This window comes from Vanacampus margaritifer, chromosome 1, assembly GCF_051991255.1.
Source record: "Vanacampus margaritifer isolate UIUO_Vmar chromosome 1, RoL_Vmar_1.0, whole genome shotgun sequence".
NCBI lineage: Eukaryota > Metazoa > Chordata > Actinopteri > Syngnathiformes > Syngnathidae > Vanacampus > Vanacampus margaritifer.
In genome coordinates this window covers 14,525,140-14,582,946 of record NC_135432.1, presented here as the reverse complement: position 1 = coordinate 14,582,946, position 57,807 = coordinate 14,525,140, and the positions used below count along the sequence as shown (strand labels likewise).

Genomic DNA, 57,807 nt, shown 5'->3' with positions numbered 1-57,807 from the left:
CATGTTATTGTTCAAGCTCGGTGAACAAGTGGTAAGCACACTTGTCTCAGAGTTATGTGATTTGGGATCTGAATCTCGGCTTTCGGCTTCTTGTGCGAAGTTTGCATATTCTCCCCAAGTTTGTGTAAGCTTTTTGGTTTCCTTCCACAGTCAGTTGTGTAGTGAATTCAATTGCCTATACGAGGGGTGGGAAAACTCGGTCCTCGAGTGCCGGAGTCCTGCATGTTTTGGAGGTTTGCCTCTTCCAACACAAGCTGATTCCAATCAACAGGACGGCTATCAGGATTATGCAGAGCTTGCTGACGAGCTGAACATATATCAGCTGTGTTGGAGAAGGGAAACATCCGAGTTTGCCCATCCCTGGCCTATACAATAGATGTGGATGAATGGGGATGGTTGTTTGTCTATGTGCCCTCCTTCGATTACCTGACAACTACAGAAAATAGAATACATATATTTTGTCAATAAAAACATCATTAATTATCTAAGCAGTAGATATAACTCTTGCCAATGCTAATGCACTGAGACTGAACGTTTCATATCAATTAGTCTAAAATACATAATCAAAAACAATATTTTCAGGCATGTTGCGTGTGATGTTGTGAATCAAGTGAATTTAAAAAGAAAGTCTGCAAACAAAATGTGTATTGTATTATTATTATTTTTTAATTCAAGCACATTTCTAAAATCGGAACAATATTCAGGAGGATTTATCAAAAAGCTATAATCTCATCATTCCCATTGAATACAATAGAAAAGAGTATGTACCGCAGCGGTGTCACCAATTCATATATATAAAAAAAACATCTGCATAGTCGAAGAGAAGACCAACAGAACCCCACAGGAACTGTCTGTGGCTTTTTTGACAAGGCAGCATACTTGCAATATGGCCCTTTTTGTGCATGAACATTTCAACATTTTTGCTTATAAAAGCACAATTGAGGCAATGCTAAATAACCAAAGCCAGAGTACAGGGTTGAGAAGACTCTGCATCTCGAGTTCAATCTTTTTTGTTGCTACAGCAATCGCGCGTACCTCCGAATGACGATCCACCTGCTCATGCATCACCAAAATGACTGCCAACATATGTAAACATGTGCGGAAGGTGGATGATCAGTTTTTCTCCAAAAAAACACCAATAAAGGTTTCACAGAAATACATGCGTAAATATTTAGACCTGCAATGCAAAAGTATTCTCATAGTAAGCACATCATAAGATGTAATAAAATTCTGAAAAGTACTGCAAAGATTAAAGTTGATTATGTATGAAGGAATACTAGGTGGCTACAGTGAAAAAGAAATAGGAGACACTTACAAAACAGACACTATAAGAATAGTTGCAATATTCGGAGAATAAAATTGTAATATGAGATGAAAAAAAGTTGCAATATAATAATAATAATAAAAAAAAAAGTAGGCCGAGACTACGCTTGCAGTATGATAGGACTGTATTATCCTAGAAATTATGTGTTTTTTCCCCTTTCATAACATTTTGATTCCATTCCCACACTAAAATGCATTTTGGTAAAAATACATCAGAATTCTTGCAACTTCCTTATTATGAGTTCATTCTTTTCCATGAAGACTTTACTTATCCGCGTGGCCAAGATTTGCCGCAGTTGTGATGCTAAATGCAAAAAAAAAAGGGTTATTTTCAAATAAAATAAATTATAGATTATATAAATATATACAAATTATAAACATTCAGTATATTTACATTTGCATTTATTTAAGATACCAAATAATTTGCCATGCATGAAGTGCTGGGAGGACTTCCTACAAACTAATCAGAGGCATAAACAGATGATCATCCTGGGAAAGCTAGCATGAGGGTCATCAATTCCAGTGTATGACTGTGCTAGAAATGCACACAAAATGGAAGGGACCCCCCCAAAAAGGGGGGGGGGGCAATGAAGATTCACCTGCTTTTAATTCAAATGCTTGAAATAGGTACAGTAAACCATGTGGGAAAAAGTTACTGCAGTACCTTTGCACAGTGGACGGGAGTAGAAAAATGTCATTGGCACAAATCCTTTTAGCTGAAAAATATTTCTCCTCTACATCCTGAGATGAACTTTATTTATCAGTAGCCATTTGTTTTGTCACAAAAATAAATCAAACAAGAAAGCAAAAGCTTTGTAACTGAACTCATTCCGCAGAATACAAAAATGGAAGACGACAAGCCAGCGTTCAACAGATAATGGAGGAAAATTTCCCGGCGCCACTTTAGAGCTGTTTATTTTGCGTCAACGTTGCCAACTTGAGAAAAGAGGGCAAACTTTCCAGGGTGACACAAAAAACGAGCGCAGTTGGATCCCTCCCTCGGAACGCTGCGGTCTCCGCTGCAGTCACTTTGGACAAGACAGGAAGTTGCTGCTGATTGGACTGAAATGTTGCCGCCATTGAGCCCCCGATTTGACGTTTTTCATGTGCACACTTGCTCACAAGTTCTCTCCGGGCTGGTACTGAGGCTCGGTGGAGGTGAAGTAATCCTCCAGGAAGCCCTGCAGGTACTCGAAGGTGGGCCTCTCCTCGGGCTCTTTCCTCCAGCAGGTCAGCATCAACTCGTGCATGGATTCCGGGCATTCTGCCGGGCACGGCATCCTGTAACCGCGCTCCACTTGGTCCAGAACCTCCCGGTTCACCATACCTGGGAGACAGCAAGAACACTCATGACACACGCCGCCGCAGTATAAAAGACTTGACTGTCTCACGTAAAGTGGACGTACAATGTCTAAATACACCCTTCACACATTTTTCTTTTCATGGGACAACAATTAAATAAATTGTCACTTTTCTACAATGTAAAGTAATCAGTGTTGCAGTACAATGGAGTAGTCAGGGCGTATAACTGTAAATGTACTGTGCCCTCAAAGAAATCTTTTACAAGCTCAGTTTGAGGTAAAAGATTCACTATAAAGAGACATTTAAAGCAGAAATCATCCCCAACTTTTCCTTTCCACTATTATGTTCTACGCAGCCCCACTTCTCTAAATATGTCATTCAGATTAATATTGCGCTTGCAGAATGAGAATAAAATAGAGAAATCCACCCATCTCAAGGGGCGGCCATTTTGTGACTCGCTGTTGACTGAAAATCACAGTTGCTCAGTGTTCAGGTAACAACCAATCACGGCTCAGCTTGCAAATGTCACATTATCAAACTCAGAAAACAGGTGAGCCATGAGGTTGTTACCTGAGATCTGAGCAACTCTGTCATTTTCAGTCAACATCCAGTCGCAAAATGGCTGCCCCGTGAGATGGATAAAAATAGGAGAGTTGCTCCCAAAAACATATAAATACGTCCTATTTGAGTTTATGTTTTAAGTGTCCCAAATATGTATTTAAGTTTTTACGTTTTTTTTATACTATAGCATACAGAAGGCTTTTGGGCATCAAAGCCTCTCATGTACAAAACATGGTTGAAGAAATGGTAGTTATTACACAAACGGCCAGCAGGTGGCAGCAGAGCAAAAGAGATCAATCAGGGCCATGTTGAAAAAACAATTACTCCGAATTCTAAATAGATTTGTGAATAATGATGAAACTTAGCCATATTCTAATGCTAATTGCGGCTAAATGGAAACAGATAGAAATATCCCTTTTTTCCTTATGAAAGAAGAGACTCTAATCTTTCTTTTGGTAGAATTTATGTTTTTATAGCAATAGGACACAATATTCTGTGGGCCTTGCAAAATCAGTCAAAATCTAGTAAAACAGCCGGAAGTGAAGGGGGTTGTTTTAGTGAAAATGGCTGGGAGTGAATGAGTTCATTCAAATTCCACACAAAAAAATGTTAATCAGAATACCAGGTTTAGACTAGTTGGGGCACAGTCAACATATTTTCATAAAGAACATACAAATGTTCTTCCCCTTCTCCATTACCTCATTCATTCCCAGCCATTTTGACAGAAGCAACCACCTTTGCTCCCGGCTGTTTTACTGGATTTTGACTGATTTTGCAAAGCCCACAGAATATTGTTTTCTATGCTATAAAAACATGGAACATACCAAAAGAAGATTAGAGTCTTTTCTTTTATCAGGGAAAAAAAGTATATTTGTATCAGTTTCCGTTTTGCAGCAATTTACATTAGAATATAGCTAAGTTCAATCAATCAATATTCACATTCCTGGTGAAAACGCTGACAAAAAGAGCTTGTTGCAACATGGCCCCTGGCTGATCTCTTATACTCTGCTGCCACCTGCGGGCCGTTTTTGGGAATAAATACAATTGCTTTAAGCCCCCTCAGGCTAACCTTAAATTTTAACTGATTTAATCTGGGGTGTGTTTTTTTCAAAATAAATCAAGGTACCATTGCAAAATGCATGAAGTTGAGCAATAAATAAATAAAAATGGCTTGCCTGGATATGGCACTCTTCCTTTGGTGGCCAGTTCGGTCAGCAGGATCCCGAACGACCAGACGTCGGATTTAATAGTGAAGCGTCCGTAGTGAGCTGCCTCGGGAGCCGTCCACTTGATGGGGAATTTGGCTCCTGCAAAACAAGTTAACACACACACACACACACACACACACACACACACAGCGGCGCCTCACATGAATGCCAGCATTCCCAATGACGCTGGAGATGGTCTCCTTCACTGACCTTGTCTGGCTGTGTATTCGTTATCCTCGATGAGGCGAGCCAGGCCAAAATCTGCCACTTTACAAACCAGGTTATCTCCCACCAAGATGTTGGCGGCTCTCAGGTCTCTGTGCACGTAGTTCATCCTTTCCACATAAGCCATCCCTGAAGCAATCTGACAAAGAAGCAGAACCAGAGCAAGTTACACATTACCAATACATTATCTGTCTTTTGCATGGTGCCAAAAAAAAAAAAAAAAAGGGAAGTGATAACCATTCTTGGTTGAGCCTATTAAAACAGACAAAAGGACCCCCCCCCCCCAAAAAAAAAAATATTGCCAAATTCTTTATGCTGACCTGCGAGGCCATATCAACCAGCTGAGGGAGTCGCAGCATCTTTCCCATTTCACCTTTCAGGAAATCCAGTAAGCTACCTGTAGGGCAGGTAATTAATAACTTTGTTTATTTCATCATTGGTTTCTTTCCCCCCAGTAAAACGTCTCAAAATACATCATAACCATCATGTAATATTGCTCTTTTCTCTAATTGGTCAAAAGAATGCAAAGATGAAACGTAATTAACACAAGAACACAAGAATGTAATTTGTTGATACTTCTCATAACAATACGGGCAATCTAACAGGCTATAGTGTACTTTTATGGGCACATATGGAAAATGTACTTGTATATACAGTAATTTCTGGACTATAAGCCGCTACTTTTTCACTTGCATTAGGCCCTGCGGCTAATACAAAGGTGCGGCTTATCAATCAGACCACATTCCTATAAAGGAAGCGCAAGAGCATCAGGCAGAGCAAAACAAACCAAGTGAGCCAAAATACAGGAGAGAACCGAACGAGAGCAAGACGATTTGCGCCCTCATTATGGAAAAGAAAATAGCGGGAACCCCGTGTGGTAACTTTAAAACACCTGCGGCTTACAGTCGGGTGCGGCTTATATGTGTAACAAACTCGAGTATTCCTCGAATTTAGCTAGCGCGGCTTATCGTGAGGTGCGCCTTATAGTCCAGAAATGGCTGTACTTGAAATGTACTTGTACAAATGTAATGGCTAAATGGGCTAGAACACAAATATTTGGTGTTTCTACCCACCCATCAAGTGTGAAATTAATTGATCATGTACAAACCCAATTCCCAAAAAGTTGAGACACTAAACAAATTGTGAATACAAACTGAATGCAATTATGTGGAAGTGACAAATTTTAATATTTTATTCAGAATAGAACAGGTCAAAAGTTGAAACTGAGAAAATGTATCATTTAAAGGGAAAACAATATTGATTTTAAATGGTGTCAAAAAGTTGGGACAAGGCCATTTTCACCACTGTGAGGCATTTACAAGCAACATAATTTCTCCTTAAAATTATACATTTTCTCAATATAAACTTTTGACCTGTCATCTATGTTCTATTCTGAATAAAATATTGAAATTGGCACTTCCACATCATTGCATTCAGTTTTTATTCACAATTTGTAGTGTCCCAACCTTTTTGGAATTGGGTTTGTAAATCTTTAATTTACTTTTTCTAGCTACCAAATAACCAACCCGCATAGTTTCTCCGTCAATAATATTAGGTGACAACTGGAGACCAATTGCTGTAGATAACAACGTTATCTGAAACACTATCAAGCAGAAATACCCACAACCCCAACAGGTGCAACACCCCTGCTATCATGTAGAAGTAAAACAAAGTAAGAAAAACTGCAATGAGTTTTGTTGGAGGAACAGATTAGCATTTGCTAACAATGTTAGCTTCTGATAAGCAGCATATAGTTTGTTGATGCAGCGGGTGTTTGGACATGCGCCCGTGCGCCACATACAGTACACACAGTGTAGTGTATGACGTTTTGTTGCCATAAGTATTTTATGAACCGCTGGTCAGCCAATGATCATTGCATGCTAACAAACAACTTTTAGCGTAATTGCCTTTGAAATATTCCTTTTCGCAATATTGCATAATGACAGGACGCAATGTTGAATCCTTATTGATTTGCAAGATGGTATTGTGTACTCAGCATGCTATCGTGCTATATGTTAGCAAACCACATGTTAGCATAGTAGTTTTTAGCAGCAGTCATTCAAAACTGTAAGATTCTCCAATGCTTCTATAAGGCAAGCCCAAATTGCAACAACCATTCATAATTGTAAGTTATGGACATGCAACAGGTAATGAGGCTCATTGATTTGTTCTTTTTGCAGGAATGACTTCACTAAAATGTATCACACTAAGGCAGAAAACTAACTGGGTGTCTTACAAACCCTCCAGGAAAATCATAATCAGTGTTCACAAGTGTCCAAGTCCATGCAAACCTTTTCCCATGTATTCCGTGACGATGTAGATGGGCTCCTCTGACACGACAGCGTAAAGCTGGACAAGCTTCTCGTGCCTCAGCTTCTTCATGACCTGGGCCTCCTCCAGGAAGGCTTCTGGGGACATGGTGCCAGGTTTCAGAGTCTTGATTGCCACTCGGGTTGTACCATTCCACGTTCCTGATAAAAGACACAAGTGTCAGCAACTAAAACCAGCCAACCAGTAAAAACACAAGACCCAAAAAACAAACTCTTGGACAGTGGCCTCCTTGTTAAGTCCCTGAATTTCATAGTCCTTGGTCCTATGGCAATCCCGGGCCAAACGAAAGCCATGCTTACCCATCCAAACCTCTCCAAAGCAGCCCTGTCCGAGCTTGAGGTCAAGACGAAGAGACTCTCTGGGGATCTCCCAGGCATCCTTGGCTAAGCCCTGAGTTTGAGGCTTCAGCACTGGACAGATGTCTGTCAGACTGTGACACAACCCGTCAGCGTGTTCTGAAGACACAAGAGACAACAAACTTTTCTTTTTTTTTTTGCTTGTTGTCTTAAAAAAATATTGTCCATACTATATAATTAGCTAATACTTAGACACAAGACAAATTCATGATGATTCAATGAAGCGAATTGACTCACTACGATAGTGATTGACAAGCTGCTGCAGAGTGCTAAACTGTGTGCGGGATGTGATGTAAAAGCCGCCGCTGTCCAACTTCCTGATCTTATAGTGTTTCACATTCAGCCCCTTGGTGTTGTCGTAGTCCAGCACAGATAAACAATAGGCACCTGCACAGAGACACATGACACAGCAGGAATGTAACATGACATCTATGCTTACCTAGAGTAATAAGATCAATTTAAGCAGTACGAATACAGTGACTGATTTTCATGTTTTTAATGACAATACATTTAATTATTATTTTTAAATACATTTAAAAATAATAATATATATATATATATATATATATATTTTTTTTTTTTTTTTAATTTTTCTTCTTTTTTTTTTTTTTTAAAGCCTGTCCTCTTCCTGTTGGGCATTTGGGAAATTACATAATTGTTGGATGCCTGATGCCTGTCAGAAGCAGAGCTGCGATTGAATTTCTTTTTTTGGATGGGGAACCACCACTCAATACATTCAAAGGGAGGGAGGGGGTGGAGAGAGAGAGAGAGAGAGAGAGAGCGAGAGAGAGAGAGAGGATGGAAAATAAATGTCAAATTAACAAATTAGAGGTGGCCTTCTAGAACGGATTGCAAATATCACAGGCAATGTGGTCTCGATGCCACCAGAGGGCAATCCTAATCAAGCCAAATGTCTGAATCACAGCCCCCCCCCACCATCAGCCCCTGGCAATGCCCCCCACCTTCTTTACATGTATAAAGTGGGCGATAATGGCCCGTGGTTGTGCAGACCTCATCTCCACACTGACCTAATTCTGTCTGGCTTACCCAGGCAGCCAGGACCTCCACATTGCTCCTTCTCAAATAGTCATTTTCTATGATAGCCCTAAACTGACCTGTTTCTCATTTTAAGCAGGGCCTAATAACCAGAAATAGGACACACACATACAGTACACAAACAGCTGAACCCAAAGGGAGAATGTGGCCTATCATAAGCATCTTTAAACATGTCCTACAGGAATCTCATCGGACATTATCCGGTATGCCCGCACAAAAAAAAAAGAGCTTTATGTTACACCCTTCTTGTTTGAACATGTTTGGAGAGACGTGTCATGGAATTCAAGCAGATCAGCATGAACTCAAATTGAACAAAAATGCGTCTATTAAGAGCTACACCAATTCAACAGTTGATCTTTTATTTTTGTCCTTACAATTGTAATTATGTTTAACTTCCAATCCATCTCTCCATTTTCTACAGCGCCTCTCCTCAATAACTTTGCAGGTGAGCGTAGCCCCGACTGTGCTGTTTGTAAGCAGAGCTATGCATTAACATGGCGATCAGAGGCAGAGCAGTTTTGTAATCCGAAGCGGTCACAATCAGGCCAAAATCTGAACGACTTGCTTAAAGACACTTAAAAACCGGCAGCTCACCCAAACATTTTTGGGGATTGTGTAAATTCACACTTAATGGGTGAGCAGGCAATCTGGAGATCAAAGTATAAAAGCAATTACAAACATTTTCTGGACCTGCTGATGACCAAAAACTAGTTGCAAGAGAGGTGTCAGTGAGTTTACTTCCCAACCACTGCCGCGGTGTCTGTGAGAAAAGCACGAAATCTGATCCAATCCAATCTTGACTCTTGGCCAATATATGTGGTGAAGCAGGTTCACTGTTACGGTGTCACGTTTTAAATTACGCTCGAGGCTTTGATTTTTGGGTGCTGGGCAAACTATGCCAAGCGTCAGGTCATACAGCGTCCAGGTCGTCACTAACTACCAGAAGAAAAGTGAAAACTCCTGAAAATTGCAATCTGTAACAGTGTGTGTTGTCACGATAACAACATTTTGACTTCAATACTATACCTGCAATAAGTATCTAAGCACCTAAACAACTTAATTAAAAAAATGTGTTGTTTTTTTTTTTTTAAATTAGGGTTATTGCTATCAAATATTTTGGTATTTGGATATCTTAATAAAAATTCTATTGAATAATCGAGTATTCGGTTAATTTTTTTTTTTTTTAATAATTTTTGCTTGGTTAAAGAAGCATTATTAATATGGAAGACAAAAAACACATTTGCACTTAAGATAGTCAACTTTTTTTTTTTTACTTCATAAACGCCTCAAATGCAGTCTGAAAGACGTCAAGTCAGCTGTTATGCTGCGACACGATCATTTTACCATGATATTTCAATGTGTGTCTATTGAAACTGGAATAGAAACCAAATACAACGTCAACCAACTCAGTGGCCTTGCGGTAGAGTGTCCGCCCTGAGACTGGGAGGTTGTGGGTTCAATCCCCGGCCGGGTCATACCCAAGACTATAAAAATGGGACCCATGGCCTCCCTGCTTGACACTCAGTATAAAGGGTTGGAATTGGGGGGTTAGATCACCATGTGATTCCTGAGCGCAATCATTGCTGCTCCCCGCTCCCTCAGGGGATGGGTCAAATGCGGAGAACTTAGTTGGGTGTGACAATCAGTGGAATTTACCTTTACCTTATAGAGATATGCAAATAAAAATCAAGAACCCTGGCATTTGGCTTCAGATGGAGCAAATGAAGTCGCTGGGTCCTGGAATATAAACATTGACACACTCAACATTGTGAAGCAAGCAAGTTTACTGGAACGTAAATCATTGCGAGAGACACTGTAATGCAAAACCATCTTCAATAATGCGTAAGGAACTTGTTTACATGTTGTAAGACTCCCTACTTTAATTCATCCGGGAGACCGCTTGACAGCTGCTAGCTGTTTTTAGCTAGCAACAGAGTTCAAATACTCTCAGCAGTTCACAATTAAATGTCTGCGCATGAACGGCAGGACCAGGAGGCAATTACAGTTATCACCTGGTTATTTGCTGAGGGGAACAGGGAGGCATCTTCTACAAACTGAATGGAATGTATTGTCTCTATCTTGTGGTATAGAGACTTTAAGTCCACTGTGATAATAAGGAATAACCAAATGCAGATGGTATTAAAATGAAGAAGTTTAAAATATAATTTCTAAATACCAGTACACTCAAGGTTTGATTGTGATATTTGACTCAAGAGAAGATCAATTCTTATTCTATTATATCTCAAGTAGAAAATCATCCCCTGAACAGAAATGTGTTTCAGCTTCCACTGTATTAACCCTGGAGAACCCAAGAACCCTTTTCTTCTTTGGAAAATTATGAATTATACATTAAATGACTGCTATAAGTTCACTGAACACCAAAATATGTTTTTTTTTTCAATTTTAACCCTTTTTTTAGCTAGCTAAACTAGCTCAGAGTTGCTAATTTATCAAAACATATATATAAAACATACTCCTAGGCATTCTGCAACATGATAGGAAATAGATTAACAAAAAAACCCACAATTTTACCATCTGATGGTTTGCTGAGAAGATGGTTTTGTTTGGATTGATTTCCAGCTCAACAAAACAGCATGTTGCCAGCCATCTTGTCACCACCACTCTGGCTCATGTAAGTGCAATATTCATCCACTAGATGGCCCCATGCAGGGGTCAGAAGTGGCACTCTGGACTTTTGAAGTTAAATTTGTAAAAAAAAAATAAAAAATAGGTCTTTGTTATTTGAGTAGCAGAATTTATAGGGGCCAAATTTGACCCTGTGGGTTCTCCAGGGTTAAGTTTAAGTTTGTACTGTGAGTTACTTTGCAAATTGCACCTATTGCGAGTGTCGGAAGCGGCGTCAAGCTCACCTTTGGTGGTCTCGCTTTCTCTCACCAGGAATGTTCCTCTTCTATTCTCCAAACTGAGCAGCAGTCTCTCCGAGTCACGGCGGGTTATCTTACCAAAATACCACCTGATTAGGTCAAAGATGGAAAGGAAAGAAGAAGGCAAAGGAAGGAGCAGGTTGGTGAATGACCGGCAATTTGAGGTTCAAGACAAGAAGACGCCAACACACATGCAGCACACAACGCCATGACAACAGCTGCTTACCTGGACTCTGCAGTCAGTGTGAGATGACTGCAGAAGAAGGAAGGCAAAAGGTGAGACAAGGAGATGTTAAAGAAGGTTAGTTTAGCATATCAAGACTGATCATTCCTTCTCGGTGAGAATGAAAGGAGGAAGGACACTTATACTGTACAAACACATGTATAGGGACACATTCCACCGGCAGGAAGTAAAAGGTGAAGAAATGTTGAGTTATTCTCTTTTTGCAGCCGAGACAGCTTGCCCTCTTCTTGGAATTCTTTCTACAAGACAGTGTGTGGACATTTTTGTCCATTTGTGAGCTCAGGAATAAATGATGATAGACCTAAGAGAGGGTGTGCTGTCACTGCTTCAAATCGGTCATCCCAAAGGTGTTTGATGGATGTGTTTTCTTCTTTGACACCGCCTTTACGGTTTGAGCTTTGAGAAGTGGTAACCCACTTTTCACTAAACCGGTCCCACAAAGCTGTAAGAATAGTAGAGTTGCCCAAAAATGGTTGACTAACACACCATGTGATGTGGCTGAACCCAACTGAACGGAAGTGTGTGGGCTTTGGCAAATAATTGTGTGGTCGACCTTTGGCTACTAGTTAGTAGTTTTGATGCAATTTGAAATCTGAATTTTAGATGTCCGGACGTTGCAGATATAACAGCCAATAACAGTCAGCTTTCACCCAAAAAAAATAAATAAAAAAAAAAAAATAAAAAAAAAATAAATAAATAAAACAATAAATAATATATATATATATATATATATATATATATATATATATATATATATATATATATATATATATAGCTGTACTGCAGTTAATGAATGAAGTCATCATTACCAACAGCCTTTGAAATGATCCCCATATTGTCTCCATTATTTCTCCCCCATTTCCTCACTTTGTATCATTACAGTATGCTTTTGCCAATAAAAACACAACGGGTCTTCAGTTATTCCGTTGCAACGAGTCAGTATGTGTGCCAGGTGTGCAGGTGTAAATTGCTTATTTGAAATTTGATTATTTTGAAATTTGAGATTGTCCGGTTCAGTCGCATTCGGTCGCATTCGGCCGCAGTGCTCGGTGAGTGGTGACCCTTAAGATAAAGAAGAAGTCTCCAGGGACAAAAAGGGGCTCAAGTTGCTCAACCTCTGATTGATTGATTGATTAATAAATAATAGATGAAAGACGAGTCTCAGTACCTTTGTCCAAATCGTGTAACACTATTGCAAAAAGAAATAGTTTGGCATACAGTATAAAATTTTAGTTACTCACTTATAGATGATAGAGTAATTATTAAACACGGTCTCAGGTTCACGTTTTTAGCTTGTTAAAGTTGACTATTTATTGATTACTTTTGATGATGTAACTCCAGTCCAAGAACCCTCCTTTATAATAAGCAAAGCAAACCAGTCTACTAGTGCTAATCAGGTGACATGCAAGACAGATGAAAGTGAATATAAAAATCAAGAGAGAAATATTATATACTCTTCTGCTTGGATGGAGTCGGACGGAGCCACGTAATTGCTGGGAATATATCCACTCTCTCCGGTGGTTAGGGAGCGTGCCAGCCACCAGTCGCCCTCTCTGCAACGGCAACACACGCCACATGAGGTACCAAAACACACAACATGGATAGTGGGAATATTTGGGACAATGTTGGGAGCAGTCAAATTATGATTACAGTATTGTGCACTGGCAGGGATGGACATAATAAAGACTATTGTTTTTTTTTATATGATTAGATATTAGTTTGCTGCCTAACCAGGCTGCTGTAGTGATGAAAACAGAAAGTGAAAGAAGTGGCAATGTAGTATATGGTGCATCTGCTGTATTGACTGTCAAAAGACTACTTTCACATGTTGACATGCTTATATTGCTCTACACTCTACAGCGTAGGTGGGCATCGAGGGCCGGAGTCCTGCAGGTTTTGCATGTTGCCCTTCTCCAACACAGCTGATATATGATCAGCTCATCAGCAAGCTCTAAATAAACCTGATAACGATCCTGTTGATTGGAATCAGCTTGTGTTGGAAGTGAGAAACCTCAAAAACCTGCAGGACTCCGGCCCTCGAGGACCGAGATTGCCCACCTCTGCTCTACAGGAATCAGCAACCTGGATTTTATTATGATACCTGGCTTGCGCATTTTGAATACAAAGATGTTCTGAGGCTCGAGCCGTATTGTGTTCTATCAGCCTGGTGCCTTTTCTTTTGTTTAACCCTGGAGAACCCACGGGACCAAATTTGGCCCCTATAAATTCTGCTACTCAAATAACTAAGACCTTTTTTTTTAATTTTTTTTTTTTACAAATTTAACTTCAAAAGTCCAGAGTGCCACTTCTGACCCCTGCATGGGGCCATCTAGTGGATGAATATTGCACTTACATGAGCCAGAGTGGTGGTGGTGACAAGATGGCTAAAATGCAACAAATAAAACAAAAAATATATGTTGTTCAATGTAGCTGTGTATTTGATTATTTTCTTAAATTCTAAATAGTTTACTGACAGTTTTTGTTATTCTGATTTTACCCCCTAAATACCCCTAAATCCCAAAGGGTCAAATTAGGGAATAAAGGGTTAAAATTGAAAAAACATATATTTTAGTGTTCAGTGAACTTATAGCAGTCATTTAATGTATAATTCATAATTTTCCAAAGAAGAAAAGGGTTCTTGGGTTCTCCAGGGTTAAACAAGGCAGCTTACGAGCAATTGTGGGTCGAATTGTTGCAAGAAGAAAGATGCTTTCTTTAACTGTCAAGTAAACAAATTAAATGCAATACAAACTTTTGCCACGGCTAGACGGATTGATTACAAAAACATGATCCTTTTTCTGTAATGTCTAATACAATGTTTGAAATTTGCTATGCAAAGACAGGGGTCACTAATGGGCTTCCAATGGGCACCAGGAAGTCCCCAAGGGCCACATGAAAAGCCCGCAAGTGACCACCAGTGAGAAGCTTTCACATTTTCTGTGTTGACAATCTTACAAAAAATAAATAAATAGTGCCACTTTCCAATTAGCTGTATAGAAGAGAATATATAGCAGAGGCTTGTAATGGAAGCACTTTAATTGAATCAGCACGCAAGAAGCAGCTCTCAGTTACAAAAAGATCGGTGACCTCTGTGTGAAGATAGAACTTGATGTGTAAATGGGTGACTGTGAGGCTTTGTAAAGCGCTGGCACCATCATGTAGATAAAGTGTTATACAAAAAGCTGTCAGTCTATTTACCATAGCTTAAAGATAACAACTTTTTAAATGTACCATTTTACAAAAAAAATTTAAAAAAACAGTAACGCACATTACAGGACATATTCTTTATTGATGTCCAATTATACTTATTTCACTTCTTTTAAAGTGAATTTTGATATAAAAAAGTGAATTCAATTACAAATAGTCCATTTATATTGAGAGTAGAGCTATCAAACGATTTTTTTTTTCTTAATCAGATTAATCAAATCTTAGAATTTCAATTAATCATGATTAATCAATTCATTGAAAAGGCTTTTTATCAACATTTTCTATCCGCTAGATTTGAAGAGCACCTGTTATTTTTTAAGATTATCTACATTTAATGTAATGACTTATAATGTTATCTTCAACATTTTTTGATCCACTGCTCATCCTCACCTTTTTCTAATCAGTTAATTACTTGCATAAATTAAATGGGAAAATTATTTCGCCAATATTTTGACGTGAACAAATATTCTGAATGTCATACGCAAACATTTATTAATGTTTAGTGGTCAAACACCACCAGTGCCACCTTTAACGTAACCATCCCGCTGTCAAGCTAAAGGATCATCTGCGGTCAAAATGAATGCTTTAACTTTGACAGTACAAATTAAGAGTTTATTTCAATTGAAACGGTCTTCATCGAAGCACTTCATGATGTGGATGGTATTCCTCGTTTATATGGCAGGTGGTTGAATGCATTTGCTAAGCACTGAACATTAAAAAAAAAAAAAAAACTAACATTGATGGAAAATTCTTTGAATGCCCATCCCTAATTTGGGCACAATGAGACAACACATGCAAACGTGGGTATGACAATGGGATAGGATTGTGTTTGTATGCTTATTATTATTATTATTAGGGAGCAGTTGTTGAAGTTTTACAGCACTTCTATTACCATCTTAAGTACTGAAAAGTTTCAGACAAACATGACTTGACTACAGAGGGGTGGGGCCAGTGTTGTTTGGATAACATTAATGCAAACTTCGGGTGATGCAAGCAAACACGTTGGCACATTTAGGATGCTTTCACATCGAGAGTTTCCAATCACTTGAGTTTGAACGGTTGGTCCGTTAACCCCTGGTTGTTGTTTTTTTTTTTTTGTCAGTGTAAATAATGCGAGTGAACCAAAATACATCATAACAAATCACGTAACATTGCCCTCTTGTCTTAGTGGTTCCATGAATGTAAATAGAAATATGGTTTGCTGTTGGGACGGGGGAGTGAAACGGTGCAAATAGGTATATAAATGCTGTGTCCTTTGTTGATAACTTCAAAATTGATATGGACAATATAGCAAGCTACAGCACACCAGCAAAAAGCCAAAAGTGCAAGATGTAATTGCTTCTTTGGCATGGCTCATTGCTCAGTTGATTTGGTCTGCACTTGTGTTTTGACTTCACACCAAGAGGGAAAATGAACTCGAATTGGATTAATACCAAGTGTGAAAGCACCCTTAATGAAATTACATTGCATCTTCACAAACCTGCAGTTCACTTTCCTCCTAGAAAAATGTGACGAATGAAGAAGAGAAATGATGAGGGGGGGGGGACGGGTTTGAAGGTGGAAAGAGAAGCGACAGTTATAAGCGGTAGCAGAATAGCATAGCAGCAAATATGCTAAAACCATCAATCGGATTGGTAAATCTTGTGCTGGTTCTGGTGGCACACAATATCAGCAACAACCTACAAGCCAGTGACTACAACAATGCTCTGGGGAGGAGAATTAAGAGCTTGACTCTCACTTAATTGGACCGTTATCTTATCTTAGAGGCCCCTTATTAAATCTGTGTATACTTGACCTGATACCGATCCAGATCTTTGGCTCAAGGGGACCAGATGTAGTGATAATCCACCATTGTACTTAGTGCCACCTTCTAGGTCAGCAGTTAGTGGGTAGGTAGCACAAGGTTCATTGAATATCTATTGATTCATGAAGCGATGACCCCTCCCCCCGCCACCCAATTAAAAATAAGCATAACCCCCACACCTCCTTTGGCTACACTAGTTAGCTTGGGCTGTCCAAGCAAATGAGAAATCAAGAAGCAGTAATGGGAAAAGAAAGAGAGAGATAAAAAAAATAAAAAACACATTGGTTCCCGGTTGCCTGGACTTAAATTATTTAATGAAATTATTTTTCCCTGTCTGATGATTATCTTGGAAGTAACCTTTGTGATCACACATTATTTTGTAAGACCGTATGTGATGTACAAAAAACAAACAAAAAAAAAACAGATGTTGGCAAAAATGTGTCCTTACGTGTTGTTGACTATTTGGAGGCGTTCTCCCTTTCTGAATGACAGATCGGAAGCTGTTCGAGACTCGTAGTCATACAATGCCACAAAGGTCGTTACGCCTCCTGTGTGGAGAGGAAATATTATGAGTGCGCTGCAGGCACAAATAATACAGAAGACATCATGTGTCCAATTAAGATCGTCAGCGAGCATCCACGGATGAACTTGCATGTTTATCTTTTACTTTGGCAAACAGGTGAAGGTTATTTCAAAAGGTAGCTCAACACACATTATCACTTGCTATCAACGTTTTGCATTAACGTTCATATGTAACGCATTACAAATCGTACAACAGTTAAAAATGTTCAAATTTAACTTAAAACATTGCCTGTACAGTTCATGCCTAACAATAGAAACAGGTTGACTATGGAACAGATTTTTTTTTCTTTTGTCGTTATTTCCTATGGAAAAATTTGTTTCAATCTCGACTAGCATCCCAGAATGAGAAATTGTGCTCACAGATCTGCAACAACTAATGTTTGGGAATTTATTGTATTGATTAGATTAGCTGTATATGTAGGGCTTTACTTTCTCTTAATCTTTACATATATGCAACGGATAAGGTCTTGCAAGTCCCACCACACTCAAGAAAAGCATGTTTGATATTTTTTTTCTTTTTTCTTTTAATGATACATTATTAAATAACAATAACTTAGAGAGTAGGACTAGATAAGTTATTCTGCTTCTTCATACTATTTTTGAACATGTAAATTATGACATTAATTATTTTCTTTCATTATTTTTTTATTTTCACTTCAACTTATATTTAAAATTTTCTAATGTTTGTATGTTCAATTAACCAAAAAAACAAAAAACAAAAACAAACTGTAATTGAACTGCAACAAACAGACAAATGAATAAGACTGAAGTTTTGAGCAAAAGCGTCTGACCTGCTAGCGCGACTCTACTGGAAGAGGAATTGTGGCTACTGTTGTCCACGCCACCAAACAGTGCCAGTTCGGCCTTATTGCTCATGGGATGGTTGCCACCGAGGCCTCCCTCCACAGTGGTGCTACGGCTGGGAGTTAAGGACTGCTGAGCGGAGTTCAGGTGGTGGCCGCCAGCCCCTCCCCCAGAGCCGAGGTTGGCATCCAGGCTGATGGTGCGTGGGCCCGCCTCCTTGGGCTTACTTTTGGATCCCCCCATTGTGAGGCCTAAAGGGCATTAAAGGACAGTGGGGGTGAAACGGGGTGATGATTGAAGAATATGCAAGCCGCTATAAAACATGAGGTTTTAAAATGAGTTTCAAGGTTTCTCATCTGGTCCTACCCTTTGACCTCCTGAAGTGAAAATTAAGATTTTTAGAGCATATAATAATTGCATTAAGGAGGAACAAGACTGTGCATGTATGAAAATGAATTAATAATACATTTAACAGTTGCAAAAACTTAAAAGTCAGGACAGAAATATTTTTCAACAAGCACTTCAGATTACCACATTTTCATTACCCTGCACCCTTAAAGCTACCTGGTCAATTTTGTAATTCAACTGCTGGTTGAGACAATGTCAAGACAGAGTTTGAATGAAAACTGGCCCGGAAAACACAAATAGGTGAAGTGTGAACAAGTTAAATGAATGAAAGTTCATGAGCTCGTTCATATTTTGAGCGAACATGAACTAAACCTTGTGCATTTCTGCTTTATGAACTATTTTTTGCAGTGTGCACAATTAGTGGTGTCTGAGCCAGTTTTGAAGGGAGATTAATTTTCACTTGAGAGTGCCAGTTTATGATGGTCTGTCTTTAACAGAAAATTGGTTATAAAAAGTGCCATTTTGCGATTTGTCATTCGCTAAAGAGTGCCAGTTTATGGTCTATCTTTAACAAAATAACTTTGCTATTTTTACACTCTAAAGAGGTGTGATCATTATCAAATAGACCTACATCTTCCACCTTGTGTTACTTGCAGTTGGAGACATATTGTACAGGAGTGGACAAGGTTGGGATAGGCAAAAAATTAGAGCTGTGCCACTGAACTGTGTTGAGACAACAATCACAAAAAGTATTTATATATATATATATATATAAACGATATAATATATATATATATACATACAAAAAAAAAATATATATAAATAAATAAATAAATAAATAAATAAAGGAGAGCAATGATGACATGTCAAATCGAATGAACAATACTGAGCTCTCCAGGAAAAAAAAAAAAAAAAAAAAAATAAAAAAGTATTTATTATAACATCTTTTCCACGTATGTTGAAAAATGTTATGTGTGGAAAAAATCTAGGGAGAGACTGAGGACGTAAGATACTGACTGCATACCAAATATCAGCTGGCTGCATACCAAGTATCGGCTGCATGTGTGCGAACACACACGCACGCACACAGACGGGTTTGTTTTACTATCTTTGTGGGGCCATCTCATTGACAGAATGCATCCTAGCCCCTTCCCCTAACCATCAAAAATGATTGCCTACCCCCATTCCTTACCCTAACCTCAACCATAACCCAATTCAAACCTAAACTCTATAACCAAGTCTTGACCCTCAAAAAGAGGTCTAAACTTGTGGGGCCCAGCAAAATGTAACAAAAACAAGATATATCCTATTGATTGCTCTATAGTAAAGTCAATTACATGTTTTGAGTGAATGTTGACAGATAACGCTGGCTCATAAATGCAGAACTTTAAAGGTTAACATAAATAACAAACAGCAGTTTGGGATCAGTGCATCTTCTTTCTTCCTATTATGCTTTATATAACGCTCATGAAGGAGCTGTAATCGCAGCTTAGTGTGGGAATATGATTACACTAAACCAAAGCAGCGCTACGGTGGACGGATATAACCACAGGGGGTCTGCTATGAAAAGCTAATTTTCAGTGAAGGCTGATTTGGGAGCTGCAGTGACAGGTTGGCAGGGGTCAGAGCAGCCATCGGATGCGCCAACATGCTCTGGCTGCCGAGCACTCCATGCATTGCTTTCGTTTCAACGCTAATGTCTGCTTCACTCAAAATCAGCTCGTATTAAGGACCTGAAGTCTGGCTCACGTGCGGTTTTAAATAAAACGTGTACAATTAAGAATGTGGACATTCGAGGAAGGTTCTTCAACATCTTTATTTTATTCACAATTTATTCAGCTCAAGACATCATTGGGAGCCTCGCGGTTAGCAGGTCGACCTCACAGTTCTGAGATTTGGGTTAGAATCTCAGCTCTGACCTTCCTGTGTGGACTTTGCATGTTCTCCCCAGACTTGCATTGGTTTTCTCTGGCTTCCTCATTCCATTTTAGGCTCATTAAAGACTCAATTGCCTACAAGATTGAATGTGAGTGTGAGTAGTTGTTTGTATACATTTGCCCTGCGATTGGCTGGCGACCAGTCCAGTGTGCCCGTCTCCTGCCTAAATTCAAATGCAGTAGGCTCCAGCCCAGCCACCATCTAAGGACAAACGCTGTAGAAACGGATGGATAGTAATTTCAACTGCAGGCAATATGAATGTTTTATTCCAAGAAAAATAGTTTAATTCCAGCTAGTGTCGTTGTGGAATGGAAAGGCAACATAAAGTTAGCCGAGCTTACTCTTACACTGCAAACCCCGTAAGATTTTCAAATTGAAGACGTTCTGACAATCTTGCTTCAGCAAAATATTGGATCAAATGTTTCCAAATTCACAGATTGTGTTTGACGCTAGGGTTGAGTGTAAATATGACAACATAGCGTTTTTTTCTTCGCATTACGTTACCAAAACAAAGCCATTTCAGTTCAATGCATCCTGAAGCTTGAGGGCTTTCAGGCTTGAAAAGCATTCAGGATAAGTAAATAAATATATGAAGACAAACAATTTTTCGTTTGGACAAAGCGGAAACATGTGCGTTATCATCTGTTAGCTAATAATGTTAGCCTCATTCTGGGCTAAAATGGCTTGAAAAAGAATCTACAATGGATGGAGGCTGGGCTACAGGAAAATCCCTGCGGCAAAGCGCGGGGGAGGGGGGGGGTTGCTTGGTTGAGGAGGGGTTTGCTTAATTATGCATACGAAATGGAAAAGCGCTCCAAATCCTTGGAGTCTTCTGGGCTTTGGTTGAATACCAACTGCAGTCTTTCAGTAATGCTGCAGGGGTCGGTCCCTTACAAAAAAAAAAAAAAGAAAGTAACAACCTTATTCTGCCATTGGAATAAGAGCAGTGTTATGATCCCGACAAGTAGAAGGTTCACAGCCCTTATCGTCAGTCCAGACTCCATACAGTATTTGTTCGATCTTTGTGATGAAGACAGGGTTCTTTTTCAATTTGGAAAGATTCTTTTCATCTATTGGGACACCAAAATTGGTCAAACTTGCTTCAGATGTTTGTTTTTTGTTTTTTTTTGTATGCAGACTTGATGAGAAGATATTCCCTGCTGTGAGGATGAAACAAAGTCGAGTCAGACTGACAGATGGTGAAACTTGTGAAGAGGCGAGTTCAAGCTTGTATGCTGAGAGCAAAACCACAACAGTATTCTGTATTCTTCACTTCTACCAGCAATGCGGGCACCCGAAACATTGACTGACTGTTAAACTTCTAAAGTCAATCGACCACTGAGGTGGTAAAATTACCCCAAAACTAATTTTTAACCCGATGTTAGTGTTTCACAAGAGAGCTCAGTTTGCAATTAGCATCAAAGGTTTAATTCTGTGTGAATGTGTTTTGCTTTGGCTTTTTGCAACACTTATTCAAAAAGAAAGAGTGGCCTCAACAAGCGGTGAGAGTAGGAAAGAAGAACAGAAGCGGACTCACATTACAACTTGTCAGGACGGGGAAGCTTGGGGACCCAAACGCGGGAAGACAAGGCGAGGAGGCAGAGGCCCAATCAAAAAAAGGATTTAATTTCTATGAAACAAAAACATCTTCCAAAGTACAAAATAAAACAAAACATGAACCAAAACATGGGTGGGAACAACAAGGAAAACCCGAGCAGCATGACCTGGTACAATTACAAGGAAAAACAAGCAGGATGACGTGGGGGGGAGACAATGAACCCACACAGACAGATGGAAGACAGCAGACTAAATACACAAACACTAATGAAACAACAAGACACACCTGGGCACGACACAAGTGGCTGAGGGTACTGATTGGATCACACGAGGAAGGGCAGGATCACAATTAACAAGACAAGGAAGACACACAAGGAAAACAGAAACTAAACATGACAACTCAACTGTATGCTGTATATCAACACATTATTCAAAAACGGAGTACAAAAGTATATGACATATTTTCACAAATGAATTTATTTTTTTACTGGCTTTGGTTCTGATTGATTGAAAATCAGTTGAACGGTGCGTTTTGGACATACTGATTAATTGTGCAGCAATAATAAGAGGAAATGAATTGCTGAAAAACCTTTTTTTAGGGTACTATCTAAATATAGACATGTAAACAATTTGAAAATAAACCCTACAATGTTTTTGGAGTCCTTTTCCTGGCTTATCGTTTTTGTACTATTAACGGGTGAGAAATAAACCAAATTAGAACTTGTTAGGCAAAGTTGTGGCCCATTTCAAAGAGGGCCGATAGCAAAAAATTCAAATAAAAAAAAGTGAAGTTCAGGTATAGAAGGTGGTCCAGAGGGCAGCCGTTATGGAAGTCCCATTGCTAGTTTAACAAACAAATGAGCTTCCTCTAACGACGAAATGAAGCGGCAGTTGAAGTGAAGATAACGCTGGTTTCGTTGCATTTATTTACATAAGCACACAGAATAAATAGATTGGCTGAAGTGAAACCAACAGAGCAGTTTGTCAGCTTGTCCGTGTGGTCAAAATGCAAATTGACGAGCATATGTTTCCCTTTGGATGATTGCATCCAGGGGAGACACATCTGGTCCTTTTTTTGTATTTATCTGTGCAGTGCTCTGCAGAGGGCCGGCCGGCCAAGTCATGGGGTTCACAGATTAGGAAGTCTGTGCATGTGTGCGTGCATGTGATCCATATGTCACTGCATGCATTCCTTCATCTTAATACCCGCCACGTAATTAGAAGACTACTAAGGGAATTTTTTAACCTAATTCTGGTTACTTAATTCTGTCTGTTAGCGAGAGCCACCACATCGTGATAACTTACATTGATGTTTCTGCATTTGGCAATTTATTATTATATTATATTATATTATTAGTATGGGATTTTTTTAATAGGCTTTAGGCGAACTGATGAATACACACACGCTCGCACGCACGCACACACACACGCACATACACACCCACATACAAAAAAAAATAATAATAATAAAAAAAAAAATATATATATATATATATATATATATAAAATTATTTTTTTTAATTTATTTTTTTTAATAAAAAAAAAAGGAGTGCAATGATGATGTCAAATCGAATGAACAATACTGAGCTTTCCTGAGAAAAAAAAAAAAAAAAGAAGACTACTAAGGGGTGGCGGTGGGTGGGCGCTCCTGGGTCACCACAACCACCATTTGCCATATGATCGGAACAATCCTGATTATCTTCTTCTTTAGCGTACTGGCCAAACCCTGTGACGACATTCCATCCGGGCCTGCAAACAAACACTATCTTTGCAATGACAAGACTGGATCTACCAGTTTGACCGCTGCAAGAACGTCTCTTTATCCCGCCTCAACGAATAACGAATGCGCACTAGCAATGATCCAAGTTAAATGTCACTATGTTCCCTTAGTCTCCTTGTTGAACCAACACACAAGGACCTCATATGTTTGCACAACTAACATTTAGACCCACACAGCTTTCGATATTACCTGCACCGTCACTAAGGCATGTAGTAAGTAACTCATTAAGTGTGTCTCAAATGTTTTTTTTTGGTACACAGCGGCTTCAATTTGCTGTTCACGCAGTACCTTGACATGCTTTTCTCAAGAAAAATGAATGATTGGATTGGTTTGACTGAAAGTGGACATGTAAACAAGTTAGTCCGATTTACAGTACAGGCCAAAAGTTTGGACACACCTTCCCATGCAATGCATTTTCTTTATTTTCATGACTATTTACTAGAGCTGTCAAACGATTATTATTTTTTTCATCTGATTAATCACAATTAATCGCTTAATAAAAAAGCCTTTTTTATCTACATTTTTTTCCTCGCCAAATTAAAAAATCACCGGTTATGTGTTAACTCTTTTGACATCTTTTGATCCACTGCACACGCTCATCCTCCTCTTGTTCTAATCAGTAAATTACTTGCAAAATTTAAAATGGAAAAAAATGACCCCGATATTTTGACAAATATTCTAAAAGTGATACGCAAACATTCATTAAATGCTTTACTTTAATGCATGAAATTATGTTTATTAACAACCTGTGCTACCTTAAACGTAGCCATCCGCTGTCACGCTAAAGGCTAATCTATGGTCAAAATTAATAGTGCGATTAATCTGCGTTAATTCATGATTAATGCGATCGTTTTTTCCCCTGTAGAGTGAAATAATGATCGAGGTTTCGGGACCGAAGCTTTAAGCTTTCTCCCTCCTAGGAGCGTGCACGCGTTCACTCTCGCTCCGTGGAAGTGCTGGGAAGGCGGAGGTGTTTGGGGAGTATTTCTACGAGTCCGTGGGAAAAGGCAAGCGTGTGCCACAGCGGATATAAAAGTGTGTCAAAATAATAATAAACCAATACTGCAGTCAGTCTCCCGGTGGCACCTTTTGTTTGACCATCAGGCCGAAAGTTAGGAGACATGCAACGGGAGTTGTCCATGGAGGTGACGAGGGAAAAATCTCCCCTGCGTCCCGACCACGGTCAGAATACCGAGCAGGAAAAAGTAACAAGTCTAGTGTGACAAAAAAAGGCAAAACTGAAGCATTGCAGGAGGCAGTGGATCAATATTGGAGCAGCGTTAATATTGGAGTAGGTGGAAAAACCTAAGAGGACGAAACGGGACCCACAGCTTGCTTTCTTCTTGCTAAAAAGGTAAGACCTCGTCACAAAAATGCATTAGGGTCTATTTATGATAAGCAATGCACAATAAAACTACCACCGACTAACATCTCGGCACTCTGGGCGCGTGCACGTCGCTGGCTTCCATTCTGCTTTTTGCCAGAGGGGTCGCAAATCTGCAAAAACTCTGTATCTTGCGACATTTTGTTAAGTATATAACGTGTTCATTCTTAGTTATGATGCCTTCAGTGAGAATCTACAATCTACAAAGCAAACATTTTGAATGAGATGTGTGCGTGTCCAAATTTTGGGCCTGTACGGTTATACCGTATTCAATTAAATGTATCATATGCTGCTTCCTCACTGCGCACACAGTCGTCCTACCGGCTCATTTACGCTATTAGCTTTGGGGAAATACAAAAACGAAGCTAGAATGCATCACTTGAAACAAGATACGCAAACAAACAACAATGTAATAGGAGAAGTTGAGAACAATTGCCATATACATTATTGTTGACGTGACGGAGGGGAGCCAGAAAACAGACGGGCGCGCTGGGTAGACTGCAGCATCCAAAGCGGTGCAGCAACAGACAACGCTAAAGTTAGCATGTGTATTGTTGTCATTTCTAGCCATGAATCTTCAATTGTTACAATGACGTGACAGTCATGACCCTTTTGGACTAATGAGGGACCAGCAGTGGTTTACATCATCCATATCGTAAGAGCTTGTAACAGACTAATTTGTTCACGATTGTCCAGTTCTATTTAATTTATTCACAATACTCAATTTGGCTTAAGATGATCTGAACATGCTCCACAACTTTTGACTACAAACTAGACTGCATGAAGCTGGTAGACAAGAGCACAAAATACATATAGTGTGCAAGTCATTATATATATAACAGGTAAATCTTACAACATGTGTTAAATGTTCTGAGCCATGTTAGCAGTTTCCCATTAACCTCACTTGTAAATTGTTTATATAATTTGCAACATACATAACAGTAACTGGACAAAAGTGGCTGAAATGGACCATAAGTGTCACTTATGGTCCATTTAGTATAAGTCAATTTAGTAGGTGTGCCAAAAAATCGATTCTCATTTAGTACGATTCAGAATCGATTTTAAATGTCCCCAAATCGATTTTATTTAAATTATTTTATACTGTCTTGCCTTTGTTTGTGTGTGTCTTTATTTGGAGTGCTGTTCATGTTGTACCCGGTTTGGCCACTGAGGGGCAGTGTGGTTCAACGCGGTCTAATACACTGCTAAGTTGTAGCCACATTAGAGAGTAGAAGGAAAAAGTCCCGATCAAGTTATTCCAATAAAAGCTAGTTTTTTTTTTTGCGTGGAGCCGTTCTTTTGAGTGCTAAAAGTGCCGCAAGTAGCGCGCTAATTAGCATTAGCGAGTGAGACTGGAGTAGATCATTACAATTCCTTGCACATCTATAGATTGAAGCAAAAATCATTGTCAGTCAAATCATTTTGAATCGAAAATCGCTCCTAATCGAAAATCAATTCTAAATCGAACCGCAGGCCCAAAAATCGGAATCGAATCGTGAGACATTCAAAGATTCCCACCCCTACAATTTAGTAGCACAAGTAGTCCAAATAAAGGCTCACATGGAAGTAAAGCGCTAGCTTGACATGTAAACTCTGAAAAGCGGCTCCATATTTGGTGGGTAAACACACACCCCGTTTGCGGGATTTCGCTGAGTCCTGAGCAGGAGTCCCAATCACAAAACCAACGCTGCCGCCCCACCGTCAAGGACAGACACTGGGTTGGGCAGGGGGTGAAGTCAATATTTACAACTCCAAGCACATATGCACATCAATGCAGTTGACATAGAGGCAATTCCGAGCATTCCACAAATCGGCGCGCCACACCCGTTAATGTAATGAGGAATGAGCTTCTGGAAAGTGAAAGGTGAGACCACCTGCACATATTAGATTCAGTGTGATGCTTTTTGTCAACAGCCAGAACACAAACATTCCTGTGCCACATTCCAGCCACTCAGGAGCCGGTAGTGTTTGTTCAAAGCACCTTTTGCTTACCAAAGGTCATCACTAAACTGACCTTGAAATCATATGACATCGTGATGCTTGTGGAGCAGCAGCTGTTTTAAAGCTTACTGAAGAATTATATGTCCACTTCCAAACAACAAACACTGCTTGGCACCAACTGCAAATTCATGGATTTATTTTATCCCCCCCCCACCCCCACCCCCATGCAACCTTTCCTAATCTGAGTATGACATACATGAAATTATTTTGGGTTTGAGGCTCAGATAGAATATATCCAGGCCATTTTAGAATAGGATAGCTTTTGACGCTGTGGAAGATTGCTTTGTTAAAAAAAAATATATATATATATATATATATATATATATATATATATATATATATATATATATATATATATGTAAGGCATTTGTAATTTAAATGTATATTTTTTGGGTTCTGGATTGGTACTTAATATTGGATTAGCCAGTGATGCACATTATTTTGCCTCAAATGCTTATAGAGGGAATTAATAAACAATCAAATCCGCATTACTGATTGTCACACCCCATTAATCGATTAATCAATTACAATGCCCAACTCGCACACGGGTGGGCACACACAAACACACACGATTCTTTGTACCTCGCCTTTAGAGCAAGAGGTTGTGTTTATTTATTCACCATGAAGTGCTAATTTGCTGTTTTACATCTGGCTTTACACTGCACGGTTTTAGTGGCACAATACTGTATTCACCATTTGCACCGACGTCACGTGATCACGTGACTGCCCTATGACGGACGGCGGAAGGAAATGGTTGTTGAATGGAAGTGGACGTGACCCGGAGCGACGTAGTGACTTTACAAATTAAAAGTTATTATTGCCCATCGAGCCATGGAATCTCCAACTTCAACCGAAGTTCGCCTGTCAGTCGGAGTTGCACATTTAGTCGGGACTCATAGAGCGTGATATTTACTAATGAAAACAGCCCCTTACCTTCTGTTACCTTCTGTTTTTACCAAGTTAATCAAATCGCCGACTTTGCCGGAATTCACAGCGCACGACTTATATCATTATGTAGTCAATGCCGTCTCTTCTCCTTCCACCGGGGCTGATTCAAAAGCTTGTCGCTGGCTGGGTCTCTGGGACGAGATGCTACGCTCACATCTGGGGGGCAATATACCTCGTAATGCAAAGGTAAAACTTATTTATTTATTTATTTATTATATATTTATTATTATTATTATTATTTATCATGCTAACTGACTTATTTTTACATAGTCCGTTCTGTATAGAAATGCTGTGATGATGTTATGTTACTATGTTTACTAGCATGGAACACATGACTATCGTAGTGGCAAGCGATGCAGTCATTTCATGAATATGAAGTATTCCAGAGTCACTCCAGAGTGAGAAACTCCAAGCACAAAGACGAAATCCCCCATTATTAAACAGTCAAATGCACCTTATAGTTTTGAAGAAGGTACATTTTAAAACTAAGTTGTGTGTTCGTGCAGTTGGAGTGATTTTGGGCAATTTTTTTTTCGAAACTTAACTCTTTTACTGCCAAGGACGTTACAAGACGTTCTCCAATTTATTTATTTTGGAAACGGGTGGAGGAAAGCCTTGGCCAGCTGTGGTGAAAGTTTCAAGCAGATCTAGTTAGCCTAATGACTATTTTTGGCCCCTAGATGGCAGCGATGACTCTCTTTTGACAAGATTGGGTAGGCGTCAGTAGAAGACGTGAGGCGGAGCTAGAGGGGACAATGGCTGGGGATGTGAAGCGAAAATGGCGACCGGTTGCAAGCAGCTCACGCTTGAGCATTTTTTTCAAAGACGAAAAGCATCGACCAGTGCTAAAGAGCACATTGATGACGACGATGATCATCATCGATGATGATGATGGTGACTCCGATGTTGGAAGCGTTGACGCGGCAGTAGAAGACGTGAGGCGGAGCTAGATGGCTGAAGAAGCGAACAATGGCGACCGGTTGCAAGCAGCTCATCGACCAATGCTAAAGAGCACAGTGATGACGACGATGATGATGATGGTGGCTCTGAGGTTGACGCCGAAGTTGGAAGCGTTGACGCCGAAGTTGGAAGCGTTGACGCGGCGGCTATGACCACGTCATAAAGCCTCACCGGCTAGCAATGCTAACACCGGAAAACGCGGAGCACAACCGAGCACTTCTGCACAGGCGGACATTCAATCGGACGATGAAGAGTGCCCCGAGTCCAATGCATATTCATCGGAGGAGTGGGTACAGTCTGCTACTTGCTATTCCCCGGAAAAAAAGGCCGTCAAGAAAGTGTAACATCTGCACGCGAAAGGGGCAATCGCAGTGAAACGAATCTGTTGTGCAAATCCTGCTGCGTCTCCTTGCACGCAGGGGAGTGTTACAAAAAGAAAAACTGTATTTGAAACATCCACATAATTGTAAATAGTACCACAGTTGCACAATTTGTAAATAGTTTGCGAAATTGTTTTGTCAAATTGTTACACTGTTGAATGGAAATAAACGTATTTTGCAATCAAAAAACACTTTTTCATTGTTGGTGAAAGCGTTTTACAGAAGTAAAGCACTATTTAGGTGTTTGTGGCATCATTCATGGACAAAAAGAAGTGTACAATTCACTAGAGTGCATGAAATAACAGTTTCACAAAAAGCTTGTTTGCTCCGTTTTTTGTTTCAAAACAGAGCATTTCGGTGAAACTAACCATTTTCTATTGTTGATTACTGAAAAACGGAATATGGTAGTTTAAACTTTTTTTTTCTGATGAAAGATGAGAGTTCAATCTTTTATTTGGTAGTATATGTGTTTCCATAGTCCAAACACAACATTTTCTGTGGACCTTGAAAGATCAGTCAAAATGCTTAAATCGGCTGGCACTGGCGACATCCCGTTTCTGCAAACGTCTGGCAGTCAAAGAGTTAAAAGCCTTCTCTGTGTTCATTCCCTCAGCCCAGGTATGTGCACCGTGTATGTGCACTGGGTGGGGGTCCACCGAACATGGCGGATTACAGAACACAGCCACAGTCACTCCAACCAGCAAACATGTTCAGATATGTGAGCCAGGTGTGCATGTGCTGTGACATTCCCCAGTCTGGTGCAGCAGTGACACGAAGCACAGTCATCATTCAGGAATGCCGGGGCGAGTTTAAACTCAACGCCTGCTCGCACGGCCCACGGCAGGAATGCGCGGAAGACAGGTAAGGAGTCTGTCAGCCCACCGTACCATATGTGGGGAGCCACGCAGGTTAGGAGCTTACGATACAATCACTTCACAAAAACAACGATGCAAGAATAGGAGTTAAAGGTCCGATTTGTTGATCGTTAACATACAAGTTATACAAAGGTCTTGGGTCACTGTTATGGTTTTTGTTTGCGCAATTCTATAATGACCAAGCACTGTGTACTGTAACTAAAATGTCACCCGTCGGGAGCAGAAGCACGGTTGTTATGAAAAGTGCGTGTGTGTGGTGGTGGTGGTGGTGTGTGTGTGTGGGGGGTTAATTGGGGCTGAAAATGAAATCCTATATCCGATTTTGTATTTTTTGTTGTCCTACTAGTTTGTAGGTGTGTACCAAAAAAATTATTCTCATAAGAATCGCGATTCTCATTTAGTATGATTCAGAATCGATTTTAAATGTATTTTATTTAAATTATTTTATACTGTCTTGCCTTTGTCTGTGTGCCTTTATAGGGAGCGCTAGCCATGTTGTACCCGGTTTGGCCACTTAGGGGCAGTGTGGTTTCACGCGGTCTAATACACTGTTAATTGTAGCCACATTAGAGAGTAGAAGGAAAAAGTCACGATCAAGTTATTCCAATAAAAGTTGTTTTTTTTGCAGCGTGGAGCAGTTCTTTTGAGTGACAAAAGTGCCGCGAGTAGCACGCTAATTAGCATTAGCAAGTCAGACTGGAGTAGATCATTACGATTCCTTGAACATCTATAGATTGAAGCAAAAAATAATTGTCAATCAAATCATTTTGAATCAAAAATTGTTTCGAAAATCGATTCTGAATCGAATCGCAAACCCCAAAATTGGAATTGAATCTAGTCGTGAGACATTCAAAGATTCCTACCCCTACTTGTTTGTTACAAAAGTTGGATGAAAATTTTAAAAGTCACTTAATATTCAATTTCAGTCTTGTAGTTGGCAGTAATGTTTATTAAAAAGTACGATGGCGATGTTTGTTGTCTTCAGTGGATTCTGAATCTTCACCATACAGTCCAAGATACCAGACCAGAATTGAATTTGTATCAGTTTTTTAATTGTGCTTATTGCAGGTAAAATTGCAGGAAAAAATATAAGGTTGAGCCTCTTGCAATAATAATGCCAGCAATATAGTTGAAAACAAAATAAAAACGGTGTTGGTTAGAATAAGTGACAGAAATAAAATTGTGTCAAAAGCTGTCATGTTGGGGGCATTCATCTTCAGCGAGAGGGTAGACCAAAAACGGCATTCACATTTTTAAATGTGTGCATGTTGTGCCTCTTCATTTCCATAATGGATTTCACCTTATCTCTCTAGAAACTGTCCCTTTGTTTTAAGCAGGTCTCTATTTCAATATTCAAACCAGCAAAGCAGACAGCATGACAAGCTAAGAATTGATGTATTGTTGCTGTATAGAGTTAGTTGACATGACCTGGCATGACACTACGCTGGCTGAACTCACAAAATGACATATCAACATATGCGCGGTTCTTCAAATGATAAAAATAATTGACTGCACGGAGTCCACTTGAACAAATCACCTGAAATAGTTTTTGTCATCGTAAATAGTTTTACCATAACACTTTTTATTTATTTATTTGTACACGTTATTGAGCAATCTGAAGACAAATGTTTAGCTAACAATAATAGCTTGCTCTCTTTGAAGAAACATGCCATTTTTGGGGTCTCCTGAAACGTAAGGATTTTGGAGCTACGAGAATTTCACTCGATGCCAGCTAGCTATATGTTGACCTGGAAGGGCTAAATATACGGTGTAGATAAAGCGCTGTATAAAAAGCAGTCCATTTACCATTTCAAAACTTACTGTTATTTTTGTATCTTTACTTTGCAAATTGATATCGGAGCATTTATATTGAAACCGAATCGAACTGAATCACAACCTGAAGAATCAAAATCGAATGACTGTAGATCTTAACCTAACGTATCAAACTTGAAATCATCAGTTTCTTTTTTTTTTTTTTTTTTTTTCTGGAGAGCTCAGTATTGTTCGTTCGGTAATTTTACCGATTTGACATGTCATCATCATTGCTCTCTTTTTTGTTTTTTTTGGTATGTGGGTGAGTATGTGTATGTGCGTGTGTGCGTGCGTGCGAGTGTGTGTGTATTCATTAGTTCACCTAAAACCTATTAAAAAATCCCATACCGTTCACCTAAACCGAACACTGCCAGCCAGAGTCGTGAGGCCGTCAGGAGACCCGAGGAAGGACCAAAGAAAAGAAAGGAAAGTGAAATCCAGCACTGACCAGACACCAACCAGAGTCCTTCACCAACCCCAGAGACATCTAAATTCCAAATCATCAGTTTCTTAACAATGCCAAGCCCTAGTATATTTATGGCCCATGATTGGCTCGGCGACTATGCTGGGCTGTAGTCCAACTTTTGCCCAGTCAGCTGGGATAGGCTCCAGCTCCCTTTGACCCTGAACAGGGTTAACGGTACGCTAGAGAAAATGGATAGATGGATGGTATGCATGAGCATTTAGACCGCATGCATGTTTAGTGTTTATCCATAAACCTTCTTCGAGATAGAAGATTCAATTCTATTGTTAGGCGCATTTTTCAGCATTTACTACTTGATTATCATGGACTACATAATAATTGCATGGCTGAAGGAGGATGCACAGCCTCATGCATGAACATGTCATCATCCTGACCTAGCTTGTGCAGCTGCGCCGCCACAAAGCGACACAGAGGCATCTTTCTTCGTGCTTAACACGCCTTTTCCTGTCACCAAGCCACACAGAGCGATGGGAACCAAAGGTGATCGCTTGGCCACAGAGAGCGGATTGAGTGGAGACGAGTGGCCTCTGTCACTCTGGCCCATTCCCAACACTGCGGGACAGGAAGTGGCTTAGGGATGCTGGGATGGACACAAGTCCTCCACTGTTTGTCTCCATCAAACATCTCTCAGATAGTCCGTTCAAATTGATGCCAGAGCTACTGCCTTGACTGCCGTGTGGGCTCACACGTCTTCTTTGTGGTGTGACGTTCAGGTAGTGAGAGTGAGACACAACAACCTTTGCAATCAAGGTTTGTAACCTGAGAGGGTAAGCGGGTTCACTAGATTTACAGAACATGGTTCAAAAGGTCAAAGAGTGCGCTTTGAAGGTTTGCTCAGTGTGGGCACGAGGCGCTGTTTGACATGTGGCCAATGTAGTACACAGTAAGTCACACCTTTTTTTTTTCCTGGAGAGCTCAGTATTGTTCATTCGATTTGACATGTCATCATTGCTCTCCTTTTTTAAATTTTTTTATATATATATATTTTTTTTTGTATGTGTATGTGCGTGTGTGTGTGCGTGCGTGCATTCATTAGTTCACCTAAAACCTATTAAAAAAATCCCATACTAATAATATAATATAATAATAAATTGCCAAATGCAGAAACATCAATGTAAGTTATCACGATGTAGTGGCTCTCGCTAACAGGCAGAATTAAGTAACCAGAATTAGGTTAAAAAATTCTATATACGTAGACCATGTTTCTATAAATTTTGATATTTGGTTTTTATTTGAGGCAGATATTTTTTCCATTAAAATGTGATTTATGAGGAGGTTAGACCATTGGTCGATATTCAGAGTTTGTTTATTTTTCCAGTTAACAAGAATTTTTTTTTTTGCGATAGTAAGGGCTACAAGTGTAGATTGAAATTGTTTATGTGGTAAGTCAGTTGTTGTTAGGTCACCTAGCAAACACAAGTTTGGACATAAAGGTATCCTACAGTCCAAAATAGCGGAAAGTTTTTCTAAGACTTTAGTCCAGAAATACATAACCGGAGTACATAACCATAAAGCATGAACATAAGTGTCTGTAGTGTTTTGTAAACATTGGAGACAAATGTCGGAGTCTGAGAGTCCCATTTTCTTCATCATATATTAAATAATGTATGTTCTGTGAATAATTTTATATTGGAAAAGTTGTAAATTTGTGTGTTTTGTCATTTTAAATGCGTTTTCACAAACTTGAATCCAAAAGTCAGATTCCGGTGCTATAGACAAGTCTGTCTCCCATTTCGAGATGGGTAAAGACATTTTATCAGTATATGAAAGTAACTTATATATTTTTGAAAGTTTTTTTTTCAGTAAGTCACACCTAATCACCAAACGTTTTTTGGACAGCTCTTATGGACCTGGGCAAATAAATGTGTGTTTTTTTTGGGGGGGGGGGGTAATCATGGGAATACAAGTACAGACAATAAATGTCTGCATAAACTACAACAAAAGTAGGCCACTGACATATCAACAGAAGCAAGTTTGAGTGGATGGGAGAGGTGTGAACAGGTGGTGTTGGTGTTTTCATGACCGGACACTAATTAGCACCAAAACTAGGCCAGAACGCCATTTGTTTAGTACAAATAAAAAAAATGTGACTAAACGTCAAACAATAAAGGCCCAAATTACATACACATTATGTATGACAGCTAAATAAATAACAATATACAGTATGCGCATTGTCTAATTAAAAAATAAATAAATAATAAAATATAGAGTAATCTGCCTGCTCTATTCTGACACACACAAAAAAAAACCTTCCTCCAGTTTAAAACATCAGAAACAATTTCAATATGGCCTCCGAGCTCAGTGGCAATTATTATTATTATCATTTGACCGAAAGGAAAGTGGGACACCGGCGGGATCAAACGATGATCTCGGCAAGCCGTCAGCTACAGTGTGTTCACTTCACAACTATTAAATCCACAGGGGAATAATCACAAAGTAGTCCAGCTTTCCACTGACCTTGACTTGAACATACTTCGCGTTTCACATTTGCCGTCTGCTCACTTTCGTTTGTACAACGCCATTGCGCTCCCATGTTACGCTTCCAAACACATCGACCAGGGGTCGGGAACTTCCATAGGCCCTGAGACAAAAATTTTCCTAGCAATTCGATCGTGGGCTGAAATTTGATTTTCACCTACAAACACATTATCATCAGTAAGGATGTAACAATATCAAAAGCTCACGGTCTGCTTTTATTATGGTACGTAATCTTTGGAGGGCTCACAGTATTGCAGTAAGCCTCAATGTATTGCAGGGAGGTTCACAATACACCGTCCTTTTTTTGGTCCACAGGCCGTACTTTACCAACCAAGTGACATAGACCTTTAGAAGCAAAGAGTACTGAACTAGTAGATCGTCAGTAAGTTAAATAATAGGAGTGATATTACTCGATACATAGATGAAAAATGGAATGTGCATGCCAGGAAGAAGGCATCACATACATTATGATACAGATCTGGATAAAAGGTGTTAGTGGTGAAAAAAGATGGCCGCCATTGGCATTTGGGGCCCATTTTGCAATGTGCATTACCACCACCTGCAGGACTGGAGTAAAAATTTAAAAATGGATGGAAACGTCACCAAAAATGAACAACCAGAACGTTAGCACACTTATTTTATACCACTCCAATATCAGTGCATGTTTTCACATGAATCAACTAAAGCACATAATTCCATGAATACAATATTTATACACATACAAGATTAGAGCATATTTTTACTGTCAGAAAATATTACAGTACAACCTGCTGTAATAATTTGCCGTACATTTGATTTACACCAATACGAGTGTGCTTGAAGTCTTATAATACAGTATTAGTGTATCGCCATTCGCCAGTGGCAAATACAGTATGTTTGTATATTGCTTATTTCAATTTGTAATACTGCCCTGCGATTGGCTGGCAACCAGTTCAGGGTGTACCCCGCCTACTGCCCGAAGCCAGCTGGGATAGGCTCCAGCGCCCCCGCGCAACCCTTGTGAGGAAAAGCGGTTAAGAAAATGGATGGATGGATGGAATTTGTAATACATTTCATATTGTTCATTTATTAGAAGACATTTTCTTTTTTAACATGCCTAACCAATCACTGGGCGCCTCGTTAACTTAAGATGAATAAACGCCTCCCTCAAAAGTGTGCTTGATGATTTTATGAGACGCAAAGACGGTGTCTGCAATATGATGTGATACGACATCGCTCGACATGAGAAGTCTCCGGTTGGCCAACCCTAAATGTTTCCGCCTCTCTGGGTAGGTGCACAAAAGCAATTTTGAAAGTGGAAGTGACTCGTCTCGAAGCCGCAGGGTCCGGATGGCTGTGGAAACAAGCGGCACATTGATGCCAGCCCGGTCCAGTGTATCACCCTGACAGGCGGGCCGGGCCACTATAAGGAGGAACAAAAGGCTCCAGTCCAAAGCCATGCTGCCAATTAGCAGGAATTTCAGCCCCGAGAGCCCCGAGAGCCCCTTCCCACCCATCTCCAGTCAAAGCTTTTCATTGCACGGCATTCATCGGATTCCAAGGAGCATTAGGAAAACACCAACAAATGTGCATGCAGCCAAGCATCTCACATCGCATTGAGAAATGCTCAACATAACATTTTAGGACATGTGCTTGCCTGTTGCCAAAAATCCTTAATTCTGTCCAAAAAAATACAAAAATAACTACTAACATAATCTGTGGAGGATTAGTGTAATGCACTACTGAAACGCAGATGGGAGCGTGATTCCACGATGATTGAAATTGTATTGATGTTCTTCTGATATGTGTCACTAAGGCAAAAGGAGAAAAAATTGACATTTGACATTTCTGAGAGGATTACTGAGGGAAAAACAAGTCAGAGCTTTCAGGGCGGGTCGACTTCAGAAAGCTTCCGAGTGCATGTGACGTTCCGAAGTCGCTAAACCAGGTTGGTTCATCGAGGACACGAACGACGACCGACGCGGCCGCCCTTCCACAAATTACAGGGCACACGATTACGCCAACGACATCTGGGCAAACTTTGTTGTTTCCATTAGCGCCACATCAGAGGCGATACTTTGCTCTTGGAGTTACGCTCCATGGAAGGGACTAATCGTGGCGGCATGACAACTGTGTTTCAACAGTTTGAGGAAGGAAAAACGTGCTAGGAATGATTTAAAGCAGCCTCTCCCAAATTTATAGGCAAGAAACTGTCTAATAGAACAAAGTGTGCAAGAAAGGAAAACACGGTTGCTCCCCTGAAGATTTTAGTATAAATGGGAAAATATGTTGCAGTCTGTCTATGGAATGTATTCATTTATTTTTTGTCCATTTTGGATAGAGGTCCCCATTGTTGCTGAGAGGGGGGAATGTGTTTGAAGGGCTTGTTCCTCCACATCAAACTTAAGCAAGCATGCCTTTGCGGACTTTGTTTTGTGAACTGGAACAGAAAAGGGCCTTCCCCAAACTGTAGCCACAAAGTTGGAAGTACAGTAGACAATTGTCCAAAATTTCCCTAAATTAAAAGGCTTGTAAACACTCTGAAAGGATCTGATTTTGTACTTTGAAGTCTAATAATTAAACCTTTGGGTTAGACAAGTATACTGTACCTCGAGGAAGCAAGATGGACTGTTTTTATGACTGTCATAATTTGATTGTCCCCTAAAATAATATGACATTGGCGCTATCTTCCTATGTGCAAGGCAAAATGAATTGAGTAACAACAGTGGCAGTTTTTTGTTGTTGCTGGGACGCTAATTGTTCAGCTTGTTCAGATTTGGGAACTATTTGTTTCCCCATAAGAGAACTATTACAGGATAAAACTGCTAATAGTTCACTTAATTGCCTGTGTATATTGTTCTTCTCCTCCTTGGGGGCTGTTCCTTCTTTTGGAATAAGTCTTACAAGAAACGCCCAAAAAAGTAAAAGATGTGCATAGTACATTTTTGTAGCTTCGGAGATTAGGCCAATTTTAGATGCAGATATATATATATATATATATATATTTTTTATTTAACACTTCATCAGGCTGTTCTTTAGCTCAACGGTAAGGACTTTTGAACGTTTTGTTTTTCAAGCCACATGACATTTACTTCTTGACACTCTCATGAGTGAAGCGTGCAAGCAGTTTCAAGTGTTCACAAGTGTTCACATTATAACTGCAACAGACTCAAAGTTACAAAAGATCATCATAAATACAGGTCGTGGTTTTACTGAGGCGTAAACAAAAATGTGTGCATTAAGTCAAAAGGCGCAGCTTGTCTCAAACACTAGCCTATACTTATGTGGTAGTAGAGTCATAATTCAAGTAAATATCATTACAAACACTACTAGGCCACTAATAAATTACCGTCAAATGGAAAACCAGTAAGTCCCGCGGGAACTGAGCGTGCCATCATTGATGCGTGGTGACGTGTTGTTACGTAACCATGAAACGTCGTATGTAGCTAACCCGAGTAACGCCTTTGTGGGAACCGGGATCATAGTGCGGTATGACAACTAAAACGCATCACGTTAGGTGTAATATAGTTCGTATTGCTAAACAGGATAATTGAACACTCTAAATTGTCCATAGGTGTGATTGTGAGTGTGAATGATTGTTCGACTGTGTTCCCTGTTGTGAATGAGGCTATGCGGTTCAGAAAATGGATGGAATGATGGATGAAAGGTTAGGTGCAGCAAGTTTTATTTAATGTTTTTTTTTTTTTTTTTGACGCAGTGTGTCTATCTGTAGCCAGTTAGAATCCAAGAGCAAGTTTACTCACCCAACCCACTCGTGGAGGTATGTGGTGGTCTCTTCTGGTTCCGTTCACGTCTTCAAATCAAAACATTAATGTTCACGAAGGAGCAAAAGAGAGTCCCAAAACGTCGTAGCTCCTCAAATGTGGCTCTTTTTTTTTTGAGGGGTTGAGTGGTCCGAACAACAACAGCTACACTCCGTGCCACGATTGAAAGTCGACGAGTGGACGCCGGTGAGCCGAGGTCATACCGCGGGGAAGCTCCCACTCGGTGCAAACAACATTTTCACGCAGCAAAAACAAAAAACACGTCCCTCAGAAAAAAGTGTTGTTTTTATGCGTGGAATAGCGTCCGTGTCAGGCCAGGAAGAGGCCAGTTTCGTTCAAAACACCGGGATGTGTCAGAGCATAGGCAGTAGAAGGGGGCGCGGCCTTGGTAGACTGGCGAGCACTGATTGGTGGAACCTCGAATACATATATTAACCCCTGTTACGTTCAATGACGACCGAGGGGGAGCCTGGGGAACCCGTCCACCTGCAAAGCCAAAATTACGATAATTGCAACAAATAAAAATATATATATAAAAATAAAAAAAACATTTTGAATATTTTTCGTTGATGAATTTAACATTCTCACCTTCGTTTTAAAAAAATGTGTATTACAGATTAAAAATGTCTTACACTCACAATTAGTTAAAATATAAACAACGGTACACAAAAGTTAACGTTTACTCAATCGCTGAGCAACCGTTTGTCCAGTTTTAATGGTAATGGTACTGTATTACAAGTAATACAATCTTGTACAACACTGCTATCTGCTGTTCATTGGGAGAACGTCTAAGAAAAATCTCACCTCCCTCGATGGAGGTCAATGTGTGTTTCCAATTTTTGCTAAACTGCCTCACAATTCTGAAGTTCGGTGTCCATATTTTAGCTCCGGCCTTCACGTGTGATTTTTGCATAAGGAGATACCCACATGTCCCACCCTGCCAATTACTGTATAGTCTGTATATCTGAATATTTCTATTAGCATTCCATCCACCCATCCCCCTGTACCACATATCCATTCAAAATTCAAAATGTGGGGAAAATGTCAAAAAAATTTTTTAAAATAAAATCTGCACCTTTATCGAGATGTGCTCCAAAGTGTTTGGCAAGAACGTTCTTCACTTCTCTCACGGACCATTTTTCACACGACCATAAAGTGAGTGGTAACAAAATGACAGCGCAAAAGAAGTTCCAAATCCACTTTAAGCAGACAGTCGGAAAGAGTGATGTACAACAATGGTAGCGGCAACAATAACAACAATAATCTGCAAGATGCCCATCAGTTGTGAAAAATTGCATACAAATTCTCAGGTAGGAGAGGAACCATTGTTTCTATTTTATATTGGTGAGCTGTTATAAATGTACACCAGGCTGTACCTGCATTAGGCTTATACATAATTCAGTTCAAGAGCTGTATCAAAAACGCCGTCTTTACAAAATCACTGCACATTTACCCAAAAACTGACCCTTGCCCGAAATGAACAAATAAATACCGAACCTCAAATAGACATGTCAAGCTTCCCATCGAAAAATGAAAAAATACAAAGTAAATGCTGACTTTAGACATTTTTGATACAGCTCTTGTTTTGACTCTTATAGATTGTGCAGGTTTCCTTGTATACTGTAGATGACATGCCTCATTGGTGAGTTCTACCTTTATTTTCCAAATAATGAGGGTTGTATGATAATGACCCTTGAACTCTACAACCCGTGTTAATCTTAGAGAGATGATTGAAATTCTTTCCTTGTTTCCTGTTTGTCCGCATGCTACACGGAAGGGCTGCATCTCTGGGAAGATCTCTTGTCCTTTTTGTCCGTGTGTTAAGAGTTTTAGTCATCCAAGTCCCGGGTGTCAGTCGACCCGATGGGGAAGAGCATGTCGCTCTCCAGAGAGAGGTTGCTCCCAAGGCCGGTCATGTGACCCCGCAGCATGAAGTGTGTCCTCCTCTGCAGGATCCTCTGCTGCTCTTGCTTGAGCTCCACGTAGGAGCGCGAGAATGTGTGGAAGATGGAGGTAACGGGGAAGGCCATGAGGAGGATGCCACTCAGGATGCTGCTCAGGGCCACCACCTGACCCGGGATGCTGCGTGGTACCATATCGCCGTAGCCCACCGTCGTCATGGTGATGACCGCCCACCAGTAGGTGGCAGGGATGCTAGTGAACTCCTGCGTAGCGGCCATTTCGTTCTCGATCAGGTAAAGCAGTGGTGAGTAGAGGGCGATGGCCACACACAGGAAGAGAAGGAGCAGGCCGAACTCGCGCGTGCAGCGACGGGCAGTCAGCCCCAGAGTCTGCAGGCCCAGCGAATGGCGAGCGAGCCGCATCACGTAGAGGATGCGCAGAGCTCGTAGCACGCGTAGCACCAGGCCCACCTTGTCCAGGTAGCTGCTGCCTGAACCCGGGCGCTTCTCGTCCTTGGAGGTAGTGTCCATAAGCAGTGTGATATAGTAGGGCAGGATGGCGAGCACGTCGATGAGGTTGAGGGGTTGTCGCAGGAAGGTCAGCTTGGAGCGATCCTGGATGAAACGCAGGGAGAACTCCAGGGAGAACCAGGCCACGCACACCGTCTCCACGATAAAGATGTTGTAGCACATCTGGGAACATGTGCCCTGTTCAAAGACACAAGCCACAACAGCTGCTTAATAACCACTAGGGGGAGATACTGCGTTGTGAAAGCTACAATGCAGTCAGGCTTCAAATCGTCTCAAACAGGCAGTGATTCATAACAAGCACAAATTTGGACTACAGTCTAAAGTCTAAACGCAGGTTTTTCTGCTATAACAATGGGATCAAATAATTGAAAAACTTTTTCTACCATTCTGGGACCTATTACTAATACAACCCAATTTTTTTTTTTTTTAAGCAGGGATGCCAAAATAACAAAAACTAAGATAATGTGTTTGCAAAACTGTACACACCCTCTTATAGCTGGGGATGTGGATGTGTTCGGAACTTCAAACTGAAAAGAGTGCAAATTCAAATTGTTTCACTGAGCTTGCACAGGGGCTTAATTTTGGATCCAGTCCTCGACTGGATCACATTCAAGTGTAAAAAAGTTATGCATGCAATCAAACACCTTCAACATCACAGAAGACAGACTCTCAGCCCTAACCACACTCTCAGAATACTACAAGAAATAGCACCTGAGCACAAGTTAGACTCAGGTGTGCACCTTCCACTTGACGTACCACCCGTTTCCAATCTAACTAGGAGTAGCAAGTCATCACAGCACATGGGATTGGACTTCCTAACGGACTCTCCTCTCCTGCACCCCTAAACCGACCTTACTTCGGGAGGCTGGGCAGTGTGTTCCCCTGTAATTGGAACACACCCTCTGGTCCCCCTTCTTAAAAAGGGAGACCACCACTCCTGTCTGCCAATCCAGCGACACTGTCCCCGATGTCCCCGCGATATTGCAGAGGCATGTAAACCAGGACAGCCCCACAACATCCAGAACCTCTAGGAACTTTTAGGCCATGCCACTGAGGAGCCTTTTAACTACCTTGGTGACCTCAAACCCAAAGACAGGAGATGCCACCTCAGAGACCCGAGATTCTGCTTCTTCATCTGAAGGCGTGTACCTCTTCGGGTAAGGCAGGGTATCCATTAACTAATTTGCTCCCAAAAACATGTATATATAACGTTCTATTTTAAATATTACCATGGTACCAAAAACGCATTTATATGTTTTTTGTTTTTTTTAAATGCTAGAGGTTACAGAAGGCTTTGATGCGGCCTCTGACATAAAGAGAAAGCTTAAAGCATTGGTAGTCACTACAAAAACGGCCAGCAGGTGGCAGCAGAGTATAAGAAAGCAACCAGGGACATGTTGCAAAAAGGGTTTCCCCCCCAGTGTTTTAAACAGATTTGTGAATAATAATGAAACTGAGCTATATTCGAATGCTAATTGCTGCAAAACGGAAACAGATAGAAATATCCTTTTTTGCCCAATGAGAAGAGACTAATCTTTCTTTTGGTAGGTTACATGTTTTTATACCAATAGAACACAATATTGTGTGGGCCTTGCAAAATCAATCAGAATCAAGTAAAACAGCCAGGAGCAAAGAGGGTTGCTTCAGTGAAAATGGCTGGGATTGAATGAGTTAATTGTGTTCATCACACTTTTTTTTTTTTTTAAACTGAACCTGTTTGTTGTGAGTGACCCTGCCAGGAACATAAAACCCCAGTTAACTAAGCTCCTAAAATCAATGGGATAAACAAACCCCTCCACCACGATGAGTTCATGGCTCATGGAAGGGATATAGGCCTAAAGGGAATTGTTTGGAGGCTACTCACCGCCTCCTCCTCCTGCCTCAGTGCAGGCATGGTGCTTATGGAGAGGTTGACAGCAGTGATGGTGACGAACAACACCGATAAACAAGCGAAGATCTTCCCGGGGAGTCCCGAGTGAGGTCTCTCCACCATGTCCCTCAACTTGCTCATGAAGCAACTCAAGCAGGACTCTGCGGGACGCCCCCCGCTGTCGGAATCAGACAAATCCTGCAGGACACCTTCCTCCTCTGCTGCTCGCTCCATGGCTTCAAACTCTTCCAAACGTTGTAGCATGCGTCGGCGACAGCACCACTCCAGGCTCTCCTCCGGGACCCCCCAGTACAGCAACTCCTCCCTGAAGGAGAGGGCACACATCTCCCTGAGGGAGCGAAGCTTGCCAGCCCTCAGGAAAGTCAGGATGGTGCGGAAGGCGCATGGATTGCGGTCAAAGAAGAACTCGTTGTGCGCCACATCGTAGTCGTCGCAAATACCCATGATCTCATCGAAGCTGCTGCACAGGTGCAGCTGGCCCAGGCGGGACAACGGGAAGTCCTCCAGAGTGGTCCAAGGCAGCTGGTAGCGCATCCCGCCCACATTGATAATGGCGTGGAGTTTGCGGGTGTTGGACAGCGATGCAGGGTCACGGCTGGGGGCAAGCTCGGGGGCCGGCTGCGCCCTCTTGTAGAAAGCTCCCTTGCGGGCCTCCTGCTCTTGCAAGGGTGGAGGGTCGAAGGAGGTATCAGAGGCGCAGCTGAGGGCGCTGTAGTCGTAGTCAGAGCCGTCACCTGCCAGCAGGGTCATGTTTACTGGCCTGCTCGCATGCCTCAGCCTCCACCTGCTACCTGGATGATGTCACCTGTGGAAAGACATCAGCGAACTGTGACTTTTATTTAAGAGCATAAACAAAGTAAAAGTAAAATGATTTTGTAAAGGCGCCATTTTCATGGCATGGGACCTTTGATCAATTGTACATGTAATATTTCATTTTATAGCATTGCAGCTGTAGCTGTGTTTTTCTTTTTTTTTCTTCTTTTTTTAAAAAAATTGTTTTTAGTGTTTAAAAAAAAACATTAGGCAATGTTAGGTTCATTCAATAATCCCTATTGTTTTTGTTATTTGGGTCATCTCAATTGAGCACTAGAATCCAACCCTTTCAGGTTTTCTAAGTTGTCTTGAGGATCATGACTCAAAACAAATTTCTTGACAGTAATAATTTCTATGCAGCCCCACTAGTCTAAATACGGGATTCTGGTAAATATTGCGTTAGTGGAATATGAGTTAAGCAGCTAAATCCAGCAGTTTTTATCAATAACAGAAGATGGCCATTTTGCCACTTGTCGTGTGAAAATGACATCACAGTTGCTCAGGTCTTAGGTAACAACCAATCACAGCTCAGTTTCAGAAAACAGGTGAGTTGGGATTGGTAGTTGCCTGAGCAACTGTGATGTCATCTTCAGTTAACAGCAATAGGCAAAATGGCCGCCACCTGTGATGGATAAACGGCTGGATGTTGCTGCATAACTCATTTTCCACAAATGTAATATTAATCAGAATGTTTAGTCTTGTGAGTTCACATATAACATATTATTATCAAGAAATGTTTATGGTTGACTTTCCTTTTGAAAATGTTTAGAAAACTAAGCTGTAATGTTAAAACACTTTTGTTAGGCTCAATGGAAACTAAATTGCCTTCCTCGTTTAAAACACGTCGCTAAGTTTACTGAAGACTAAATTGTCTTTACTGTTTACAAAACCAAGAATGTTAGGTAGGTATAAACTCAATAAATTGCTAAAAACATTTTTTTTTAAAGTATACTCTATTATGTACATTTAACTCATTTGTCTTCATAAAAAAAAAAAAATGCTATTATTAGTTAAAAAATTAAATGTTTTTTAAAAAAAATTTTTTTACCCTTACCACACATTAGGCTGACTAAAGACACTATCTTCACCCACCGCCCACATAAGTTCAGTGAAAACCCTACTTAAGCAAACACATTTCCAAAATCATCATGTTCTTAGTGGAAAAGACAAAGAAGAAATTTCAGTGCTGCTTCAAGGGCTTCTGCCCAAGCAAATGCAATCAATTCCAGTAATTTCATTGAATTGTCAGCAATTAAAATGTCAGCGCTTGGATCTGCTTAATAGAAACAATCGTGCATTTCCGGAAGGAGGTGTGGGCTTCTAAGAGTGAAATGTGAGGAAGTGAATGCTTATTAGACACCTGCTCCTTGCAGCCAGAAGAATGTTGCACCCGCAGAGATCATACGTCTTAGCCAAGGAGGTTTTAAAAGCTTTTGGAATCTATTAATCAAAATGCAAACAATACTAAATGACTTCCATATGATTTTGTAAAGGCGCCACATGTAATGTTTCATTTTATAGCATTGCAGCTGTAGCTGTGTTTTGCTTTTAAAAAAAAAAAAAATATTATTGTTTAAAAAAAACAGTAGGGTGGTGTCTGGTCGGTGCTGGATTTCACTTTCCTTTCTTTTCTTTGATCCTTCCTCGGGTCCTTCCTCGGGTCTCCTGACGGCCTCATGACTCTGGCTGGAAGTGTTCGGTTTAGGTAAACGGTATGGGATTTTTTAATAGGTTTTAGGTGAACTAATGAATACACACACACACGCACGTACACACCCACATACAAAAAAATAAAAATAATTAAAAAATAAAATAAAGGAGAGCAATGACGATGACATGTCAAATCGGTAAAATTACCGAATGAACAATACTGAGCTCTCCAGGAAAAAACAAAAAACAAAAAAAAAAACAGTAGGCCATGTTAGGTTCATTCAATAATCCATATTGTTTTTGTTATTTGGCTCATCTCAATTGGGTACTAGAAGATCCTCTCGAATCCATTTTCTAAAGCGTTTATGTTCGTTCATTAGAGACTCGTGGGTAAGCAGGAGCCTATCTCGGCTGCGTTTGGGCAAGAGGCGGGGCACACCCTGGACTGGTTTCCAGCCAATAGTGCAGTTCATGTAGCAAACATTCACACTCATATTCCCATCAATGGACATCTTGCCGACCTGGTCGAAAAATATCCAAAGCACAGGGACAGTTTGCCTGGAGCTGAGATTCGAGTATATAAAGTTACCTGGAAATCCACCCAAACTTTTTGGCTTCTTGATGACGAAGATGATGATGATGATTATCTGGATGTGTGTATTATAAAAGGGGTGTCAGAAAAGTGTCACAAACTTCGAGTTTCTCCCCTCATTGTAATCACCTTTGAGTACAGTAAGCGAAATAATCGCTCTCTGCAGTCACGACCCCCCACACCACCACCACATGCTTTTACTGTATATAAATATCCTCTGTGTCAGGTCTTCAATCAACGAACAGGGTGAGCGATGATGGGACCAATGCGACCAAACTCGTGAGGGAGACTCATCACCGGTCATTAATCACGGGTCTTTAGGAGTACGACCCAGTGAGCCAAATGCCAGAGCCTTCAGTAGACGTGTCCGACGTCACGGCCAGCGAAAGTAAGGCAACCCAAGTCCAAACTCAAAGTCATGTTGTAATTGTCTACGGTGGGTTCTTGTCACAGGACCAGACAATCAACCAGAACATCTACAAAGGTCAGTGTTGTAGCTGCTTCACCAACCTCCCAATCACCTGACCTGGCTTTCCTGTGATATATTTTCCTCTTTCGAATTGGGAAAAAGAGGACTCCTTCTAGGAGAGCGTGAGGGTTTTACACTCCAGGGAAAATACTTTGAAGAGGGAGACTTATGCTTTGTATCCTATCCTGGAGCTTTTCTGTTACGGTACGTAAAGTCATTGTTACTTTGCGTATGGCAGCCTTGGACCTTATGAACCTATACAACGCAATTCTTATTCCTCAGCATGAAAAGCCTTCACATCAGCAAAAAAGAATCGTGGCATAAGAGTGTCCACCAGTTTTCTAAGTTGTGTTGGTGCAGCAGAGGTTATCAATACGCCCACAGTGCTTCACCAGTATGGATGTGCACGGGCCTACGCCACTCTCCTGCTACATTAAATCATACTTAACCCCTCCAGGCTGTTTGATTCCTCACTTTAACCGACTGTGCTTTTTCCTCTCCACACTCACTGCAGCATTTTTTTTTTGTTGTTGTTGTATTTTAAAAGCCTCCTCTTGCCAGAAGAATATTGAATGTGCTAGCACGGGATGAAAGGCAGCAAGGGCGACGAAGGCTGTTGCCTCCACCAGATCGGCGGCGGTCTGGCCTCTCCATGTGCCAGCGTGATCACAGGCTGGCCGCGGGGCATGTTCTCCAGATTGCCTGGTGACTCACTTGTTGTGCTTCCCGTAGTGCCCTCAACATCACCAGTGCTGCGGAAGAACGTTTTATTCAACAAAACTGTCAAACCTGAGCAATTTTAAACCGTGTCATGTTCTTTTATAAACATAGAAGATTGTGTACTGTAGCCAAAATAAGATATACTAAGCTACTATAAGCTACTTCATGAGCTAGCTGCTTGGTAAGTTGCTAGAAAAGGTGATCATATCCTGTTTTCTTTATTATTTTTTTCAATCTTAAACAATTTAAAGCAAGATTTTTATTTTTTTTTTCTGGAGAGCTCAGTATTGTTCATTTGGTAATTTTACCGATTTGACATGTCATCATCATTGCTCTTTTTTTTTTTTTTTTGTATGTGGGTGAGTTAGCTCAGTATGTGTATGTGCGTGTGTGCGTGCGTGCGAGTGTGTGTGTATTCATTAGTTCACCTAAAACCTATTAAAAAATCCCATAACGTTCACCTAAACCGAACACTTCCAGCCAGAGTCGTGAGGCCGTCAGGAGACCCGAGGAAGGACCAAAGAAAAGAAAGGAAAGTGAAATCCAGCACCGAAAAGCAAGATTTTGATTGAAATGGAACTGGAGTTTCAGTGCCATGTTCCCCGTGCTCGCTAGCTTGCTCGTGAGAAAGACTGCAGATCTTGCAAGGGAAATGAAGGTTTAATTATGACTATAAATAACTATTAAAAGCTACTGAGCTTCATGCCAGTGAAAGTGAAGTCATGAACATGGAAGATTATTTCCAATTTGTGAGTCAAGCCTTTTCATTTGGCTCACTTGTATGCTGGAGTCAAAAATGAGGCTCAAACATAATTAGCGCAGTCTCGTCATTCTTGCCATGTCTGCTGCTTACAACAGGGCTTGTTTTGGTATGTCATCTGAAACTGGATCGTGGTCCATCCCTCAGGTCAAATGGACCATCCCAACCACACCAAATCTCTTTAATCCACTTCCTGTTCCCTTAACAGCTCATTGTGCTCAAATGGACTCTAAAAAGGATGTTGCTTCCAAAAACTAGCCCAAAGCTGAAAAATGACCTCCCTATTTCTCATCGTCTTCCCCCCTTTGAATGTGGTTCAATTTGGAGAAAGCTCCATATGCGGAAAAGCCTCTCCAGTGTGGAATTTATGCAGGAAACCCTCACTTCTCGAGCAACTTGTATGTCTGTACAGTATTGTGTTGACAAAGCCTGAAAGAAGTTGCCTTTAAGGAGCTAAGTGACTCCCTAACATTGTCTGCGGTCCACCACAATGTGCATAGATGTTTGTGCAGCATCAGAAGTAATGCGATAATGATGATGTGTGCTGGCAACATGTTCACCACACATATACAGTATATTCAATGGGCCACAACAGGACGCACACTTGTTCTATTGAGCTTAGCCAAGACACAAAGATTTACATGAGAAAAATTTCACAGCATACCACCAAACAAAATGTTTTAAATCGTGGTGATCTTTTCTCAATGAATTTACTCAATGTAAAATCTTGGCCTGTTTTGTTGAACACAAAGCTATTTTTCTGTTGCATATCCCCTATTTATTGATCACACCGCGCTTTCACCCAGTAGTGAAAAAAGTCCCGGAGTGTGGTGGGTTGCATGACTGGCAACAAGCTAACAAAAGGCTCTATTTTTGTAGAGAGCACATCTACACCGTGGCACAAATGCCGGCAGATCCTGATTTTCATATTAACACGAGGCTCACTGCACATGATGCAACCAAGCTGGGTGGGCTGGTGCAAGAGAAGGAGTGTCTTGGAGATGTGCCTGGCAGAGTGACAATTTGGTGGCAGGAAGTCAATCCAAACCTTACACCTTCTCAAATCACTTCTAAATGGCACCCATGGCACACAGGTTCTAGGTGAGGGACCAGACAAAGCATGGCTCAGAAAACCCCTATGATGAATGATAATTTTGGATTGCAGTTTCCCTTGCCCGGACGCGGGTCACCGGGGCCCCCCTCTGGAGCCAGGCCTGGAGGCGGGGCTCGAAGGGGAGCGTCTGGTGGCTGGACCTATACACATGGGGCCCGGCTGTGCACAGCTCGAAAAGGCAACGTGGATCTCCCTTCCCATAGGCTCACCACCTGTGGGAGGGGCCAAAGGGGTTGGTTGCGCAGTGAGCTGGATGGCAGCCAAAGGCGGGGGCCTTGGCGGTCCGATCCCCGGCTACTGAAACTAGCTCTGGGGACATGGAATGTCACCTCTCTGGCAGGGAAGCAGCCCGAGGTGGTGTGTGAGGCTGAGAAGTTCCGACTAGATATAGTCGGACTCGCCTCCACACACTTGGGTTCTGGTACCAATCCTCTCGAAAGGGGCTGGACTCTCTTCCACTCTGAAGTTGCCTACGGTGAGAGGCGCAGAGCAGGTGTGGGCATACTTATTGCCCCCCGGCTAGGCGCCTGTACGTTGGGGTTTACCCCGGTGAACGAGAGGGTAGCCTCCCTCCGCCTTCGGGTGGGGGGGGACGGATCCTGATTGTTGTTTGTGCTTATGCACCGAACAGCAGCTCATAGTACCCACCCTTTTTGGAGTCCTTGGAGGGTTTGCTGGAGAGCGCTTCCTCCGGGTACTTCTTCGTTCTGCTGGAGGACTTTAACGCTCACGTGGGCAATGACGGTGAGACCTGGAGGGGCATGATTGGGAGGAACGGCTCCCCCAATTAGAACCCGATCGTTTTTTTGTTATTGAACTTCTGTGCTCGTCACGGACTGTCCATAGCGAACACCATGTTCAAACACAAGGGTGTCCATATGTGCACTTGGCACCAGGACACCCTAGGCCGCAGTTCGATGATGTAGTCGTGTCATCGGATTTGCGACCGCATGTGTTGGACACTCGGGTGAAGAGAGGGGTGGACCTGTCAACTGATCACCACCTGGTGGTGTGTTGGCTCCGATGGCGGGGTAAGATGCTGGTCCGACCTGGCAGACCCAAACGTATTGTGAGGGTCTGCTGGGAACGTCTGGCAGAATTCCCCTGTCAGAAGGACTTTCAATGGCCACCTCCAGCAGAACTTCTCCCTTGTCCCAAGGGTACGGGGAACATTGAGTCCGAGTGGACCATGTTCTGCTCCTCCATTGTTGAGGCAGCTGATCAGAACTGTGGCCGTAAGGTGGTTGGTGCCTGTCGTGACAGCAATCCTCGAGCCCGCTGGTAGACACCAGCGGTAAGGGATGCCGTCAAGCTGAAGAAGGAGTTCTATTGGGCCTTTCTGGCCTGTGTGACTCCAGAGGCAGTTGATAGGTACCGGCTGGCCAAGCGGAATGCAGCTCTGGCGGTCGCTGAGGCAAAAACTCGGACATGGGAGGAGCTCAGTGAGGCCATGGAAAACGACTTCATGACTGCTTCGAAGAAATTCTGGTCCACCATCCGGCGTCTCAGGAGAGGAAAGCAGTGCGCCATTAACACTGTGTATAGTGGAGATAGGGTGTTGCTAACCTCGACTCGGGACGTCGTGAATCGGTTGGGAGAATACTTCGAAGACCTCCTCAATTCCACCGACACGTCTTCCTTTGAGGAGGCAGGGTCTACGGACTCTGAGGTGGGATCCCCTATCTCTGGGGTCGAAGTCACTGAGGTGGTTGGAAAGCTCCTCGGTGGCAAGGGCCCCGGGGGTGGAAGAGATCCGCTCGGAGTTTCTAAAGGCTCTGGATGTCGTCATTGACACGCCTCTACAACATCGCGTGGACATAGGGGACAGTGCCTCTGGATTGGCAGACTGGGGTGGTGGTCCCCCTTTTTAAGAAGGGGGACCGGAGGGTGTGTTCCAACTATAGAAGGATCACACTCCCCAGCCTCCCTGGTACGGTCTATGCAGGGGTGCTGGAGAGGAGGGTCCGTCGGGAAGTCGAATCTCGGATTCAGGAGGAGCAGTGTGGTTTTCGTCCCGGCCGTGGAACAGTGGACCAGCTCTACACCCTCGGCAGGGTGCATTGGGAGTTCGCCCAACCAGTCCACATGTGCTTTGAAGACTTGGAGAAGGCGTTCGGTCCCTGTACGACCGATGTCAGAGTTTGGTCCGCATTGCCGGCACTAAGGCGAATTTGTTTCCAGTGAGGGTTGGTCTCCACCAAGGTTGCCCTTTGTCACCGATTCTGTTCATAACTTTTATAAACAGAATTTCTAAGCGCAGCCTAGACGTTGAGGGGGTCCGGTTTGGTGGCCTCAACATTGCATCTCTGCTTTTTGCAGATGATGTGGTGCTGTTGGCTTTTTCAAGCATTGATCTCCAACTCTCGCTGGAGCCGAGTGTGAAGCGGTTGGGATGAAAATCAGTACCTCCAAATCCGAGACCGTGGTCCTCAGTCGGAAAAGGGTGGCGTGCCCTCTCTAGGTCGGGCATGAGATCCTGCCCCAAGTGGAGGAATTCAAGTATCTTGAGGTCTTGTTCATGTCTGTGTGGCAGAATAGCTGTCCTAGCGGGATGGAGTGGCAGACAGTACAGAGCACTAAACCGTAAGATAGCTAGCCAGGAAGACAACAAACGCACACTCCACTTTTATAGCTTTCAGTGGCAAAAGTATGCACATTGATGAAATGGAAAAATGAACCAAAAGGGTTTACTTTTTGTCTGGACTGGTGGATGGGAAATCAGCCTTCATGATTTAGTCCATCCATATTCAACCACTTACCCTGTTCAAAGTAACAAGAAATCTGGAGTCTACCCCGGCTAACTGAGGCAAACTACACCCTGGGCTGATCGTCAGTCAAACACGGGGCACATTTTAGACTCTGCACTCATTTTCACACCCATGTCATGTCACTGAACAGGAATTGATCCCACACTGCCTGCACTAAAGTCACAAATGTGAATCCCAGTCACCCAATAAAGGTTAGTCTAGTCATTATTTGAAGCAGTTGGACAGATTCTGATATCAATTATACATCCAGTACATTTGTTGCAACAAATGTGTTCAACTCAAGCTGTGACATCATTGCAGATTAACACCCATCCATTCATTATGCAGTAGTTATATACCATGTGATACAGCTAAAATGTGAGATACGTTCCAGGATAGCCTATTTAAGCTCCTCTCATATTTCACATTTGCATTTACAAGAGCTCCAAATCGAATGTGGTTGTTGCTCACTGATATATGATGGTGCACCACTGGTGCTTGGTCATTCTTTGACTTCCTCCAATGCAAGGATCGGAAAGTCGTGGCCCGGGGGCCATTTGCGGCCCACAGGATTTTTATTTTGCAGGCCGCAACTTGACATCAAATTTGAATGTTAGCAATTCTTTGTCATGTCTTTTTCAAAACCTGCCGTGAAAAGAAAGGTTGGCAACAAGAACAGCCAATTTCGAGAAAAATAGCAAACAAAGTCCACTTACTGCAAAAATAGTCTAACTGTGCTCATTAGTGGGGTTTTCTTTCTTTGGGCATTTTCATAGACAGGCGCAGTTAGAAACGGCTTTTATGGGACTCAACACATTGAACTTGATTCTCGGCCAATCAAACGGCTCCCCTCATTCTCTTTAAATTCAGCGCAGGTGAGGTGCAGCCCACATTTCCAACGGCCCTCCCTCACTTACGTTAAGTTTGAGACCCCTGCTTTAATTTTATGTGGGTATATCTATAGCGGACACCTCACACGTGAAGACACCTGCGAATAGCACATTTTAATTACTTTGTCAATTTTTTTTTAATAGAGAGGAATCAGACAGTCACTGTTAGTAGGTAAAACTGGAACAAGTCATTAGTTGGTCTCATTATAGCCGTAATTACCTGCAGGAGGGAGTGCAAATGATCTATTGCGTGTCATCTATCTTGACTTCAAACTGTGGGAGGCGTGTTTGGAGGATACTACACTCTGGGATGACAATACAAATAATTCCCCAGAGTGTTTCTCTGACTTAAAAGTCCTGCCCATGCTCTCACTGAGTGGACAAATGTGATCCAAAAAAACAGCTTTAAAGGGACTATGTGGCCAGCATGGCCCATCTATCACAAAAAAAAACTCTCTTATGGATTTTTGGTTGAGGTAAATGAAACTGGCACACATTTTTAAATTACACCAATTTGTTTTGGAGGAAATGATCTTGGAAAGCCTCTTTTTCTTTGGCGACGATAACCCTCGCCATACGTGCTCAATATAATAGAATAAGGAAATATGTAAATAGGGAACTTACCTTCTTCTTTTTTATTATTATATCATGCCAACTGTGTATACTGTGCATACTCAACAAAATTAAACTTCATTTTTCTCGCCAGCTGATTTGATGATTGGACAACAATGTTGCATTTATCAGCTACAATTTACAAAGAGCAAATTTTAGGCTTAAGGGTAATTTTAATGAAGACCTTCATTTTGGGAAATAACATTTCAGACTTTTTAGGACCCGCAGGCATGTGTGTGTGTGTGTGTGTGTGTGTGTATATATATATATATATATATATATATATATATATATATATTAGGGGTGCAACAATAAGTTTATCTGTATTAAATTGTTAGATACGGGGGTCACTGAATCAAACAATACGCAAGACTTTATGACGATGAGGAGCTGTGCTTGTCTACTCCACCTCTTTATACGCTGCGTTGAGCGCAGACCCATCACTACACAGTACTGCCCGCCTGCGTCTCTCCACTCCCTTCATGTGTGTTTTGTTGATGACGTCTCTGTCTCGCCTGAATATACATATTCACGTGTGCGAATGCCCGCTCCTGATGGGACAACTGTGCGAAAAATATCTTTTTTTATTCAAATGGAAATTAAATTGAAATTTTATTACTTAAACTCCCTCTAGGCGGCACGTGGCTCACTGGTTCGCACGTCTACATCCCTGTGCTGAGGGTGTAAGATCGAGTCTGAGCTTTCCTGGGTGGAGTTTGCATGTTCACCCCTTGCCTGCGTGGGTCTTCTCCGGGTACTCTGGTCTCCTCCCACATTCCAAAGACATGCATGGCAGGTAAATTTAATTGGGCGTTCTGAATTGTCCCTAGGTGTGAGTGTGAGTGTGGATGGTTGTTCGTCTCTGTGTGCCCTACAATTGTCTGGCAACCAGTTCAGGGTGTGCCCCGCCTACTGCCCAAAGCAAGCTGGGATGGGCTCCAGCACCTCCACGACCCTTGTGAGGAATAAGCGTTTATGAAAATGGATGGATAGATAAAAACTCCCTCTACTGAACCACTGGTATGCACACCTGCTTGTTTGAATGTCCACATAAGAAGAACATTAGAATATTGTTAATACTCCCGCAACATGTCTTCTAACCAAGGTTAAGGTTGACAGTTTTTAAAGTACATCTTGTAATAGTAATGGTGAACTTATTCAAAGCATTTTTCAAAAAATAAAATAAAATAAAATAAAATAAAATAAAATAAAATAAAATAAAATAAAATAAAATAAAATAAAATAAAATAAAATAAAATAAAATAAAATAAAAAATCAGGTTGGGTTTGGGAGTTGTTGACTGACGAACTGTGTGGAATTAAGCGTACCACTGCAGTATAAACTCACAACATCACCATCCAGCTTTGCAATAAAGCCATTCTGCCACTGTCAAATAACAGAAATATGCAATTATATTAAACAACTAAGGGAAGAACACAAACATTTCAAACTTGACCTATTACGAGAACAGACTGAGCATCATGACTGAGCGTCGTGAGATGAGACGCGGGTTAATGTGTGACCACGGCGTGTGTGCGCACTGCATCCAGTATGCAAATGGCTGTCATGTGTAAAGGGCATGGCAGATGCCACACCAAAAATCTCTGTCACTTTTGCGGCTCGGTATCAACGGTATCAACGGTATCAACGGTATCAACTTTTGGCTGTGAGAGCACACAATGTGACATAAGAATGTAAAAGGTTGAGAGTACAGAGCTACAAACATAAATACAAAACAAAACATACTCACTGTGATCTTGATTCAAAAGAAGTGTGTTGGCTAAAAGATGCTGAGAGGTGAAGCTCGGCAGATGATGATGAGCAACAGGCTCCCTTCCTCTCTCTCCAGCCACCTCCTTCCCTTCAGCACCCTACTCTCTCTCTCGCTTGCACTCTCTCCCTATCTGAAACGCTGACATCAGAAGTAGGATGTGCTGTTCAATCGCAAGCTTTTGGAGAGAAATCCATGGCAACCACCTTCTCCAGAGCACAGCCGTTTCCGCTCCACCTTTTAAATAAGAGTAATCACGCGCTTTTGATTGTAGCTTTTGCACAAAAGGTCTGTGATGCTGGCGGGTACCAAGAGGGAACCAGTTCCAACTCACCAACGGATCAAATTGATCTCCTTGTACTGCCTGAGTCTTGTGATCTCTGAATTGATTGGAAGTAAACACACATGACAAGCCAGTCAGTGGACAAAAGTGCTGCATGTAATTGTTCATTACATGACAATTATAACATGTCTAGCAAGCATGTATGCGGCAACATCCATCATTTATACGGGCTAACCGAGCCAAGTGTAAATAAATTCAACCTCGCCCCATGCTTACTGGGGTTTCTCTAGTTATTCTTATACTTTAAATGGTGGCAGGTGTTCACTGACTCCCATTTAATATGAATTTAAATGTGATTGGTTAATTCTGAACACAGCCACATCCCCAGTATATATACGTAGTTGTACAGGGTGTGCACTCCCGTGCAGCTACATTATCTCAGTTGATTATTCTTTCAAAAATATTTATTTTACTTTGATTACTTTGTATGTCTAGCACATGTGAAGACGTTGACAATAAAGCTGACTTTGACTTTTGACTTTGAAATTATTTATCTTGGCCTCTTAAGTTTTACATCACAAAAACCTGGCATTTGAAGAGGGGTGTGTAGACTTAACTCATTCACTGCCATTGACGACTATGCACGTCAAAAATTCGTGTGAATTTTTTCTATAATTTTAACTTTTTATTGTACATTTATAACAGATATAAAATTTGTGATTAATGGTGAGTCAACTATTGAAGTCATGCGATTAATTACGAATACAAATTTTAATCGTCTGATGCTCCTTATTTTTTATAATTTGGGGCGTCAGGCGATTATTATTTTTTTATTGTAATTAATCACGACTTCACTAGTTAACTAACGATTAATCACAAATTTTATATCTGTTCTGAATGTACAATAAAATAATCTAGGTTTTCATACTCTTGTTAGCAAGTAGAAAAAAATGTTAAACTAATAGAAACAGTTCAAATTAATTTTTGACGTCTATAGCCGTCAATGGCAGTGAATGAGTTAATATGTAAATTGTATGTTGCTGCATCTTCCTTTTAAATTTTAAAATTATTTTTAATATATGTATTTTATTTAATCACTTTGTTGTGCGATTGTAAATCAATGCTGGGCAAATGGGATACAAACTCCTAAAATCTAAACTGAGGCAATGGGATTGGAGTGAAGGTCTTGTGGCTGGTGAAATTAGTGTATTGTTAATGCATCCTAACATTTATCCCTCAGGAAATTTGTACCCATTAATATCCAACCTGAGTTGAAACATCAGTGTGTGTGTGTGTGTGCGTGCGTGTGCGCATGCGTCCTGTAGGCCCATTATGACAAAGTGCGGTGAAAATTACACTATATTAAATGAGCTAAAAGTGAGGATGTGAGTGCTGGCCCAAGTGTTATGTTGGTTCTATTGACGCGGCACAGATCCAAAGCAGAGTACAACATCCTATCATATACCGCATACTGTACCACCATTGACACACACACTTACGCTTGATGACCAAAAAAGTAAAACAGTTCAACAAAGCCCAAAAAGAAAAACTTGTATGTATATCGACACCTTCCGCCTCGGGCACCTTCGGTTCAGTTTGTCAAGATGAGCCCATTGCATTGTGTGTTTAAGTGACGAACACTTTAATCATATGCATACTTCATTGCACAGTGCATTGTATGGCAGAGTATTGCCCTCACGTCCAGTGTTATACTTTTTAAAAGTGAATCGTGAATGGTAGCCTATAAAAGATGATCTAAACTGTTGTTTTTGGCAGCAAAGATCAATACGTCTGTTTGAGAAAGACCTCCTTTGCTGCTGAAGAGTGTCGTGGAGAGGATGTGAACGATTATCTATGATAGAAAGAAGTTTTCTCATTGGCTACTGATCCCTCACTGATTCCAACATCTCAATCTTCAGTCCCATGATGTCACCAGCCCTCTTAATGAGTTTATTGATTCTTTTTGTATCCCTGACACTGATGCTTCTCCCCTAGCAGACAACAGTAAAGTACATGTTACTTGCTACTGATAGATATTATAACATTTTTAATACTCCATTTCATATATCAACCATTGTTACACACTATTAACATTTTAATTCTTTATATTAACCTTGTCGAAATGTTTTGTGTCCTGTGCAGAGCAGATGGTGTTGATCTCGGTATAAACTGACCTTAAACTGGGACATACTATTTAGTCTAAAAAAAGCGTTTTGTGCGAAAACACATTTGGTCCTTGAGAACAGAATCTGTTTTGAAATAACACACACACACTCTTTATTTGCAACTTGTTTGTGAGATTTTGCTATGGGGAAAATCCTTCAACTATATAACACATTCAGTCCCAAAAACACACCCACACCTGACCTTGTTTACACCATCTGCTCACGGAAAAGTACGAAGAATATGTTTAGTCTATCAATGAAAGAGAGGAGGTCTTTTTAACTATAAGAAGCTATTGTACAC

General features: G+C 41.1%; 2 protein-coding genes across 9 annotated transcripts; both read right to left on the bottom strand.

Annotated features, from left to right (window-relative positions):
- Positions 1-643: 643 nt before the first annotated feature.
- Positions 644-38,229, bottom strand: src (v-src avian sarcoma (Schmidt-Ruppin A-2) viral oncogene homolog). Of its 6 annotated transcripts, XM_077575293.1 has the most exons (15): positions 38,162-38,229; positions 17,876-18,139; positions 16,951-17,050; positions 16,179-16,196; positions 12,946-13,044; positions 12,660-12,680; positions 11,474-11,500; positions 11,233-11,336; positions 7,544-7,693; positions 7,250-7,405; positions 6,911-7,090; positions 4,940-5,016; positions 4,605-4,758; positions 4,362-4,493; positions 644-2,650 (listed from the first exon to the last, which is right to left on the bottom strand). In XM_077575293.1, exons 1-15 carry the CDS (start codon positions 38,208-38,210, stop codon positions 2,442-2,444), a joined length of 1,740 nt encoding a protein of 579 aa, XP_077431419.1. In that variant the 5' UTR covers positions 38,211-38,229; the 3' UTR covers positions 644-2,441. The 6 variants fall into 6 exon arrangements, with proteins under 6 accessions (XP_077431419.1, XP_077431438.1, XP_077431429.1 ...); XM_077575312.1 differs by lacking the exon at positions 12,660-12,680; XM_077575303.1 differs by lacking the exon at positions 16,179-16,196.
- kcng1 (potassium voltage-gated channel, subfamily G, member 1) lies at positions 17,991-55,413 on the bottom strand. Of its 3 annotated transcripts, none has more exons than XM_077575367.1 (5): positions 55,393-55,413; positions 55,034-55,295; positions 42,894-43,725; positions 38,577-41,206; positions 17,991-18,139 (listed from the first exon to the last, which is right to left on the bottom strand). In XM_077575367.1, the coding sequence occupies exons 3-4, from the start codon at positions 43,668-43,670 to the stop codon at positions 40,427-40,429; spliced, it is 1,557 nt and encodes a 518-aa protein (XP_077431493.1). In that variant the 5' UTR covers positions 43,671-43,725; positions 55,034-55,295; positions 55,393-55,413; the 3' UTR covers positions 17,991-18,139; positions 38,577-40,426. The 3 variants fall into 3 exon arrangements, with proteins under 3 accessions (XP_077431493.1, XP_077431477.1, XP_077431484.1); XM_077575351.1 differs by having other exon boundaries at positions 55,038-55,295; XM_077575358.1 differs by lacking the exon at positions 55,393-55,413 and having other exon boundaries at positions 55,038-55,199; positions 55,265-55,288.
- Positions 55,414-57,807: the final 2,394 nt, after the last annotated feature.

What these genes read in the sequence shown, in the direction of transcription:
- src (XM_077575293.1), bottom strand. Translation starts at nt 38,210, where the DNA reads ATGATGGCACGCTCAGTTCCCGCGGGACTTACTGGTTTTCCATTTGAC. An exon ending in CACGGAATACATGGGAAAAG is followed by an intron (nt 5,017 to 6,910) that starts GTTTGCATGGAC and finishes CCTGCCCTACAG; the next exon opens with GTAGCTTACTGGATTTCCTG. An exon ending in TGGTTGATATGGCCTCGCAG is followed by an intron (nt 4,759 to 4,939) that starts GTCAGCATAAAG and finishes CTTCTTTGTCAG; the next exon opens with ATTGCTTCAGGGATGGCTTA.
- kcng1 (XM_077575367.1), bottom strand. Translation starts at nt 43,670, where the DNA reads ATGACCCTGCTGGCAGGTGACGGCTCTGACTACGACTACAGCGCCCTC. An exon ending in TGAGGCAGGAGGAGGAGGCG is followed by an intron (nt 41,207 to 42,893) that starts GTGAGTAGCCTC and finishes GTCTTTGAACAG; the next exon opens with GGCACATGTTCCCAGATGTG.